Here is a 72,089-nt window from a genome sequence, read left to right on the forward strand (position 1 = left end):
AGTAGTTGATGCTACTACAGTGGTAGCTCCAATCTCCTGGATCCTGCTGAGGTTCTGTGCGGATGGGTGACCCTCTTTACCCTGACCACAGGGCATTGCACCCGACACTGCCACCATTCATAGAACACCTTGTAGTTTTTTAAATCAGTACAAGTCTCTGATTGGATGGGGTGGCGATTGTGACGTGATGTGACTGCCCCCCCTTCGTCCAATCAGAAACCCTTTGTATTTATTGCAAAAAAAACACAAGGCATTCTATGAATGGCGGTGATGTTGAGCGGGTGACCTCCTGTGGCTGGTATGCAGAGGGAAACCTGGAAGATCGCGGCTATCACTGTAGTAGCGCCCACTGCTACAGCAATTTCCAGGATCCCCAGCATCCCCTCAGGTGTCTTCTGCTATGAATACATGCCAAACTGGATCAATGTAAGAATAACATAGAGGTCATTTTTGGAGCTCGGCTTTAAATAAAAAGCAGCTCATGCAGAACGCATACGTCCCATTTAAGTCTATGAGATGTTAGTATACAGATGTGAGTAGCCCAGCATAAAACGTCTACCAGCTGGGCTATAGACAGCACAGAGTTTGCAGCCCTCAGGGGAGGTAAGTAAATAGATTTTTGTTGGGTCTTTTTTAAAAGGGGGGGGGGGTGTGGGACTTTTTAAAAAAAAATTTACTTTAAAATATCCAATCATATGCAAGAAAAAAAGCTTGCAGTCACGAATGTGAGCCATCTACTGGGCAGAGGAAGGGTTCTGCCAACTTAATACTGCCATGCATGATCTCTGACATTTGTATATAAAATCCCAAAGGCTTTCCACCGTTAAGAAAATGTTATTCCCTAACTATTGAATTTAAATATTGAATAACTTTATCAAGCTATTTGCACTTAATGAAGAATGACGGTATTATCGGGGGTGTTCATTTCCTCCTGGGGCGGGTCTTTAGGGACTCGGATTTAATTATGTAATCTGTTGTTTACATCTGTCAGACTGGGAAGGGAATTGTACCTTCTGGTATCAGGTGGGTGGAAGTGCCTTCAGGTGTCGTTGATCAGACACTCCGACTGCAGAGAGCAACGTACAGCAATGTCTGTGAGATGTGCAGCATAGGGGTGAGAAAAATTCGGAGTTTTCACTTTTTACAGAAAATTTGGGCAAAAAACAGGGAGGGGGTTGTCAAAAAGCATTGGGTAAGGTGAAATGAAAGCATTTTATATAAAGCAAGAACAAAAATGTAATCTATTACAGCATCAGTTTTTCTTCATCTGGGACCCTGCTAGTAACACACTTCCTGTCCTAGGGTGACTCACTGTACTGTATGGACAAAAAGGGAAAGTCTACAAGCTGCTCCCTAACATGGAACACCTCCATCCCTATACTATATACAGAAACAGACAATCGCCCATGGGACTTTGAGTGAGGTGTCCATGATGATCACAGGATCAACAAGATGTGTAAGGAGGGGTAACAAATTTTATTTGTATAAACATCATCTAATATAAAACATGATCATAAATAACAATTTCATAAGAACAGCAACATAGTATAATAGTCCTCTAAACATAGCCATAATGATATAATATCACAAAGTATTCATAGTACCGATATACATGATACATCTCTAACCCGACGCGTTTCGCAAGCTCTACTCGCTTCATCAGGGGCTGATGTGTACATCTGGTGTCTGTAAAGAACAAGTAAAATATGTATTGAAGTATAGGTTATAATTAGGACAAAAGCATGAGGCCAGAACTGGTGATCCCATACTTACTGATTAGACGGTTGGCTTCAGAGTCTGATCCCAAGTGAGGGTCAGCGGGGAACATCTCCCTCGGGAGCTGAAGGGATGGAGACCACAGCAAGGCCAGACGCGGGGCAGGCATGGCAAGGAGATGAAAGAAGAATGTGAACCAAGGTATCGCCCATGAGTCTTGCAAGGCATGCTCGCTATAATAGAATATATGGAATGGAATATATGAGTATATGGGTATAAATGTGGATATATATTAAAGACAGTAACATATAAGAGTCCCAAGAGTATAAAGTTGTGTGCTTGAGTACAAAGAACACAAGGGAGGGCATGCAGAGGGTAGAGAAATCTTCAGAGGCATGCTCACTGTAATAGAATAAATATATATGTCAGATGATAGTTGGTCTATAGTTATCATGAAAGTCTGAGATTGTGTACATGAGTACAAAGAATACGGGAAGTCCTGCAGAGCATGGGGAAAAGAAGAGGGGGGTTGAAAAGAAAAAGGAAAGATGTAGAGGGAGGTGAAGGAGAAGAGATGAAAAAGAGGGAGAAAAGGAAACTAGTGTGGCAGAGGGTGGAAGTGGTAAAGTAATGGTGAGGAAAAGTAAGCTGGGATGGAGAGAGAGGAGAAATGAAAAGGTGAACATAGTATGAGAGAAAATGTGTAGGAATTGCTATGCCGCGGTGTGCATATGAAAGTGAATGGAGTGTACTGAAAGATCGCATGTATGAGTATAAAGGTATATAGTTGTAACCTACCAGTGTGGTGGGATCTGTACTGTATGGAGGAGCAGCGTTGTCACCAGCGGGGTCCTGCTCATTAGTGGAGCAGGGGCTCCGCCCCCCCAATCCATGCGCCTGGCCCCTAATCTCCATGCAGGGCGCCGGACGCACGGATTTCAATGGTTTTTTTTTCTTTTAAAAGTACGTGATTAGATCCGGGGCACTGCGCCCCGAGCCCACCCACTTGTGTGACATTAGCAAATTATTATTATTCGCTTATGGTTTCCTGCTTCTCCTCTCGGCCAATCAGGAAGCGGGTCCTGCAACCCGATTGGCCAGGGAGTCTTACGACTCTTCCCTCCGCGACCTCCTCCCCGCTAGGGTTGCCACATCATCCCTTTAATCCAGGACACACATTAATTACACAGGTTCTGTGGCTGATTAAGGTGGTAATTAAACTCAATTGGTGCCTTAGCTGCATTAAATCAGCCTCAGAACCTGTGGAATTCATATGTGTCCTGGATTAAAGGGATGATGTGTCAACCCCCCCAAAATAAGGTAAGGCCATAGATCGCCGCCTTCCCGATCGCTTGATTGAGTGCCGGGGGAAGGGGGGTGTTGCACCCCATGGTTCCTTCCTGAGTGCTGCCTCGACTGGCCTAATGGGAGGCACAACCCTGCATGGCTTCAGTAAAGTTCACATGTCTAAATCCATAGGCATGCAGTTATAAAATCAGTACCTTTTGCAATCCCACTGCTGTCAATCAAATCCAATTATGCGAGCGGCGGGGGCGGTGGGCTTTGGGGCCGAGTCCTGTATGCGGCCTCTATGGACGCCGAATGCTGGACTCGGGAGCGCGCCCGCAAGGTAACCCCCTTGGGGAAGCGCTTCTCCGAAGGGGTTATCAGATGTGGGGAGGAGCCGACGGGGGGACCCCAGAAGAGCAGGTTCAGGGTCACTCTGTGCAAAACGAGCTGCACAGTGGAGGTAAGTATGATATGTTTGTTTTTTTGTTTGTTTTTTTAATTTTTACCTTTACAATCACTTTAATGAAATAAGAGGAGAATAAGAAAGAAAGAAAGCGAATGGAAGAAAAGAAATGGTGGGAATGCAAAGGGAAGAAAGGGAAAGGTAAATTAAGTGTGTGTGTGTGTGTGTGTGGGGGGGGTTGGAAAGAAAAAGGTCAGGAAGGGGGGGAGAAAGGGGAGGGTGGAAGGAAAAAAGGGGGGGGGGATAGCGAAGGAAATAGAGGAGGAGAAAAAGAGGGAGAAGAAGGGCAAGAGAAAAAGGGAAGAGGAAAGGAAAGGGAGAAATAGGGAACAATGGGGATTGGACATGCACCATAACAGGGACTGCATTATACACCTACATCATAGACTAACCTGAGTTTGAGTAGTTATTCAAATTTTAAGAAAATACACTATTGATGTATTTTGTGACTTTTATTTACAGTACGTAGACTTGCAAAGTGACTAAAAGGTCCACTTTAAACTAATCACACTCAAATATATCATTATAAAAAAACACGCATATTTTTCCTTTTCAGACACATAATGTGATGCATCAGCCTTGGCGCATTTCTATATAAAGATTCCACTCTCTACTTTGTCTATTTATACGATTCAAAGGTCGACGTGCTCCAGCAGAGCTGCATTAAACATACACACATTTGAACCACTTCCTGACATACAGTCACACTGCCAAAGCCTCTTCCTGACTACAGAGGTTCTCTTATCACTCTTGACAAATAAAATACATTTCTGTTTGCGAACAACATTTTTACCTTGGTTTCTCTTTGTACCTGCGATAGAATGGAATGCCAATTCATACCTGTGCTCTGATTTGTATTACCAACCCAAACATCCGTGAAATATGATGTTTAAACCTTCCCACCACCTCCCTACGGCTAGTTAAGCGGACTTTAACGCTGGGAGGCAGAGCTGGATTCTCAATCACATGACCATTGTGATTGGCTTTCACAGCGGCCACATTATTGGGAGCCCGTGCTGCTGTCTCCCGATCACAAATGGTGACCCAGAGCTGGCGGAGACAGCTCGGTAAGTGCGCTTGGAGCATGCAGTGCAGTGCAATGAGCACGCTCTTAGCAATGAATCTCAGACTGCCATAGACACATATGTGTGGTGGTTGAGTGTTGAGGCCTTCTGGCCCCTGCTAAAAGAAACTAAGCCTAAAACAGCTCCCAACCACTTTCTAAATCCTATTCAAACTACCCTGTAGAAGGAAGCTGCATATACTTACCTATTGTCCAGCAACATGATCTCCACACCAACCGGCTTTAGCGGAGAGGAGAGAGAGCTATCAAGTGGTGACATCACAAGTGGTGACATCACCCACAGGCTTACTATGGGGCATCTGTTGTTGGCTGCCCCTCCTCTCCCCAGAAGCCACTGCTAGCTTTGAGAGAAGAGTTGATGATGTGACCGGATAGGAGCACCCTAGGAATAGGCAAGTACAGTTTAAGCATCTTTCTTCTGCAGGGTAGTTAGTACAGGAGTTAGAAGGGGGTGGCAGCTGTTTTAAGCTTAGTTTTAGTGGGTGGAAGAACAGAGTGAGCCGCCTGAATATTTATGGGGGATCTAGCCAATCCCTAGGGAGGTGTGCCCAGTAGGTGGCTGAAGAGCCCATAAAAAAAAATAAAAAGGCTGAGGCAGAGAGGGAGAGTTCCTGGGTCTAGTCCTGCTGGAGGAGACCCCTGGGGCAGGATTACTGGAGGTGTCATCTGGAAGACATTGAGGTGCCAGCTGAGCCTAGTCCTGGAGTCTGATTGCATCTGGAGAAGTTGGGGGGAAGATGTCCAGCTGTCCAATGGTGGGATGAGTCTGTATCTCCCTCACTGAAATGTGCCTGGTAGATATCGGAAGGAGGCAACCGAAGATCCTGTGGCCGTTTGAGTAGATGACCCCGGTGCTGGAAGTTAGTGACTGTGTGCTGCTTTTGGTCCTTTGGGAAAAGTCCTAGTCACCTGTCAGCATTAGCGATTCTGTGGGACATTTTGTGCAGCTCAGAGCTAGAGAAGGAGTCCTCAAAGTGTTTTCAATTCACCATTTTTTTCTTTTTGGGGTATCCTATGCTCCCTTTACCCCAGCCAGGTTCAATGTTATAATGAATAAAATAAAAAAACCCTAAACTGATCCTTTTAAGTCAGTGGAAGAGTGAAGAAGACACTGTGTGCAGCTTTGTGTGCTCTAACTGGAGAAAAAGTCAGTTCACCAGCATCTCCCTAGGGGGTGTGCTACATTTTTCTAAAGAACCTAACCTTTACCAGCTGCTGCTTCATTGGCAGTTAGTTTTACGGTAACCTTAGAGGGAAATGAAACAGTTACTGAACAGTTAACGAAAGACAGCAGGCCCAAGCACTGGTGAGATGTGTTAATTTTCAGTCTCACGTTCTCAAACCTTAATGAGTGGGGAACAAAAATAGCAATTCTAAGTTTAACCTGCACGCGGTCTGAAACGGCTTCACTGTGCTCAGACCTCCACAGCAACTGATCTCTACTTGGGATCAAAGAAACAAATGGCCAGAAGTAAAGGGGACATCTGTTATTGGAATGCTTTAAAGTAAAACCCCACTTGTACGTGTAATTGCAATAATCCCTCTCTTACACTTTGCAATAAGTTTCTAGTTATTCGTAAGGTAACCCTGTATGTTTTTTTCACATAAGGCTGACTGTAGAAAAGGTCTTCAGACCCAGACATTCAATATTGTCCTGCAGACAACTTGTGTCCATTCCACTTCACATCTCTTTTTAAGAAGAAGTCTCATATCTTTTTTACTTTGTACTTTTTTTCCATCCTACTAAGTGCCGTGAAAGACTAGTTACGTGGCCTGACACGACACCCCCCTTCCCCACAGCTGTCTGACAACACAACTAGCTAGGAGACGGCTGCAACGATAGCTGGTGCTTGTTTGTGCCTCCAAGCACTTGCCAGAGACAAACAGCAGCAAGAGGAATGCAAAGGGGTGGAGTCATGTCAGCTTTCCGTCCCTCTGCATTTCTCTTGTCAGTGCTTGTCTAGTTCTTGCAGCTGGAGACAAGCATCAACTATCAGTGCTGCCACCTTTTTTGCTGGCTACATTGTCGGACAGGTGTAGTGTGGTGGGGTGGGGTATCCTGGCCGATCACGTAGCAAGCATAACACGTAGAACTAAAAGTACACTGTAGTAACACTGTGCCATTGAGATATAAAATTTTATGAGCTGATAGAGATGCAGGCTCTTTACCATAACTGGGGTGGAATGTAGGATGTATAAAGGTTACAGTCAGTTTTACGGATTTATTGTAGCAAGACTAAATGAAGATCAGCAGTATAGCTTCCCTGCTTTCCCCATAGTAGCCCAATGCCACACCAGCCCTTCTGGTATTTTCCAGAGGTGCCAAATTACAAGTCTGGGTTGCACCTGCTCTTATGAAGAGCTTACACTCTCACCATTGGATTTGTCATTACACTTGCGGCTGGGAAAAAGATGTGTTTGAGGTGCGTTTTTACCCCCCCCTTCCTAAATCTGCAAAGGAAGCGGGTGAGGGTGCACATATACCATGACTGCAGTACCGATTGCCAAACATATGCCATCTAACTGAATGGGGCAGTGCCACAACCAGCCCATTGCATGCAGTTGCGGTGTGGCAGTCTGGGTTTTTAAGGGATAAAACAAGAGTTGACGAGGTGCCATAACTCCTCCTCACCGCCTGTCAAACTCCCTGTGAAAAGTGATCCGCCGCAGAGGTCTTTTCAGAGGGCTAACACATGTAAACGACCCCTTATAACTATGTTTTCCAACCAGGGTTCCATGGCACTATAGGGTTCCTCCTGACCTCGCTAGGGTTTCCCTGAGCAAAAAGCAATTTCTGACTCTCAGATAAGTGATCACCGGATCAATTATCTTTTTATATACAGCGGGTAAAATAAGTATTGAAGACGTCACCATTTTTCTAGGTAAATATATTTCTAAAGGTGCTATTGATATGAAATTTTCACCACATGTCAGTAACAACCCATGTAATCCATACATTCAAAGAAACCAAAACAAATAAGTTCAGAAATTAAGTTATGTGTAATAAAATGGAATGACACAGGGAAAAAGTATTAAACACATAAGAAAGGGGGGTGCAAAAAGGCATGGAAAGCCAAGACACCATCTGAAATCTGTCATAAATTAGAAAGCAATCCTGCCCCTTGTCAGTATCAATTATTGTGAGACAAAATGGTAGCCAAGCAAAAATCACGCCCCCCTTGGGTTCCCACCACTGCGCTAAATATAAATTATACCAAAAAAGTGTGTATATAAAAATACCCAAGCTGCCACTTTAAAAAATAATAAATTATAAAATATATATTAACTTGCAATAATACTAAAGAAAATTAATATAAGCGGCGCTAAAGTGACACTTGAACTGTGATAAGGTGAACGTCCGTTGGCACAGACCTATAACATAAATACTTGTAGTAGTATCACAAAAATCACCCTGTGCCAATAAAAAAAGTGCTAAATATGTGCATAAAGTCCATAAACTGATGAACATTGTGGATGATGTGCAGGCTACTTAAATCATCTACCAAACCACACATGCCAGTGATTCCTCTCCCGTCAGATTCAAAACTTACCAAACAAAAATGCCTCACACTCTCGTGTTTTGGCAAATAAGCGTGATAAACCTTGCAGGTAGGTTTAAACGAGTGATCCAGCATCCATCCGTGTATATACAAGTTCAATCCACATGTAAATAAAAATGCACCGATAGTGTAGTAACGTAAAACCAAATTTAATAGACACTGTGTACACTCCAATCATTACACACCTCGGGTCCGCCGTGACCTTAATGCATTGGTGTTGGGCGTTCACACAGGAGAATTTGATGTGACGTTGCTGCGAATTTTGCTCGTTTTAAAGAGATTTATGTGAGTGTAATGATTGGAGTGTACACAGTGGCTATTAAATTTGGTTTTACGTTACTGCACTATCAGTATCAATTATTATCAGCTGGTTCAGTCTCAACTGATGGCCTATAAAAAGGTGTCTCATTACCAAGGTGTCACACAAGAAACATCTCAGGTAAAAGCAAAGAGCTCTCTCAAGACCTTGCAAAACATACTGATGGCATTGGTTACAGAAGGATTTTTAAACTTCTGGATTATGGCCCCAACAGTGATCACTGGAACATTCAGAAGTGGAAAGAACATCGTTCCGGCATGGGCCGGCCACCACGTGGTACTCCTTGCAAGATTTCTGCCAAGGACCACTTGTGGGGAGCTTCAGAAAGACCTTGAATTAGCAGGTACTGTCACGTCTACCCCAACGCAGGTTGTCAGACACTATAGCTGGCTACTGTGTACTTCACCTATAGCAGCCCCCTTTCCCAAAAGACAAGCAGGCCTACCAGTACTCGGTTGCCTCCAGGACTTATACACAATGCTTTAATGCCTGGCCACCACGCCAGGGCAGATGCGAACTGAGCAAAGCAAACAGATACTTGCAGTTAGCAGACAGATAGCATGGTTCTTTGACAGTCCAGGTAAAAGGCAGGCTGAGTTCAGGGACTAGTCCAAAATCCGGTCCAAAGCCATACACAGGGAAATCCAATCTAGCAGAGCATGGCAGACAGACAGGGAGCTTGATCAGGAACAACATACGTATCACTGTCTATCACAAGCATGAGATCAAGCGTTTGGCTTGCTTATAACAGGTGACTGACCACATCAATCACCTTGCAGGTGGACAAAGACAGGGAGAATGCAATGCCAAAATCCGGATGCTGGAATAAGTAGCATGAGCACTAAGTGCTCCTGATGGGTACAATTGTTTCAAAGAAAACAATAAGTAATACACTCAACCGCCATGGCCTGTATGCACGCTCACCACGCAAGACTCCATTGCTGAAGAAAAAGCATGTTGAAGCTCGATTAGATTTTGCTGCACAACACTTAGACAAGCCTACGAAATACTGGGAGAACATAGTCTGGTCAGATGTCAAAATTGTATGCCATGATACACACCATGTTTGAAGGTCAAATGGCACTGCACATCACCCCAAAAACACCCCCCCATACCAACAGTGAAGTTTGAAACTGGGAACATCATGGTGTGGGGCTGTTTTTCAGCATACGGTACTGCCAAACTTCATGTCATTGAAGAAAGGATGAATAGAATATTGTACCAAGATATTTTTGATAAAAGTCTGCTGCCATCTACCAGGATGATGAAGATGAACATAGACATGGACATTTTAGCAAGAGAATGATCCCAAACACAAAGCCAAGGAAACTCCCAATTGGTTTCAAAGAAAGAAAATAAAGCTGTTAGAATGGCCCAGCCAATCACGTGACTTGAATGCAATAGAAAATCTATAGAAAGAACTAAAGATCAGAGTTCATAGAAGAGGCCCACAGAACCTTCAAGATTTGAACATCTTGTTTGTGTGGAAGAATTGGCCAAAATCACACCTGAGCAACGCATGGGACTAGTTTCTGCATACAGGAGAATACATTTCAGTTAGGGTGTTCAATACTTTTTCCCTGTGTCATTCCATTTTATTACACATAACTTCATTTCTGAATGTATTTGTTTTGGTTTCTTTGTGTGTAAGGATTGCATGGGTTGTTACCGACATGTGGTGAAAATGTCATGTCAATAGCACCTTTAGAGATATATAGGCAGGAACACCCAAAACTCCAAGGTGGACACAAACAGAGTCAGTAATTACAGCAAGGAAAATCTTACTATTGGAGTGCCCAGGACACAGACGGAGCCAGGGGCCAAATTAGCCCCACCAGGCCTCACCTTTCACTAAAATATCACTTTTGGGCGGAATGACCCTTTAAACAAAGCCTCAAATCTAGTAAGCTCCTTAGCCCGATCTTTTGATCACTTAATTGCAGGTTGTGGGCTGCGGAACTCAGAGGAACAGCAATGAATCACTACTGTTATCTCCTGACTGCAACAAATCCGTTTAGCAGGTAAGAAAAGGAATGTGTGAAAGTCGAAGAGACAAGTTGAGGAAGAGTATGAGATCATTTCTATTAAAATAAAGACAAATGGTGACAATCGTCAGACTTTTCAGTATTTTCACATTTAAAAAAACTGAACTATTAATTTAGAGTGGAGGAGAAAGGTATAAATAAAGAGCAGCTCTACTAAGCCCGGCTTATGTCCATTATTTATGTCTATTATAGTGAGACATGTGCGATTCGTTTCATTAAAATTCAGACAAAATTTTCATTATTCGTAGAATCTGATGTATCTGAATCTCTCTGAATCAGCTATAGCCATAGCCCGGTATTTAACTGTAAAGTCATGACGTATATTTACAGTTAGGCGGTTGGCAAGTTGAAGTTGCATCAAGTAGCAGTGCAAAGTCACATGACTTTGGAGTCGCATCAGTGTGACCTGAGCCTTAAAGTTGTTGTAAAGTCACATTCTTTGCATACCATATGTGTGTGAATGGACACACAGGCTGCGGGTTGGGAGAACACCTGCTTGGGTGCCCCCCTACACAGGCACACGGCACAGAGCAGGTAAGTATAACATGTTTGATATTTAAAAAAAAAAAAAAAGACCATGACCGGTTCCCGACTCACGCAGATATACTGCGGCAGAATGGCTCTCCTGGGCGAAATCCCGTATATATACGGCTTTGCCCAGGAGAGCCACCAGAGGGCGCGTGAGTGCCCCGGGAGGTACACGCGCACCCGATGCGAGTGGCCGGTGGGCACGATCTCCGCAAACCTAGAGGCCATGCGTGATCACGTGCACGAGAGCCAGCGCGGGGATTTGTATGTGTTAACACACAAATCCCTGTGCTGTCAGAGGAGAGGAGAAAGATCGTGTTTTTCTACAAAGTAGGAACAACGATCTGTTATCTCTCTTAGTTAGTCCGATCCCCACACAGTTAGAACACAGTGAGGGAACACACAGGTAACCCCTTGATCGCCCCCTAGTGTTAACCCCTTCCCTGCCAGTGACATTTATACAGTAATCAGTGCATATTTATAGCACTGATCGCTCTATAAATGTCAATGGTTCCAAAAATGTGTCAAAAGTGTCCGATCTGTCCGCCACAATGTCGCAATACCGCTAAAAATCGCAGTTCACCGCCATTACTAGTAAAAGAAAAAAAACGCCATAAAAATGCCATAAATCTTTCCCACAGTTTGTAGACGCTATGACTTTTGTGCAAACCAATCAATATACGCTTATTGTGATTTTTTTTTACCAAAAATATGTAGAAGAATACATATCGGCCTAAACTGATGAAGAAATTAGTTGTTTTTTTTTTTTTTAAATGTGAGGGATATTTATTATAGCAAAAAGTAAAAAATATTTTTTTTTTCAAAATTTTAAAGTGTGAGCTGGAGTTAGCCTTCAATTTGTTAGTGTACTTAAATCAGTTTTTACATCTAACACTTCCCTCCCCCAGTCTGACAATGCTGCTGTCCAAAGGTGTCCCCTGTGCTCCTTCATCCAGAGTGGAGGTACTTTTAGACCCCTTTCATACTGGGGTGGTTTTCAGGCACTTTAGCACTGGAAATAGCCTCTGTCTCTGCTAAGTGCCTGAAAACCACCTCATTTAAGTGACTTTTCACACTGGGGCGGTGCACTTGCGGGACGTTACGCAAAGTCCTGTAAGCAGCATCTTTGGGGCGGTTTGGGAGCACTTTAAAACGCCCTGCACATTGGAATGAATGGGCAGCGCCTGAAAAGTGCTTCAGAAGTGCCGCAACACAGGAGTTTTTAACCCCTTCTGTGGGGTCAAAAGCGCCCCGCTAGCGGTCGAAACGCACCACATAATCAGCACTAAAGCGCGGCTAAAACGAGCTGCGATTTAGCGCTGACACGGCCCCATTGTTAAAGGGGTCTTATACAGGAGGTGTGTTACTGGCCAGATCACCGGGTGAAAACAGAGCCATAAAAGAAGAAAAAGAATGCAGCCGCTACATCCAATGATTGGTAAGCTACAATATATTCCATCTTTGAATTTGGATTTATTACTGCTTTATGATCCACTAAGTATCATTCCTTTCCATCTCATGAAACTGTGCAGAACAGCATGTGAAAATGTATTAAAGAGAACAGAGCCATACTGCCACCTAGAGGCCAGTGTGAGGCTGGGCACTCACTGATGATAGGGCTCTGCTTACACTCCTGTGAACCCAACCTTCCCATCCATTGCATGGAGACTGCAGTACAGACAATTCCCTCCCACTCATCCCTCTAGATGCCTTTCATATCACTGCTCTACAGTCCCATACATGACATTTTTAGGCCCATATGGATGACTGCACAGAAAAGTACATATGTGTATTTATGTTTTATGTCCATTTACTTATTTTGTGGCGTGTTAATACAAGTTTTTAATGTGCATTATGTCACACATTATCTTCCATTGCTTTAATGCAGCCTATTGACATGAATGATTGAGTTGCCAACGCACCCTAACATGCCAAAAATCAGACATTATCCTCTTTTTTTTGTAAAACACAAGCACCAATCATTGAAGTGTTTCTGGATACACACTTCGCACTGCTCAGGTGTGAATGGGGATTTGGTTAGGGCCCCGTGCAGACATCGCAATGCAGGGCTGTAGACAAGGGGGTACCACCAGTCCTCCTGTACGGGGCCCGGGCCAGCAGGGGAGCCCTTGCAACAGGGTGAATTGTATGTGGGCAGGGAGAGTGATTGGTACGGCAGGAGGGCAATTACTGGAACCAATCCCCTTTATGACTCTCTCTGCAGCAGCTGAAAGCTGACTTCTCCTCTCCACCCTGTTAGCTTTCAGCTGCTGCAGGGAGAACCATACAAAGGATCAGTTCCAGTATTTGCCCCCTCCCACCACATTGAACGTTTCCCCTGCTGCCCAGGCCCTACTGTGTACCCCCTACCCCTTAAGTGCTTCCAGCTTCCTTCCTCTCCTTCCCACCAGCAGCTACATACACACAATAGGATCCTTCAAGATTGGGAGTAGGGGAAGGGCCTGGTAAATATGCCATATTTACCAGGCCCTTCCTTTCCTGAATGAACACAATGAGTGATCGGTACCATTCACTCACTGTGTTCATTTATAACTGAAGCATTGGCTGTATGGACCATGTGTCAGGTTGTCTGTATGAAACCCTGTGTCTGGTTGTCTGTATGGGGCCCACGTGGTTTCTAACAGCAGCCCTGATCGCATTGCAGGAATGATTGTTCTCTTTTCGGCTGAGTTCACACTAGCTGCGGCTCACAGCAGGGGGTCCGTTGTGTCCTTGTACACCATTTCAGGTGCGAATCAGGTCCAAATTTTTGGCTGAATTCACACCTGAAAGGGAGCCAAAGACGCACAGGACCCCTTTCCAGTGCGCTCCGCGGGCGTCCCGGAGCTGTGTGAACCGGCTCCATTGAGAGCTGGTCACAGTCTTCTGTCATGCGAATTGGATGCAGGAAAACCCACATCCAATTTGCATCAGCATGAACCCAGCCTTAGACCCTGGATGTCTCATTAAAGAAAACCTGTCACCAAAAAAAACACTACATAGGGGACGTTTTATCCACTATGTGATGAAAAAAATAAAAAAAAGTTAAACAAATGTTTTTTTTTAATAAATTGTAAAAAATTAAAGTTACACCCAAGCACAAAAAATCCCCTCCCAAATATTTTGAAGCCCCCCCCAGCCCCACATATATACACGTACAAATGTAAACGCATGTGTCGGGGCACCTATGCATGAAAACACTGATTGCCATACACGTTACATATCGCCAATTCGCCACGCACCCTGAAAGCAATATTTCTAGCACCAGACCTCCTTTCTAACACTAAACTGATAATAGGGTAAAGTTTCACCTATGGAAAATATAGGGTACTGAAGTTTGTCGCCATTTCACGGGCGCACACAAATTTGAGGTTTGACATGTTGGGTATCTATTTACTCGGTGTAATCTCGTCATTTATATTTTATCAATAAATTATGTAATGTATTGCATTTTTGTGCGCTACAATTAAAGTGTTACCAAACCCACAACAGAAAAATCAGTCTGTATATGCAGTAAAGCATGCTTGTTATACTCGCTGTGGAACCTAAGGGGTTAATCCTTTGCATTGTGTATAAAGGCTGTTTGATCCCATCTTCGCTGATCCTCCTTTTTTTCCCACTGTCTCCAAAAAATAAGCTGATATTTACAGAGCCAGGGGACTGGCTGCACATGCTCAGTTTGGTGTGTATTGCTAGAGAGTTTTGTTTTTTTTTCATGGGAGGGTGCATGTGATCAGCACAGGGCCAATCAGCACTGTCCAGACATGTCCAGAAAGAGGATCGGGGGAGAATAAAAACTCCCCCTACAAGGTTTACTAGGAACTGATAGAAGTCACAAGACTGCTATATACTGCTGATGAGAAAAGGAATTTATCTTTACTAAGAGCCCTTGCACACTGGGGCGGCGTCGGCGGTAAAACGCCGCTATTATTAGCGGCGTTTTACCGTCGGTATGCGGCCGATAGCGGGGCGGTTTTACCCCCGCTAGCGGCCGAGAAAGGGTTAAATACCACCGCAAAGCGCCTCTGCAGAGGCGCTTTGCCGGCGGTATAGCCGCGCTGTCCCATTGATTTCAATGGGCAGGAGCGGTAAAGGAGCGGTATACACACCGCTCCTTCACCGCTCCGAAGATGCTGCTGGCAGGAATTTTTTTACCGTCCTGCCAGCGCATCGCTCCAGTGTGCAAGCCCTCGGGGCTTTCACACTGGAATGAAAGCAGCGGCACTTTCGGGGCGGTTTGCAGGCGCTATTATTAGCGCAATAGCGCCTGCAAACCGCCCCAGTGTGCAAGGGCTCTAAAATAATTGCATTTCCATGTTCTGTGTACTGTGGGAGACCAGATATAGTGAATGCAGATCCTGGGTTTACTAACACTTTAAATTTAGTGTATTTTTTACGGAACTTTTACATTTCCTAAACCTTTACGGTAATATCGCGTGAAATAAAAAATGGGTACTAAAACTACCACATTTTATTCTCTAGGGTGTCTGCTTTCAGAAAATATACAATATTTTGGGGGGTTCATGTAATCTTCAGACCTAAAATCATTTTTTTAACCTTGTGTGTGTAGCGCTGGTAGATTTGCGATCTACCATCTGATAGGTAAATTTAGTAACTTGTTAGTTAGGAAGGTTAGATTTGCCTCTGTTCCAGCTTGGCTGACGTTGTGTGTGTTTCCATACAGAGCCGGTTGGTGTCGTTGTCACCATGGGCTAGTGTTGGAACGGCAGCGTATCTAAGTGTATGGATGCTCTTCTGTCCCGGAGACAATTTGGTGGAGGTGGTCCTCCGAGTTGCATTCTGGGCGAGGATATTTATGGGACAGACGCCATATTTTGGGGTTCGTTTTACAGCCACCTGCTGGCCCTCCTGGCCGACAGGTATGTGTTAGAGAGCTATCTCGTGGCCCTCCGTTCCGGAGGCCCACGTCGCTGCGGCGCGTGGGTGGGCCCAGAAGCTTGTCTGGGGTCTACCACAGCGGCCGAGGAATGGTCCTGAGCTGTCTATCCAGAGTGAAGAAGCTGGACAACCGAGGAGATCCCAGGGGAGGACCCGTCATGGAAGGATCACGCAGCGTGCTGGTCTGGAGAGGGGCCTGGTGACTCGGTTGGAGGACGTATCCTAAAGTAACTATACAGCATAGTGTTGCCGGGTTTGGCTTAAAGGTTCAAGCACTGTGACTGACATTCATCGCAGAAATAAACAATACATCCTGTGGCAGAGGATCGTACGGGTTCACCCCAAACAAGTCTGTGGCAGAGACTTTTGTTCGTGCTACGTACTGGCTGCTAGGCAAGTGAGAGAGGCCTATCCAGGTGAGCAAAGAGTGTGTCCCACGAGGGGAGCGCATTCTACTGTAATATCCAACTCTAAAGGACATTTGTCAAGAATCTTACAGAAAGGTATTTGAGTTTCCTCTGCAGTTTCCCTTCTGCCTCTTTCCTGCTACTTCCTTCGTTGATGGTTTAATAAAGCATTGAAAACGTACTTGAGTGTTGGTGCGTGTATCGTCCAGAGGTAAACACAACGGAACCCTAGACCCGGTGCCGGTGAAACAGAGGGAAGGAGAGTGAAGGTAACAAGCCCACTTAAACCAGCAGCTCCACCGAGAGTTATTGCTACATGTGCATGAAAAAGGGTTAAAAGTGCCCAATAGCACAACAGAAGACGATTTGGACGCTTCATTCAGTTTCACGCACACCAGTAATACAAGGGCCCTCCAGAGTTCTGATGCTGCACAACTGTGCTTGAAGGGCATGCTGGCACTTGTAGTTCCTCAGCAGCTACCAGACCCAGCACTGCCCAGCCTGTAGTATGTGGTTGAGCAGGTCCCTTGGTGCGTTTCCTGTGTGAGTAGGTGTGGCGGAGAGAGATTTCCTCTGCGCTCTGTTCTCCCTCATTATCAATCGCTCAGCTTGACACCACACCCAGCAACCATAAAAATGTCATTATATAAGGCAGAAAAACAAAGGACACTGTAACCAACACACAACTCCTGCCAGCAGCATGGGGGATGTATAGGGGAAAAAAAAGACTAGTGATAATACAATCCAGGCTTAACACATGTTGCAAACGCTTTAGCAATCTTCTGATACCATCATCATGACTGATACAAAAATACTCAAATGATCACTTAAAGTGGTAGTAGAGCCTGCTTTGCGATTTTTACTTACAGGTAAGCCTATAATAAGGCTTACCTACAGGTAAAATGAATATCTCCTAAGCATGCACCGTTTAGGAGATAGTCACCCTGAATGCAGTAGGTGACCTCACCAGCGCATGCGCTCTGAAGTGCCAGCATATAATCGAGGGCTCCCGCGTGCATGCGCCGGAGTTAGGTCATCGCGACCCTGGCCAATCACAGCGCTGGAGCCCGTAAACCCGAAAGATAGACTGGGGGAAAATGTTAACCCTCCCAGCAGTGACAGCATGGTGCAGGAGGGTTTCGTTCTAAGGTAAGTATTTTATAAAATGCTAGTACGCGATGCATACTAGCACATTATGCCATTGTCTTACAGGTTTTTTTTTAATCTCTTTTCGACCGCCTCATAGCAGATTTACTACTATAGGGCGGCCGCTGTGTGCAGAATCACGTTCCGGGTTTTGCACTGCTGGCGGCCCGCTCCCGCTGATCGTTAGGCAGACTGTCATTCTGTCAGATTACTGATCTAAACAAGGCAGACTGTCATTCTGTGAGTACAGAAAACATGGATCCATGAAGCAGGAACACCGATCCATGAATTCCAGTAGTAAAAGCACCTCCCCCACAGTTAGTAAGCACTCCCTAGGAACACATTTAACGCTTTGATTGCCCCATGTTAACCCCTTCCTTGCCAGTGTCATTAGTATAGTGACTAATTGGTCCCCAAAAAAGTGTCAGTTAGATGTCCGATTTGTCTGCCGCAATATCGCAGTCCCGCTTTAAGTGGCTGATCGGAGGAAGACCGGAGGAAGAAGCGGGGAAGATGAAGATGAAGATATTTTTAATAAAAGACTGTCAAAAATGGTCTACTGTATTTTTTCACACTACACTACTTTTTTTTGGGGTGAATGGGTAGGGGTACAATGTACCCTATATTCATTCACATGGGCGGGAGGCCGGGATCTGGGTCCCCCTTGTTAAAGGGGGCTTACGGATTCAGATAACACCCCCCCGCCCGCAGACCCCGACAAGCACCAGGCAAGGGTTGTTGGGAAGAGGCCCTTGTCCCATCAACATGGGGGCAAGGTGCTTTGGGGCAGAGCCCCCCGGCCCCAAAGCACCCACTCCCCCCATGTTGAGGGCATGCGGCCTGGTATGGTTCGGGGGGGGGGGGATGGCACATCCCCTCCCTTTCCTGACCTGCCGGGCTGCAGGCACGGATAAGGGTCTGGTATGGATTTTGGGGGGACCCCACCCCATTTTTTTTTATCTTGGCGTGGGGGGTCCCCTCTGAATCCATACTAGACCCAGGGCCCTGGTATGGACCTGGGGGGGGACCCCACGCTGTTTTTTCTTTTCACAATTTTTTTTATAGCCAGCATTCAGTGGGGAAGCCAGCTGACAGCTGATGACTCATCGGTTGTTAAGGACGTGGCAGCCGGCTTCCCGGCCCCCTCCTTAGCAACCTGTTATATAAAGTAAATGTATAGCTAAAAAAAACCCCCCACAAAACGCAAATCACGTCAAAATCGCGGTACTTGCGTTTTGGATGCGGGTCCATTGAAGTCTATTACATGCAAAACGCTGCATTTTGCAGGGAAAAAAGTCCCCAACCCTTTCCAAAAAACGCAGAGGCACAAAAAAAAATTTCCCTGCATTGCTGCAAAATGCATCAAAAAACGCATTAGTGTGAATCGAGCCTTATAGCAGAAAGTAAAAAATATTGTTTTATTTTCAAAATTGTCAGTTGTTCTATGCTTCTAGCGCAAAAAATAAAAACCGCAGAGGTGATCAAATACCACCAAGAAAGCCCTTTTGTGGGGGAAACAGGACATCATTTATTTGGGTACAGCGTCGCATGACTGCGCAATTGTCAGTTAAAGCAATGTAGCACTGTATCGCAAAAAATGGCCTGGTCAGCAAGGGGGGTAAATCTTCCAGAGCTGAAGTAGTTAAACTCTGCTGCTGTTTTCTACAGCTTTAAAGTGACACTAAACTCTGGACAGAATCTGCACCACATTCCTTTTCAATTCACATGCGATTCACTACAGTGCGATTTGTCAAAATGAATGGGCTCAAATCACACCACATTGCACCAAAGTCGTGCATGTAGCAATTTATAAAGTGGCTGTAAACCCTCATATATACCCAGTGAAGTGAACAGCCTCAGATCATACACAGGGATGAAACAAATCTCCCCACGTAAGTTTTACAGCTATATCTGCTGTCTTCATCTGTATAAACTGTTTAGAAGGTGCATATCCTGTTAGAATTTTCTCTTCCTGTTCCAGCAGGGGGAGGAGTGTCCTGCCATACTCTGTGAGACAGCTGATAGGAGGAAAGGCACACACCCCTCTCCTCATAGGCAGAGACTTGCAGAGCTGTGCTGTGAATTGACCAGCTCTCTGCTAATCTGTTTATAGCACCCACCCTGACACAAAATTCAACCTGGTTTTATCACAGTTGACAGAGAACTTGTCGGAACGTTATCATGCTGATAACAGAAGGATGGATCAGGAGAAAGCCACAGGGCTCAGGGCTTTGAAGAGAGATAAGCAAACATTGCAGATACATGTGCCCGGCTCAAATTTCATGAATCGGGTTCACACCCATTTTAAGTAGTGGATGTGTATGGATTATTTTTGGAGAATAAGGATATCATTTAGTGTCACTTTCAGGACTAATTCACACAATGTAAAATGCCAGTCACCGCAAGGACTCACAGGAAAACTTGTTTCCTGTGTGTCCCATTTACACTGCAATATAGCCTAGAGCTGCACTACAGCATGCTGCTATAAAACAGAGACATGCTGCATTTTATTGCTGCACACAATTGTATGGCATTATACAGCACATCGCGCTGCTCTAAAGCAATGTGAATTAAGTATACTTTGGTACACTTCAAATAAAGTTTGTTCTAATATGAAAAAAAAGGGAGCAATGTGTGTGCTGCGCTGAATCGTGTACCACACTGCCCCCTACTGCAATCAGGAACACACAGCTATCAAAGAGGTGCGCCGGCAGCTGTCTATTCCTGTGTGAATACAACCTAAAGAAACGATCATCTTACAATTTTTGTTTAGCCTATTTGTTAAATCTGAACTACAGAAAACAGCTAAATACACAGTAGTGCTCCATGTATGGGAGCTGTTTTACCTGCCTTGGCCCCTTTCACACGGGGCGGTCCGATCGGGTCTGCCTGTCAGTTTTTCAGGTGGACCTGATCGGACCCTCCAGTCTCCCCTTTGGAGCGGCAGATGTCAGGGTCCTATTATCGGATACGATCGGATGAACAGGCAGTCCGTTTTCATCCAATCTCCCCCCATAGAAGAGAGCAGGACTGGGTCTGTCTCTGCTCAGTAAGTGGAGACGGATCTGTCATCCCCCCCCCCACTGCCCTTCAGTGCTTCTACCCACTCGCCTGAAGAATGAATCGGCCAGCCGTTTACCATAGAGCTGACCGAGGACCAGATGGTCCCTGCCCATCTCTATGACCCTTGGAGGCCATGCGTGACGTTATGTTGCGTTTTTAGCTGGAAAAGACCTTTTTTTTTATCTCAGGCTTTCCAGCCTAGAGGAGAGATGCGGGGAATTATAGACCCCAGATCTCTCTGTAAAGAGGACCTGTCATGCCCTATTCCTTTTACAAGGTATGTTTACATTCCTTGTAATAGGAATAAAAGTGATAAAAAAAAACAAAAAAAAAAACAAACTTAAAGGCAAAGTGTAAAAAGAAAAGGAAAATAAACAATAAAAAAAAAAAAAATTAAAGGGTACCCATACCCATGTGCTCGCACGCAGAAGCGAACGCATACCTAAGTCATGCCTGCATATGTAAACGGTATTCAAACCACACATGTGAGGTATTGCCGCAATCGTTAGAGCAATAAGTCTATCCCAAGACCTCCTCTGTAATTCTAAAAAGGTAACCTGTAAAAAATTTTAAGCGTCACCTATGGAGATTTTTAACCGGTTCCTGACCGTCTCGCGTACATTTACTGCGGCACAATGGCACTGCTGCGTGAAACCGCATATTTTATATATATATATATATATATATATATATATATATATATATATATATATATATATATATATATATATATATAGGGTTCCTTTCCTTTAAGAGTCACCAGAGGGCGCGCCCGCTGCACGGCGGGGGATCCGAATCCACACAAATCCCTGTGCTGTCAGAGGAGAGGAGACAGCGAAATGGAACAGCGAACAGCGAAATGTTTCCTCTCCTACTATCCCCATACAGTTAGAACACACCTAGGAAGCACACATTTAACCCCTTGATCACCCCCTAGTGTTAACCCCTTCCCTGCCAGTGTCATTTACACAGTAATCAGTGCATTTTTATAGCACTGATCAATATACGCTTATTGCGATTTTTTTTACCAAAAATATGTAGAAGAATATATATTGGCCTAAACTGATAGAGAAATTTGTTTTTTAAAAACATTTTTGGGATATTTATTATAGCAAAAAGTTAAAAATATTGTTTTTCTTTTTCAAAATTGTCGCTCTCTTTTTTTGTGTATAGTGCAAAAAATAAAAACCGCAGAGGTGATCAAATACCACCAAAAGAAAGCTCTATTTGTGGGAAAAAAAGGATGTCAATTTTGTTTGGGTACAGTGTTGCATGACTGCGCAATTACCAGTTAAAGCGACGCAGTGCCAAATTGTAAAAAGTGCTCTGGTCAGGAAGGGGGTAAAATCTTCCGGGGCTGAAGTGGTTAAGTACCAAAGTTTGGTGCCATTCCACAAGTCTGCGTAATTTTAAAGCATAACGTTAGTTATCTATTTACTTGCCGTAACATCATCTTTCACATTATACAAAAATATTACTGTATTATTATAATATTACTTTACTGTTTTGTTATTTTGTGAAACAGTTTTTTTTCCAAAAAAAAAAAAAAAACACGTTTGAGAAATTTCTACGCAAATACCGTGTGACATAAAAAGTTTCAACAATTGCCATTTTATTCCCTGGGGTCTCTGCTAAAAAAACATATATAATGCTTGGGGGGTTCAGCGTAATTTTCTCGCAAAAAAAATATGATTTTTACATATAGGAGAGGAGTGTCAAAATTGGCCTGAGCTGGAAGTGGTTAAATTAATTATTTCTGACATACATACACACTGACTCTAGATCAGAGGGGCGCACAGAAGAGGCTTTTCTGGCTCTAGATCAGAGGGGCGCACAGAAGAGGCTTTTCTGGCTCTAGATCAGAGGGGCGCACAGAAGAGGCTTTTCTGGCTCTAGATCAGAGGGGCGCACAGAAGAGGCTTTTCTGGCTCTAGATCAGAGGGGCGCACAGAAGAGGTTTTTCTGGCTCTAGATCAGAGGGGCGCACAGAAGAGGCTTTTCTGGCTCTAGATCAGAGGGGCGCACAGAAGAGGCTTTTCTGGCAGAAGAGGTTTTTTTGCTCTAGATTAGAGGGGCACACAAAAGAAGCTTTTCTTGCTCTAGATCAGAAGGGCACAAGGAAGAAGCTTTTCTGTCTCTAGATCAGAGGGGCACACAGAAGAGGCTTTTCTGGCTAAAGATCAGAAGGGCACAAGGAAGAAGCTTTTCTGGCTCTAGATCAGAAGGGCACAAGGAAGAAGCTTTTCTGGCTCTAGATCAGAAGGGCACACAGAAGAAGTCTTTCTGGCTCTAGATCAGAGGGGCACACTTAAGACGTTTTCTAAAGTCATTGCAGGCTCTTGGGTAGAGCTTTTACCTTTTAAAAGTGTAAAATGACTGATTTACTTCAATTCTTCTTATAAATATTGATAAGTGTGCTTTCATGAATCTTCACCATCTCCTAGACTTGGACTGCACATGCAGGATCAGTGAAGGAATGCTTCCACCTGCTGTGATTGTGCAGCATGTATTATTAATGAACTGAAGCAGTGCTCTATAATAAAACACCTGGCACAGCACATTCACCAGCGCACGCCTCTTTATCAGAGCACAATGTACCATTTCAGCGGGATAACACGCAACAATAGGGAGTGCCGCTTCAGCAGAATCGTCAGCGGTGGACTCGTGGCATCGATGCTCTGGCTGTGTCCCCAACACTATCACCCCCAGTCAAAACTTCTGGCCTCACCCCGAACAACGAGGAACAAAGTACAATAATGCACAGCAGTCAGACCTCATATTTTACTGATCTGAATGTGCTAAGATGACGTCTGATTGGCTATGTGGAGTTAGATCTCCTCACATGTCATTACTACTCTGTGCATTTCTTTAATAAAGTATATCAATAGTATATATTAACATCAATAGTATGCAAGCTCTTGGAGGGGATGATAAGGGACTATATATAAGATTTTAGTAATGAGAACAGTATCATTAGCAGTAATCAGCATGGATTCATGAAGAATCGTTCTTAAACCAATCTATTAACCTTCTATGAGGAGGTGAGTTACTATCTAGATAAAAGAAGGCCCGTAGACGTGGTGTATTTCGATTTTGCAAAAGCATGTGACACAGTTCACTATAAACGTTTACTGTACAAAATAAGGTCCATTGGCATGGAGCATAGGGTGAGTACATGGATTGAAAACTGGCTACAAGGTGGGGTCACCTAGGGTTCTGTGCTGGGACCAATCCTATTTAATTTGTTCATTTGTTCAAATGACCTGGAGGATGGGGTAAACAGTTCAATCTCTGTATTTGCAGACGATACTAAGCAAAGCAGGGCAATAACTTCTCTGCAGGATGTGGAAACCTTGCAAGAAGATCTGAACAAATTAATGGGGTGGGCAACTACATGGCAAATGAGGTTCAATGTAGAAAAATGTTAAATTAATGCATTTGGGTGGCAAAAATATGAATGCAATCTATACATTGGGGGGGAGAACCTCTGGGGGAATCTAGGATGGAAAAGGACCTGGGGGTCCTAGTAGATGATAGGCTCAGCAATGGCATGCAATGCCAAGCTGCTGCTAACAAAGCAAACAGAGTATTGGCATGCATTAAAAAGGGGATCAACTCCAGGAATAAAGCGATAATTCTTCCGCTCTACCAGACTCTGGTCTGGCCGCACCTGGAGTATGCTGTCCAGTCCTCAGGAAGGATGTACTGGAAATGCAGCGAGTACAAAGTAGGGCAACAAAGCTAATAAAGGGTCTGGAGGATCTTAGTTATGAGGAAAGGTTGCGAGCACTGAACTTATTCTCTCTGGAGAAGAGACGCTTGAGAGGGGAAATGATTTCAATTTACAAATACTGTACTGGTGACTCCACAATAGGGATAAAACTTTTTCGCGGAAGGGAGTTTAAAAAGACTCATGGCCACTCATAAAGATTAGAACAAAAGAGGTTTAACCTTAAACTGCATAGACGGTTCTTTACTGTAAGAGTGGCAAGGATGTGGAATTCCCTTCCACAGGCGGTGGTTTCAGCGGGGAGCATCGATAGTTTAAAAAAACTTTTAGATAAGCACCTGAATGACCGCAACATACAGGGATATACAATGTAATACTGACACATAATCACACACACAGGTTGGACTTGTGTCTTTTTTCAACCTCACCTATGTAACTATGTATCTAAAGCCTTCTTTACTAGTTCTGGATACAGAACAGGTTCGAACCCCTGCCAGGTTTTTATTGCTCTGTGTCACAGTTAGGGAGATTTGAGGCCCATTAAAACTTGTGCGTTGCCACATGTTCCTGCAATGCCCATACTTTTGGGAAACTAGTGCTCTTCATTGTGAATTGCACCGCAACGTACTGTACAGGAGACAGCAACACACGACATACCGCATGTTGTGCTGCACTTCTGGGTAGAATGAGTTTTTCTGATTTGCAACATTGTGTTGGCAGTCACTTTCATAATGAATTGACTAAGGCCTGGTTTACACCTATTCAGGTTGCAGTTTGCATATTCCAGGTGCAATTTGCGTTTTTCAATAAACGTTTTTTTATCTATTGAATTCTATGGAACCAAAAAAACTGAAAAAATGTCCCGGGCCCTTTCCATAAAATGCACAGATGTGAACATGACCCATAGGAAACCATGTTAAATGGACTGTAGTGTGTTTCTGCAAAACTGAAACCGCACTAAAAAATGCATAGGTGTGAACCAGGTCTTAATGCACTGCAGCGAATCGCTAAAGTGTAAATACAGCCTCATCTGCTCAGGCTGGGTTCACACTATTATGAATTTGATGTGGGTTTCCCCGCCTCCAATTCGCATGACAGAAGAGTGTGACTGGCTCTCAATAGAGCCGGTTCACACATCTCCGGGGCGGCCGCAAAGCACAGTGCAGAAGAGTCCTGTGTGTCTTTGGCTCTGTTTCAGGTCCAAATTTAACCAAACATTCGGATCTGAAACGGTGAAGCACCGGACCCCCTGCTGCGAGCTGCACCACACACAGTGTGAACCCAGACTTAATCTTGGTGATCCTTGTCATGAAGACAGAAGGCGATGTGAAATCCAAAATATTACAGTTGTCACCAGTAGAGGAGAGGATTTACACCAAGAATTTATCACTGAAAGGTTATAGGTGATAAGGCGGTCAGGTGGAAAGCTCCAGGATTTATGGTTATATCACTATACAGATAAAGGGAACATTTGTATACCTTGTAATTATTTCATCATCATATTATATGAAAATCTAATGTGTCATTAGAGGTGAGAACTCCATGCACTCTGACCGCATTCTCCGCACGCAGTGTGCAGGGGGAGGACCCTGCAGTCTTATTAGCAACAAGAGGGATTGTGTTTATAAATAATGCAATCCTGTTCTTGTTCTTATAAGGATTTATTTATCACAGGCGCAAGATTATTCGTGGTGTGCTGAGCAGGGAATTCATAATTAGGTGGAAGAACACCACAAGCTTTAGGTTTACATTATTTATACATTTAGCTGTTTGGATATCTCAGAGGAACCAGGATGAAGTGCCCATTAGCATCAGGTGTTGCATTATAATGCCTTAAAGGAGAAGTAGAGCCAAAGCTCTTCTGGCCTTACTTCTCCTGTGGGTCACAGTATTGCACTTTGTTCTGCACTCTGCTGGTCCAGATTCAGCTGACAGTGTTGGCTGACACCACAGAGCCGATCAAGACTCTGCAGGGATCCCAACAACAATGTCAGGATCTGCCCAGATGCCTGACCAGCAGCTGGCCAAACCCAACCTAGAAAAACTGAGCCTGCCACTTCTGCTCTCGCCCCCTCCACAATCTGCCCCTCCAGTGAGCACTGGAGGGGCAGAGCAGAGAGCTGGTGACTGACAGTGGACCCGAGAACTGAGCGATCAGTGGTCTTTAACTACTCAGTTCTCAGTGTAAAGCAGGTCGAGGATCGATGCTGCACCTGCCTAGGCAAGCATGAATGTTTATTGTATTGAAATCCCACCATTCTCTTTTTTATTTTTTTATTTTTTATTTTTTAATTGACAATTTTTTATTGAGCTTCCAAAAAAACATTCTCTTTTAAAGTGGTTGAAAACCCTTACAGGCCACTTTCACTTACAGGTAAGCCTAGATTAAGGCTTACTTGTAGGTGCTTGAAATATCTCCTAAACCTACACGATTTAGGAGATATTTACTATTTCCCCCGAACGATGCTGTCTTCTGTGCATGCGCCGATGTATTCGGCGCATGCGCACTCTTGAAAAGGCAAGCTGGGGCCATGCTGTGACTGGCAGCTCCCGCGCGCATGTGCGGGAGTGATGTCACGCGACTCCGGCCAGTCACAGAGCCGGAGTTCGCGGCCCCGGAAGGAAGAGGGGTGAAGATGGACGCTCCCTGGCAGTGAGGAAATCGGGGACACCGCAGGCTCCTGTGTCAGGTAAGTGACACATAATGGGCTACTATGCGATGCATAGTAGCCCATTATGCTTTACCTCTGCAGGGAAACAAAGAGGAAGTGAAACCCACCAGGGTTTACTCCCTCTTTAACCACTTGCCTGCTGGGCACTTTCACCCCCTTCCTGCCCAGGCCAATTTTCAGATTTCAGCGCTGTCGAACTTTGAATGACAATTGCGCGGTCATGCTACACTATACCCAAAAATTTTTTTTATCATTTATTTGAGACAAGATAGAGCTTTCTTTTGGTGGTATTTAATCACCACTGGGTTTTTTTAGTTTTTTGCTAAACAACGAACAAAGACCGAAAAAGAAAAAAAAACTTTTTCAAAGTTAGTTTCCGTTATAAAAAGGATGCAGTGATCACAGATCACTGCCAATGCACGCTGCAGAGGGCACGAAGACAGCGTGAGCACGTCATATGACGGCCTCCCGGCAAAGCGTGGCTGCGCTGTAGCCGTAATTTGGCTATAGCATGGTCGCGAAGGGGTTAAGGCAGACTATTTATTTTGAGCATGCCTGAAAGTGGTTATAAAGTCAAAAGGTTTTTTACCTACATGCATTCTCTTCATTAAAGTGGTTGTAAAACCTTACAAATACCTAGTGACGTGACTGGCCTCTGGTGATACACAGAGGTGAAACAAATCCTCCTACATACATTGTACCTGTTTATCTACAGTTGTCTTTCCCCTACATCCATTCAAAGTGAAGAATTTACACAGGATCTCTCAGCTCTAAAAAGCAGGGGGTGGAGAGCTGAAGTTACATCAGTGAGGAGAGCTCTGAGAGCTGATTGGAGGGAGGAGACATCCCCCCCCCCCTTCACACAGCAACAGAGCTGAGGCTTTCAACGAGCTGGAGCTCCCTCCCCTGTCACCATTTTGTTCTTGGTGTCAAGGAAACTTGTCAGAAGTGATTCCAGCTGATAGCAAAAGAAACAAAGCAGTGCACAGAAATGACACTTGGGGAGATTTTTCTAAAACTGGTGCACACAGAATCCGGTGCAGTTGTGCATAGTAACCAATCAGCTTCTAACTTCAGCTTATTCAATTAAAGCAGAACTTCAGTCATTTTTTTCAACTTTCCATCTATTAAATTCCCCGCCCTTGTTGTTTTAACATTTTTTTTTCTGCCAGTAAATACCTTATACAGCCCACTTCCTGTTTCTTGTCTGCAAAAAGCCTAGGCTTATGACATCATGCACAGCTCTCTCTCACTCTGGTGTGGGTTTTCCAGGAAGGGAGGGGGGGATGAGTCATAAGAGGGCCAATGAGAGCTGCAGAGCTAGAGGTGTGCCTCTGTTTGTCTGTGTAAATTCGGGAAGTAAACAGGCAGCAGCTTCAGCTGCCCACAGTTAAAATGGCTGCAGCCAGACTCAGTGGAGGGAGATTTCTGCAGCATATTTGGCAAGTACAGAATCACAGTATATATAAAATAATATGCAAAGTGGTTGGAGGGAAGCTTCAGAATGGCAAAGATGTTTTTATTACAAAGTGAGCAGACTGCAGTTCCTCTTTAAGTTTTGCCAATAAAGCCTGGAAGCTGATTGGTTACTATGCACAGCTGCACAGGATTCTGTGTGCACCAGCTTTAGAAAATCTCCCCCTTTAGTGCTCTGGATTGAGACAAGTACACACTATGAGAGATGTGCTTTGTTCATAGTCAATGTCTGAGATTTACAACCACTTTAAAGCTATGTTTCCACTATTGCGTCCCCAAAGTCACGCGATTTACACTGTGACTTTGCTATGCCATTTTATGTTGCGTTGTCATGCGACGTGAAAGCCATGTGAGAACAAGTCGCACCGAAGTAGGAACAAAGTAGTGCAAGAACCTTTTTTGGAGTCGCTGCAACTTGAGTCGCACCAATTAGAACTGGGGCCACTGAAATACATGGGTTTTGACTTGTCGTGCGACTTCACATGTGTCAAGTCGCACAACAACTCGTAGTAGTGGAAACAGAGCCTAAGGTAAAAACATTCCACTAGCTGTACAACCCCCCTCCCCACAACACTTACCCGAGTCCTCTCTCGATCCAGTGCTGTGCCTGTCTGCAGCGCCACTTTCTTCCTGGTCCCACAGGAGACTTGGGAGAGGCAGAGGGGGCCGGTGGGGAACTCCAGAAGAAGAGGTAAGGGGCTGCCCTGTGCAATATTCTCTTTTTATTTTTATGAAAACAAACAAAAAAAAACAAGTCTTTAATATCACTTAGGCAGAAAATGATTGCCTTTTTTTCTAACATAGTGCATCACAAAGTGTGGGACTATTACTACTACTGTATGAGTGCATTAAGATACCATATAAAAAATAACCCATAACCGCATTGCACACGTGTGAATTGGCCCTATAGGAAGCCTTTACTGAAAGATACCAAGAGTGGCACTGCATACCGCCTTCTGAAAATGCTAGTAATACAGATCTCAGGCTGATCCTGTGGCTTTAATAAGGGTCATAACAGAAGAACACGCATTTAACACATACTCAGATCAAGTCCTTATCCTCAAGTTGCTGGTTCACCATGACAGCCAGGCAAACATCCTCTGGGTCAGTGACTCAAAGTGCCATTGCTTCATTATGATGAACAATCAACAAGCAATAAAAAAAGGTCAGCAATGGAAGCCATCCAAGAGGCGACTGACATTCCATTATAAGCTGTGGTTGATTGACCTCCTATTTGATGGCATCTGCATACAATATCTCACAAAAGTGAGTACACCCCTCACATTTTTGTAAAAAATGTATTCTATCTTTTCATGTGACAACACTGAAGAAATGACATTTTGCTACAATGTAAAGTAGTGAGTGTACAGCTTGTATAATAGTGTAAATTTGCTGTCCCCTCAAAATAACTCAACACACAGCCATTAATGTCTAAACCGCTGGCAACAAAAGTGAGTACACCCCTAAGTGAAAATGTCCAAATTGGGCCCAATTAGCCATTTTCCCTCCCCGGTGTCACATGACTCGTTAGTGTTACATGGTCTCAGGTGTGAATGGGGAGCAGGTGTGTTAAATTTGGTGTTATCGCTCTCACTCTCTCATACTGGTCACTGGAAGTTTAACATGGCACCTCATGGCAAAGAACTCTGAGGATACGAAAAAAAGAATTGTTGCTCTACATCAGGGGTCTCCAAACTACGGCCCTCCAATTGTTCAGGAACTACAATTCCCATCATGCCTAGTCATGTCTGTGAATGTCAGAGTTTTACAATGCCTCATGGGATGTGTAGTTCCACAACAGCTGGAGGGCGTAGTTTGGAGATCCCTGCTCTACATAAAGATGGCCTAGGCTATAAGATTGCCAAGACACTGGAACTGAGCTGCAGCATGGTTTCACCCAGAACAGGCCTCGCCATGTTCGACCAAAGAAGTTGAATGCACGTGCTCAGCGTCATATCTAAAGGTTGTCTTTGGGAAATAGACATATGAGTGCTGCAGGGCATTGCTGCAGAGGTTGAAGGGGTGGGGGGATCAGCCTGTCAGTGCTCAGACCATACACCACACACACTGCATCCGATTGGTCTACATGGCTGTCGTCCTTGAAGGAAGCCTCTTTTAACCACTTAATAACCGGCCCATAGCCAAATGACGGCTACAGGGCGTTTTTTTAACTCTGGGAGGGCGTACAGTGACGTCCTCCCAGAATTCGGCGCGCACCCGAGAACATCCGTGACCTCACGGCATCACAGATCGCGGCCATTTACCATGTGATCGCTCCGTCAAATGACGGAGCAATCACATGTAAACAAACCAGCGTCATCTCATGACGCCGGTTCCTCTCCTCCCCTCTCTGTACCGATCGGTACAGTGTGAGAGGAGAGGGGGAGGGATCGGATGGCAGCAGCACTGTGGGCTGCATCTGGAGTGCCCACAGCGCTGCTCAGTAACATCCAGCCATCCATCCATGCTCAGCCATCCCTCAATGCCCTGCAATGCTGTGCAATACTCTGCAACACCCCGCAATATTGTGCAATACTCTGCAATACCCCGCAACACTGTGCAATACTCTGCAACACCCCGCAACACTGTGCAATACTCTGCAATACCCCGCAACACTGTGCAATACTCTGCAATACCCCGCAACACTGCGCAATACTCTGCAATACCCCACAATACTGTGCAATACCCCGCAACACTGTGCAATACTCTGCAATACCCCGCAACACTGTGCAATACCCCGCAACACTGTGCAATACTCTGTAATACCCTGCAACACTGTGCAATACTCTGCAATACCCCGCAACACTGTGCAATACTCTGCAATACCCCGCAACACTGTGCAATACTGTGCAATACCCCGCAACACTGTGCAATACTCTGCAATACCCCGCAACACTGTGCAATACCCCGCAACACTGTGCAATACTCTGCAATACCCCGCAACACTGTGCAATACTGTGCAATACCCCGCAACACTGTGCAATACTCTGCAATACCCCGCAACACTGTGCAATACTCTGCAATACCCCGCAACACTGTGCAATACTCTGTAATACCCTGCAACACTGTGCAATACTCTGCAATACCCCACAACAATGTGCAATAATCTGCAATACTGTGCAATACCCCGCAACACCCGCAGTACCCCGCAATACTCTGCCATACCATAAAAGTGATCAAAAAAAATTTTGGGGGGGGGGAAAGCGTCAAACTAAAATAAAGTAAAATGAACAATAAAAAAATGTTTTTTTAAAGCGCCCCTGTCTCCGTGTGCTCGCATGCAGAAGCGAACGCATACGCAAGTCCAGCCCACATATGAAAACGGTGTTCAAACCACACATGTGAGGTATCGATGCGATCGGTAGAGTGAGAGCAATAATTTTGGCCCTAGACCTCCTCTGTAACTCACAACATGTAACCAGTAAAAAATTTTAAAGCGTCGCCTATGGGGATTTTTAAGTAGCGAAGTTTGGCGCCATTCCACAAGCGTGTGCAATTTTGAAAGGTGACATGTTGGGTATCTATTTACTCGGCGTAACTTCATCTTTCACATTATGCAAAAACATTGGGCTAACTTTACTGTTTTGTTTTTTTTAAAGCACAAAACTGTTTTTTTTCCCAAAAAAAACGCGTTCGAAAAATTGCTGTGTAAACACCGTGCAAGATAAAAAGTTGCAATGACTGCCATTGTATTCTCTAGGGTCTTTGCTAAAAAAAAAAACCCATATATATTGTTTTGGGGTTCTATGTAATTTTCTAGCAAATAAATGATGATTTTTACATGTAGGAGAGAAATGTCAGAATTGGCCTGGGTGCTCCAGAACGCCTGAAGGTGCTCCCTGCATGTTGGGCCTCTGTATGTGGCCATGCTGTGTAAAAGTCTCACACATGTGGTATCACCATACTCGGGAGTAATAGCAGAATGTGTTTTGGGGTGTAATTTGTGGTATGCATATGCTGTGTGTGAGAAATAACCTGCTAATATGACAATTTTGTGAAAACAAAAAAAAAGAAAAAAAAAAAACTTAATTTTGCAAAGAATTGTGGGAAAAAATGACAACTTCAAAAAACTCACCATGCAGCTTTCTAAATACCTTGGAATGTCTTCTTTCCAAAAAGGGGTATTTGTACTTTTCTGGCATGTTAGGGTCTCAAGAAATTAGATAGGCCGTCAGTACTTCAGGTGTGACCAATTTTCAAATATTGGCACCATAGCTTGTGGACTCTATAACTTTCACAGAGACCAAATAATATCCACCTATATGGGTTATTTTTACCAAAGATATGTAGCGGTATACATTTTGGCCAAAATATATGAAGAAAAATTACTAATTTGCAAAATTTTATAACAGAAACGAAGAAAAATGCATTTTTTAAATGATATTTTTTTTATAGCGCAAAAAATAAAGAACGCAGCGATGATTAAATACCACCAAAAGAAAGCTCTATTTCTGTGAAAAAAAGGACAAACATTTCATATGGGTACAGTGTTGCATGACTGAGTAATTGTCATTCAAAATGTGAGAGCACCAAAAGCTGAAAATTGGTCTGGATATTAAGGGGGTTTAAGTGCCCAGTGGTCAAGTGGTTAAAGATGAACGGTGAAGCTCTGGTGAACTCCATGCCCAAGAGGGTTAAGGCAGTGCTGGAAAATAATGGTGGCCACACAAAATATTGACACTTTGGGCCCAATTTGGACATTTTCACTTAGGGGTGTACTCATTTTTGTAACCAGCGCTTTAGACATTAATGACTGTGTGTTGAGTTATTTTGAGGGGACAGCAAATTTACACTGTTATACAAGCTGTACACTCACTACTTTACATTGTAACAAAGTGTCATTTCTTCAGTGTTGTCACATGAAAAGATATAATAAAATATTTACAAAAATGTGAGGGGTGTACTCACTTTTGTGAGATACTGTAATCCTTGTTCCAATGCCACTTGGCAGAGCCAGCTGCATGACACCATCTTTTCCGCTGCCTGGGGGGGTATTTTGACCACCACCGTAAGCGGCATTTATACCACTGACTACCGATTAAGTCGTTTAACATGAGTTCCTGACACTCAGGCCCGGTTCACACTGATGTGACATGCGTGCTCTGATTTTGAGAGCACGTCGCATGACATGCAAAAATCAATGTTTCCCTATGAGAGCCGTCTTTACTGGACCGACTTTGGAAAAGGTTTCTGCACCGCTTTGGTTTGACTTCTGTCTGATTTCAGCCCATAGAATTGAATGGAAGTCACATCCAAGTCGGATACTCATCTTAATTGATGTGATTTGGTTTCCGACATTACAGGAAGATTACACAGGCGTTCCCTGAAGTTGCTTCAAAGTTGCGCCAAAGTCGCCTGGCAAAGTCGCACAACTTTCACGTCGCTGCAGTGTGAACCAAGCCTCAGTGGGGAAGATTTTGAGCCTGTGCCTGTCCAGGCTGGAGAACTCTTCCTTGCTGTTCTGCTGACCACACAAGAACGGAGAGCATTCTTTACAATGGAGACTAAAGCAGAAAAAAAAGACACAATTAGCAGACTGAGGAAAGTACAACTGTCAGGATTTTATTGTCTGCATTTGTCATTAGTTTTGCTGAATTTTCCAGGGCAGACAAAATGCATTCAGTGTTACTGAAGCAAGAAGCAATAGGCAATCTTCGAGTTCTGGTAGACCGCCACATCTATTCAAAATGAATACCATTTTGGCTGGACTACCACCTTAAGCATTTAAAGGGGAAGTAAACCCAGATGGGTTTTACTTCCTCTTTTGCTCCGTACAAACCCTGCAAATTAAAAGCATAATGGGCTAGTATGCATTGGATACTAGCCCATTATGTGACACCTACAAACGAAGCCTACGCTGTGCCCTGTGCAGGCTGCATCCATCTTCGCCCCTCTTCATTCCTGGGCTGCGGACTCCGGCTCTGACTGGCTGGAGCCGCGTGACGTCACTCCCGCGCATGCACAGACACTATTAAAAGCTAATCACAGAGCGAAGGGGGACACCGTAGTTCTTACATTATGCCTCGCTGTTGCAGGGCGGCTTGTGGCTGTGTTGAAGGGCGGGTTTAGTCTGTGTTGCAACCCGCTCTTAGACACAGGTAACAGGCGCTGATCCAGACATTAAAGCCGCCGTGCAGCACTGACAAAAGGCGACCTTGAGCAGACTGAAACCCCGCCCCCGGAAGAGCGAGGCACAATATGAGAACTACGGTGTCCCTTGGCTCTGTGAATAGCTTTTAATAGTGTCCGTGACATTCTCTCTCCCGTCGAAAATTGCCTCCTGTGATGGTGCACATGCGCCATGGTCATGTCACTCCAGCTGATCGGCAAATCAGCTGGAGTGCGGCTCTGTCCTGCGCATGCGTGGGCACTTTTGGACGGAGGACACATATCGATAGACAGAAATGGCACGGATGTCCATTTCTTCACAGTCGATGACGACATTGGCGCCCTACAAGTGAAATATCTCCTAAACGGCGCACATTTTAGAGATATTTCCACTACCTAGAGGTAAGCATTATTCTAGGCTTGCCTATAGATAAAAGACAGACAAAAGGGTTTACAACCACTTTAAAAGTAGAACTGTGGTCACAATATAAAATCACAGGGGTAATGTGTGCTGACCATACTGGTAAGACTGGGCTTTCTTTTTTTTTTTAAACCACCCTATTCTATAAATATCAGTTGATCCTGCCATTTGAACCATTGGATAGGCACTCCCTTTGATAATGAGAAAACACTCTGCCTTCTGCAATCAAAGCACTGCAGGGTTGTCACCCTAGATGCAGCAGCTGCTTAGATGTTGGCACTTTTGATGTCTTATAAGTGAACAGCCACACCTGGCTCTGCCTAAAGCCCTGTATATTGAAAGCACATCTGCAGGAGCTTAGAGAAATAATATAAAAGCCCCCCTTGATTCCATCCCAACCCACCCCCTATACTGTCTATCAGGGGCGCAACTAAAACCTTCATGGCCCTGAAGGGCCCCCCTGACCCCCGGACAAGACCTTTTCCTCCAAGCCCCATGGCGGAACAACAGGGCCCGATCGCAAGTGGGTGGCTGCATCATATAAAGGAACCGATTTCTCCATCCCCCCCCCCCCACTTCTCCACCCCGCAGGCATTCAGCAGCTGCAGGAGGAAAATGGAGAGATCGGTTCCTTTATGTGTGTGTTTCTCAATCTTTTTTCAGTCAGGGCGCCCTTGAAGTATTATACCCCTAGGTGTATTGGGCTGCACTGCAACCACTCTGCAACTGTGTGCAGTTGCAGCATAGTGATGATGCATTTAAAGGGGTTGTAAACCTTTGTATTTTTTCACCTTAATGCATCCAATGCATTAAGGTGAAAAAACACCTGGCAGTGACCGGCCCCCCAGCCCCCCGTTTTACTTACCTGAGCCCTGGAACTTCACCTGGAGGAGACGCGCTCTTCCTTTGCCCGGGGTTCTCGGCTCCTGATTGGATAGATTGATAGCAGCACAGCCATTGGCTTCCGCTGCTGTCAATCAAACCCAATGACGCGGGGGGTGGGGGGGCGGGACCAAGTCCGGCATTCGTGTCTATGGTCGCCAATGCTGGACTCGGGAGTGCGCCTGCAAGGTAACACCCCCAGGAGAGTGCTTCTCCTAGGAGTTTATCTGATAAGAGGAGGAGCCGCAGAGCTGCCGAGGGACCCCAGAAGACCAGGTTCGGGGCCACTCTGTGCAAAACGAGCTGCACAGGGGAGGCAAGTATGACATGTTTGTTATTTTTAAAAAAATGCAAACTTTTACAATCACTTTAAGGGGTTAAAACAGGTGGTCAGGAGGCAACATATTGCCACTTTACTGGCTGTCAAATGCCTCTGAAAAGCGATCTGAGCATGGATCGCTTTTCAGAGGAACAGCAATTTTTGGCTGGGTCTTTGAACAAGCAAGAAAAAAAATCAGTTCTGATTGTACACATATAGGGGGATCAGGATTAAACGTGCATACATAAAATGTGAAAAAAAAAAAATCATCAAATGCAGCCACTGTGCCATCAAACGCTGCCAGACTTAAACATTTAGGCCAGCAAATCGCAAAGGATGCTGTTTCTGTATTGTCACTAATTATTAATCATATTTGCCTTACACCTGCTGTGATTTGATGCAATTTATTGCATTTCTGCATCAGCCTACTGATAGCTATTGACAGAATTCCCTTAGAACCTTCAGCACACCAAATATAAAAAGTGATTTATTTGTCCAGTACAGTACAAGATACATGCAGAAAAGTCAAATATAGTTCAATCATAAAATCCCAGGCTCACAATTATAGCTCCATATGCACCAACCTTAAAAAAAAAAAAATAGACCATGGGGAAGATTTACTAAAACCGGAACAGCTGTGCATAGTAACCCATCAGCTTCTAGATTTAAGCCCCCATTCACACCGATGCGACTTGTCATGCGATTTGAGTGTTCCAAATTGCATGACAAGTCGCCCCCCATTGCCAGGAATGGAACTGTTCATGTCGCAGCGATTATGAAATAGATTCCTGCACTACTTTTTACCAATTTCATTGCAACTGGCATAGACTTCTGTTAAATGAAGTCGCAAGCTGCAATGAAATAGGCAGTGCAAATCGCACTGATGTGCGCTGAAGTAGCTGGATTTCAAACTCTACAGTCCATAATTTAGAACTAACCTGTTCAAAATATCCATTATGCTACTCCCATATCTGTAGGCCTTTTGTAAATGTAATGTAAACTGCCACAAACACTCCGTTTGTCACAGCTCCATCCTGTCCCCTTCCCTAGGGCAGACCAGTCATTAAGACAAGTGCCTCCTAGGAGCAAGGGACATTCGTCTGAGCCCGGCAGATATGGAGCGTTCTCTTGTCACTGCAGATCTCCATTTTTTTTCTTTGTTCTATGTCAGGCATGTCCAAAGTCCGGCCCACGGGCCAATGGAGGCCCGCTTTCTGGTTTTGAACCTTCTCTGGACATGAGATATAGATAGATATATCTATATATCTATCTATATATCTATATCTCTTTTGTGGCCCCCAACGATCTCCCAGCGCCGGTGTTCTATTGGATAGTGCCTGCTATCGAGAAGTGCCCGGGACGAACGCGCCGTAGGGAGCAGCACAACAGTTGATTTTACGATCAGCTATTGTGAAGGTGAGAGGGTGCCTGCGCACAATAGCCAACGGAAGACATTTTTTGTGTCAGATTGTGCCCCGCGCTGGCGAGGCATCGGTGAGGGGCGGATTATTAAATGATGGGCAGTGCTGCTAAACACATATTTTTCTGATAGAAAAACCTGCCCTTCAGTTGGCTAAACACGCCCTGCAAGCATCCAGGAAGAATAGCAGAAAGAGATGCGTTTTGCAGCACTGCCCATCATTTAATAATCCGCCCCTCACCGTCATGAACAAGTCTCGCCAGCGCAGGGCACAATCTGACACAAACATTTCTTCCGTCGGCTATTGTGTGCAGGTGCCGTCTCAACAGCTGATCGTAAAATCAGCTGTTGGGCTGCGCATGCGCTGTTCGTCCTGGGCACTTCCCGATAGAACACCAGGGCCACAAAAGATATATATGCTGGCTGCCTTGGAGGGGACAGGGAGGAGGCGGGACAAGTGCCGTACACACAGGAGTATTTCCTCTTTACACGGTAGCCTCTGTAATAGGAAGTCTCCCGGCGCTGCCATTGGATGACTGTTCTGTCCATCAAAGGAGGTGGGACTTTCTATTAAAGAGGCCGCCGAGAAAACAGGAGTTTTTCCTGTATGTATTCTTTTGGCGCTCGTCCCGCCCCCTCCCTGTCCCCTCCAAGGCTGCAGATGGATGGGCAATCAATCAGGCTGCACTGATGGCAATGGTGGTCCTGCGTTGATGGCAATGGTGAGGCTGCAGATGGGCACTGACCCTTATTTTGCTTCACAGCTCTTTATTTAAAATTTAAGTTTTTTTCCTGAAACCTCCCTCTTAAAGTGAAGGTGCGTGTTATACGCCAATAAATACGGTATATCCAAATAACATACCCAAGCTCATCTCTTTACTCACACACAGCCACAAAGGCAAGAGAATTCTTGTTGGGCAGTGTATTAGCGCTCGAACGAACACACTTTGAACCATTAAAATTCAGTCTAAGAACGTCAGGCAAAAATGGTCGGCCCTCACGCATGTTCACTTCATCAAATCTGGTCCTCTTTGAAAAAAGTTTGGACACCCCTGTTATGCGGTGTATTCTGTTTGTGTATGTTTTCAAACAAAAAATAAAATCTCTTTTTTTATTATATGACCTCAGCAGATGCAACATTCTTTTTCCTGTGGCGACCACTGAACTCATCTGTGGTGGAGAGCACTATGCACAACGGCTCGGAAGGACGCAGCTCCCTCCTGTACTGCTAGGGAGCACTTGTCCCAACGGCTACACCTTCCTAGGAAAAAAAAAATACAGGACAGCACTGTGAAAAGTATCAGAAGTTTTTGGGGCAGGCTTCACAAAAGGGGCATTTTTAACATTGGATTAGTTTAAAATTATGAATTGGTGTTCATGTACTGCATAGAGCAGCCTTTTTCAACTAGGGTGCCTTCAGGGATTCGTCAGTGGTGCCTTGGAAAAATGCCTAAACGTTGCCAGTGGGTATATCAAGCCTGCCTGTACAAAAAAAAAAAAAAAAGTCTGCATTCATAAAAATATGACCTGCCTCTCTTCCAGTCTAGAATTCCTCTTTATAGCGTTAAGCAGAGAGAAATCTGTTGGACACTGTGGCCTGCATTTTATAAATTGCTCATGAACTGCAGATGCAGTGTGGGGTAAACACTGCAGTGTCCAGCAGAAACCGGATAAGGGTATCTGCTTTCTCCGCTATATAGAGGCTCCTATCTGTTGTTGCACCCTATACGCTGCTCTCTGCTTACTACCACTGGAAAGAGGATGATGTTAGCATATTCTCATAAGGTTACAGGGTAGTAAATGCTTGCAATAGCTACATAACTAGTGCACAGGATAAGAAATCATACCTATGCAATAAAATGAATGTTTGAACTTCATGTTTTATTGAGAGAATAGGTAAAAACTTTGAATGTAGTGGCACTGGACTCCAGCACCACCTGCAGGGCATTTTTAGTCACTGCCACTAATACAAGATATACTACAAGAACCTGACTATAGTGATGTGAGTCTCTTTAACTACTTCAGCCCTGGAAGATTTTACTCCCTAAATGACCAGAGCATTTTTTGCGATACAGCACTGTGACGCTTTAACCGACAATTGTGCGGTCATACGACGCTGTACCCAAACAAAATCTGCATTTTTTATTTTTTGCGCTATAAAACAAAACAAAAAAAAAAAAAAAAAAGACTGACAATTTTGAAAAAAAAAAAAGCAATATTTTTTACTTTTTGCTATAATAAATATCCCCAAAAATATATAAAAAAAAACCTAATTTCCCCCTCAGTTTAGGGCAATATGTATTCTACATATTTTTGGAAAAAAAAAAATAGATAGAGACAGATAGGACACTTTTGACACCATTGACATTCATACAGTGATCAGAGCTAACAATAGCCACCGATTACTGTATAAACATCACTGGCAGGGAAGGGGTTAAACACTAGGGGGTGATCAAGGGGCTAAGTGTGTTCCCTCAGCGTGTTCTAACTGTAGGAGGGATGGGCTACCACTGACATGGCAGAGATGACAGGGAACAGATCTGTCATGTTACTAGGCAGAACAGGGAAATGCCTTGTTTTCTGCCTCTCCTCGCCGTGATCGCGGTGCACGCGGGCAGAAGCCTGCTATCCTGCTTTTGCGGAGTGACGTACAGGAACGTCAGTCTGTGCAGGAGTGCCATTCTGCCGACGTATATCAGCGTGAGCCGGTCGGCAAGAGGTTAAAAAATAAAGTGCAAGTCAAGTCAAACTTTTTTTTTCTCATTTTGGATAAAGGGGAGGAAGGATTCGTTTTTACGACTATCCATTTAGGGAGATTTACCTTAATTTCCAGTCAAGTGATATTAAAAAAAAACTGTAACCTTCCACTTTTTTTTTTTTTTTTTTTTGTGGGGAAAGTTTGAAAAGTTTTGCCTTGGAATGCACTTTAAAGTTTATTGCATACACCTTGTCTGAGGCAGTTAACATATTTGTTGCAGTGGAAAACAACAATGCAATCAATAACACACTAAATATAAAAAGTGATTTATTTGTCCAGTACAGTACCAAGATACATGCAGAAAAGACAAATACAGTTCATATGCACATTGCAAAATCCCAGGTTACAATTATAGCTCCATATGCACCAACCTTAAAAAAAAAAAAAAAAAAAATGTAATAATGCAAATGTAGTTCCATTACCAAGATGCGACATTTTACAGCATCCTGGGAATTCAGTGAAAAAAAAAAAAAAAAGACCATGGGGAAGATTTACTAAAACTGGAGCAGCTGTGCATAGTAACCCATCAGCTTCTAGATTTAAGCCCCAGTTCAGACCGGTGCGATATGTCATGCGATTTGAACCGTTTTGGAACCGCTCAAGTCGCAAGGTTCCTGCACTACTTTTTACCAATTTCATTGCAACTTGCGTAGACTTCTGTTAAATAAAGTTGCAACAAAATAGGCAGTGCAAATCGCACTGATGTGCGCTGAAGAAACTTGATTTCAAAGCTGCACCAGGGCTTATTGCTAACGTTTATTTGAACAAACTGAAGTTGGAAGCCGATTGGTTACTATACACAGCTGCACAAGATTCTGGGCTTGATTCACAAAATTAACTTGCATGTGATATTTAGGTGCCCCGGACACATTTTGCCTAAATACCGCATTTGATCCTGTAACTTTCAAATCACTATATTGTACATATGTATTTACCGCAAAAGGCTGAAAACGCTCAGCAAATACCACATGAAAAAGGCGATAAACTCCATTCACAGAAGGAAATAAATTAAATGCATGAGGTCATTAAGTAGTGATCGAGACGTGGTAATGGTGGAATGTGTACTGGTTGTGAAGGAGCAGGCGGTCGCTGCATCCCTAACAACCGATGAGTCATCAGCTGTTCTTTTTTTTTTTACTTTTGTGTAGAGTGAAGATGGATTAGAACACCTGTAAGGTTTATACTGCTGTCTGTGTCCTCGTTAGGGAGATTCTTCCTCTCCATTTGTCCTGTTCACTATTTTTACCGAAAGTGGAAGAACATCCCAAAAATGGGTTGCCCCAGAACTGCAATATTGGGGTAATTTTTCACTGGGGACACCATTTGTGGTGTTTATGCTATTGCGAGCAAGCAGAGAGAAATCTCCAATGGGAAACCGATGGCAAAAAAAAAAAAAGACAGGAGGTGCTATAACCCATTTCTTACTCTACCCAAAATGAAAACGTTGCCTTCAGTTTTACTTTAAGCTTTAGGTGGAAGTCAACAACAGGGTGCAGAAACCCACAGCCACTCCAGATTAAAAGGCATGCAATGCATGCATTCAGAAACAGCCTGCGCCAGAGCAATAGAAAAACAAACTGAGGCTCCAAAACAATGCTACAGGATTTGTAAGTATGACAACAGAGACATATACTGACTTAACCGCATTAATACAGCCATTTTGTGTGCAAGCTTTGCTCCTCATTCAGCATACCACTACCATTCGTGTTAAACCTCTCAGTAGAGACTTGGTTGGGCCCTTCAGGAGGTATATTCTGAGCACCCTTCTCACTGGCAGACAAGACTTATTGACATCATTGGTGGAAAGATCTGATGAAAGAACATTGATATGAAATAATAAAGATGAATTAATTACATGCAAGAGAATTTCTGAAAAAAAAAAAAAAAAAGTAAAACCATTTGTTAATCAACCTAAATATATTCTTGTCATAATTGCAACCTAACTTTACAATTAAGGAGTATGCACCATAGATCACTGAATTCAGGGCACTGGCAGAAAGTAGGGTTTGACCTTTAGGTAGGTCTTTGTAGAGCAATGACCCCAACACATCCCACAATGCAATATAACAAGTATAGGCGCAAAACAAGTCAGACATCATAAACATTCTGATACAAATCTGCTAAAAAAAAAGAAAGGGAGATAATGATAAAAATAGAGTCAGGTCAGTCCATAAAATCAATATCGGCTGAAAGTCTATTTAGGAATGGTGACGACGGAAGAAAAGAGTCCAAAAAATGCAAGCAGGGCTGCCCTCATGATAGGGTAGAAACCAATTCCTCAGCTGCAACAAAACACAAGTAGAGAGGCACCTCTGGGTGCAGTATTTAGGAAATAACGCTTTTAATAATAGATGTAGATCAACTCACATTTTGTAGGAATAAACAGGCGTGGTATTAATAATACAGTGACGTATCCCCGAGTCCTAGGCAGTATGAAATCCTTGCTGACAACTGTGAGATCTTCCGGCAGATGGAGGACGCCGGCTCCGGAGAGCATCCTCAGAGCGAGGCGTGGAACCCACAGGACAGCTTGCTGTGGACGGATGACGTCATCAAAGCTGGACGCGTTGAGAGTGTGCGCACTTGGCGATGTAAGCAAGTTGTGCTCCTTTGTCAACAGATGATTTGTAATCTGTTGACAAAGGAGCGCAACTGGCTTACATCGCCAAGTGCGCACGCTCTCGAAACGCGTCCAGCTTTGATTACGTCATCCGTCCACAGCAAGCTGTCCTGTGCATTCCACGCCTCGCTCTGAGGACGGTCTCCGGAGCAGGCGTCCTCCATCTGCCGGAAGATCTCACAGTTGTCAGCAAGGATTGCATACTGCCTAGGACTCAGATATGCGTCACTGTATTATTAATACCATGCCTGTTTATTCCTACAAAATGTGAGTTGATCTACATCTATTATTAAAAGCGTTATTTCCTAAATACTGCACCCAGAGGCGCCTCTCTACTTTTTTTTTTTTACATCCCACAATGCAATGCAGAGATGCTGAGCATCCTGTCCTGTGGACAAGCAGTTATGTCAAAAGGTTAAAAATAAATGGCTATATGCAATGTCATGTGTACACAATGTTTAGGATAACACTAAACTCTGTGCTTCCTAGTTGGATTTTAATGCATCTAATTAAATTGTGCCACTTCCAAATATATTTGCAAAAGTTTTATGTCTGGATACATGCAAGAAAACATTTCACAGTATGAAATATATCCTATACCTATATCAATTGACTGGTGATGAGTCTGTCAAATGCATTAGGTAGGACAGACGGGAAAAGGGAAAGAGAAAAAACAAACCGCACAAAGCAATATCTATGAGATCAGTATAGTTTCCCATCCTACAAGTAGCAGGTATCCAACATCAAGGCTCTAAATGGCTTCCTTTTCTTAAATGTAGGCCTCAGGGGTGCACTTTTAGCACAATTGTAAAACGGTCTCTTTTTTTTTTTTATCAGCACCAATGACTCAAAATGTAATTAAAAAAAAAGTATATATCACACACACTATAATAATATTACACAAAGAATATCTGCACACTCACTTATTTTTCCCATAAATTTGCAAAATATGGATATCTTCACTGCGGTATTCCTCATCATGCTTTTCTATGGGCACTTCCTCATATTCAAAGTCAACCTTGAGAAGCTGAAACATAGATAAGCACACTGCTGACAGAAGCACAGATATAAATCAATGTACACCCATACACGCTTCAGTTCATAAAAACACTCACCTTTGTGTTTGTCATTGTCATTGTACTTTAAGGGAAACATGCAGAGTTTTAACAAAAATAACTAAAATAAAATAATCCTGGCAGATTTGTTTCCTGTCTCTCTCCCTCTCCCCCCTTTGGGGTGATTCACTCACTCATGGCCTGTACACCAATGTCCCTGGGAATAAATGCAATTCTAAAACTAAAATGTTGTGCTGTCACAAGAACAGGAGTAAAAGGAGAAATCTTCCAATGAGTATACTTTTTCCCAGGGCCTCCGATAAGGCACCAGTCCTCCTGTACCAGGCCCCAGCCAGCAGAGAGGCCCTGACAGGGAAATCAGATGTGGGCAGGAGAGGGGGTGATCAGTGTGGCACGGCGGGGTGGGGGAGCAATTACAGTAACCGATCCCCTGTCTCTCTTCCTGCAGCAGCAGAAAGCTGGCTTATCCTCTTCTTCCTGATGGCTTTCCGCTGCTGAAGGGAGAGACACACACAAGGGATCAGTCAGGAAATTGCAGGACATGAACATAAATCTCTCTAGTTAGACACAGATGGCAAAATAAGAAACAGTGGATTTAATCCTCCCCTACGCCATCCACAATAAAACAGTTTAAGCTTTTACTTTAAGAATCCATAAACTTTAGTGGTGGACGACAGTTATACCAAACTTTCAAAGGGATGATTGGGACGATACGGGGAATCCCCCATTTCAATACCTGGTGTTGGCTAGGGATCGTTTCGTACAATATAAAATTTTGCATAGAATATACTACACCCCAGCCAGGCTGGCTGCTATCTACCACACAGATTCAGCACATTGCTGGCGTTGTCAGTATTCCCCTGCCGATTTTGAGCATATGTTTTGACGCTGTCCTCTGATTCAAGTGTTTTGGCAAGAGGTGACCCAGACTTTTTGTAACATTATCGGTCACCTTGTTTTATGCACGGAAAGCAATTCTTCTGTATTGGAAAAAACAGCTGCCCCATAGGTAGACTTTTGGAAAGCCCTAATTAATAAAGCATTGCCATTTAACAAAGCTACTTACCTGAACAGAGGCTGTTCCAAAAAGAGAGGAGGAAGGAGGGAGGAGGAAGGAGGAGCTAAACTGCACATGAAACACCATTCTTGAGAAGGTGCAAGCATTGTATGTGCTCTTTGTAGCTCAGTGAATATCCATACATAGCAAATTCTCTAAAACCCATAATGACATTCCCTTTGAGCCTTAAACGTCCTTTGGCAGTTACTGCTGGTGAAAATCAGCAGCTCGTCAGAAATAAAATTTGACAGAGTTAAAGCAGCACAAAGTAATAATAATAATTAATACTACAATCTCACCTCAAAGAACTTTTTCTCTATTTCAGGATTCTTGCCAGTAGTTCTTTCTTCATAACAACACAGAATACATGTGTCACTTCCTGCCAGATCCTTAAGAGACTTCAGCAAAGGTTTTAGTGACTGCAAACAAAGGAAAATAGTTAGAGTAACAGTAAATGTTTAACCACCTGCCCTCTGCAAGATTTACCTCCTTTCGTGACCAGGCCATTTTTTTTGCTATACGGCACTGCGTTACTTTAACTGACAATTGCGCGGTCATGTAACGCTGTACATAAATTAAATGTTTGTCCTTTTTTTCCCCACAAATAGAACAATTTTGAAAAAAAAAAAAATGTCTTCAAAAATTTAGGCCAATATGTATTCTGCTACATCTTTTTGGTAAAAAAAATATCCCAATAGGTGTATATTGGTTTGCACAAAAGTCATAGCATCTACAAATTATGGGATATATACTGGAATTTTTTTATACTAGTAATGGTGACGATATGCGACTTATAGTAGGACTGCACTATTGCGACAGACAATCTGACACTTTGTGGGATCCAGTGACACCAATACAGTGATCGGTGGTAAAAATATGCACTGTCACTGTACTAATGACACTGGCTGGGAAGGGGTTAAACATCTAGGGCGATCAAAGGGATACATTCCAGGTGCATTAATAAAGGAGTGCAAAAGCAGTCACAGCCCAAGCAGGAAATCCTGTTCCCTGCAAAAAGGGACCCTTTCTCTCTTTCTGCAGAGTTTAAAATACTGACTAAGCAGTGGTCCTCTGCAGAGAGACCCCTGCTTGCATACAGAGATAAAGTGTTCTTCTCTGTAACATCCTGGCAAGGGACAGGTCTTTCTATTCAGGCTGTAGCCGTTAAGAAATCTAATGAACACCTTTTGTTTTGATACATCTGGAAGGTATTCAACTGATTTTACCTGAAAGCTCAGTTAGGCTTTAAAGTATCAGTCCATTCCATTCATTTTTTTATTAAATGGTCATAAAAAAATAGGAACCTTCAAGGGTTTACCACAGTCCGTGTGATAAGGGGATTTCCTCTTGCTTTATGTGGCAGTGAGCACACAGGAAACAAAGGGACATTTCAATTATGGGCACAGACAGTAACTGTTGTTGGCTGGAGCTCCCCTTTAAAGCTTCCATTCTTCTACAGACCCTACCTTTCATTATCAAGGGGTTCAAGATCAAAGAAAAAGCTGTAATGTGAACTTATGTGAACCCATCACACTGACCTGATGCACAGCGATCTCTCCTTCTGCATCCCCTCGGCATTCACGCTTCTTCCCCGCTGACAGGACAGCGGGTTCTGATTGGTCGGTGCCGATCAATTAGAATGCTACATAACGTCCCTCCTGACAGGGTACGTTTTGGAGATTCAGCTGCAGGGATTTCTAAAGCCCCGGACCCCTGACGCGGCTATACCAGGGCTCAGAATATTGCCGCGATCCAGGTCAGTGGGACTAAGGGGGTCCTGTGTAAGGTCACCTTACAGGTTTATCTGTAAAGGTGAACTTACCCTTTAAGTACAGTGGGGACTGAAGGGGAGGGAAGGTTGTACAGTTTTAGTTCATCATTTCATTATTTTTCTGTAAAGGTGTACGAACACTTTAAATATTATTTGTGAAAATATATTTCTGAATTTGAGCAATTCTTCTCATCAGTACAAATTCAAAACAAAGGTCCACCAATAATTCCTAATAAAACAATTTGTATACAGACCTCCTCATAGTAGATGCAGTCAGCCATCAAGATATAGTTAGGAGACAGGAAAGAGCCTGCAATTTCCTCGCCCCTAAAAACAGAACACATTTGGCTATAAATGATACTAAAAAAGGTAAATGAGGAACTTTTTTTCAGTTCTTTCCATAACCACAAAAATACAAACCATTTTAATACCTTCGCTTGGCAAGAACCGGTGATCAGATGAGCGTTATGGGCAATGTTTGCATTCATCAAATCTTGCAGCTCTTCAAGATCAGTCACTGTAACGTGCGCTCTATGAAAATAAAATACAAAAGTCTGAATCTTTATTCACAGAATTTGTAGCCATTTTTAAAACAATGCATGCTATAAGAAGAGTGCTGCCCATCCACATTTTCACTTCAGGAATATCTAAACCCAGAAACAAAAAATGTAACACACTGCAGCTGATCAGCTCTTAGGCTCCATTCACACTAGCGCGTTTTTTTGATGCATTTTGCATTTTGCAGAAATGCACGGGAATTTTTTAACATGGGTTCCTATGGAACATGTTCACATCAATGCCTTTTTGTTTCTCTGCATTTTTGGAAAGGGTCAGGGACTTTTTTTCATGCAAAATGCAGCGTTTTGCATGTAATAGAATTCAATGGACAAGCATCAAAAACGCAAGTGCACCGTTTTTTGATGCGTTTTTGGTGCGTTTTTGATGCGTTTTTTTTTTAATTTTTTTTTTTTTTTTTTAAGACTGTAAAAAAAACTGTAAAAAAAAAAAAAAAAAAACAAAAAAACGCAAAACGCAAATCGCGGCAAAAACGCTGCTCAAAAACGTGGCAAGCATGAAAAAAAACCCTCCAAAAACGCTCAAAAGCAACATGCATAGGTGTGAATCGAGCCTAAGATGTGGTGATTGGAGTACTATCTTTTTTTAAGGGTCATTCTGTTGTTGGAACAAAAGCCTGGATAAATGCTTCTCAGCTAGAATTTTTATCAATAAATACAAGGCTTCCTCTGAATGGAACGGGTTTGGCAAACTGCTAAAGAGGAACTACACCCTCCTATCATTTTCAGACATGGAAGCTGCCATCTTAGCTTCTGTTTGATCTGAAACTGCCATGATGCTGCACACGTGATCAGTTATGGTTTGACAGTTTGCTTGAGAGATCAAGCAAATGTGACAGTTATCACCCCTGGCATGCCAGGAATGTAACTCTTTTCAACTGTTAAATCGAGGGGTTTTCAACTTTAGGCTCGGTTCACACTGATAAGGGAAACGCACAGGAATCAATACATTTCCCACATCGCATCGCACGGTGTGCATGCAATCTGCTGCAGATGACAATTAAAAGTTGACGCCCCAAAAGCAGGTCGCAGAGCATTTGCTAGAACACCCTGCACCTTTTTCGTGCAGATGTGGTGTGATTTGAGCCATACAAAATAGCATGTGATTTGCACAGGAATGTGGTGCTATTCCTGTGCAAATAACATGCAATGTGATGCATTGCATCAACGTGAACCCAGCCTTAGCCCAGGTTCCCATTGATGCGGGTTCGAAATTGTGCGAGTTCAGCTGCACTCCAACAATTTCAAATCGGCAATGCAGTCCGACAGATATCTGTGTGGGTTCATGCACAGATGTGTATTCAAATCGCCCCTGAAGTCGCCAAAAGTAGTACAATAACTACTTTTGGTAATCATTGCGGCGTCGCACCGATTCAGATGGTGCCATTGCCAGCAATAGCCGCTGATTTGACATTGGCCCAATGTGAACGTGTGCTTAAAGTGAAATGAGACAATGGGGTTCAATATTGAGTTGGTCCACCCTTTGTAGCTATAACAGCTTCAAATCTTCTGGGAAGGCTGTCCACAAGGTTTAGGAGTGTGTCTATGGGAATTTATTGATCATTCTTCCAGAAGCGCATTTGTGAGGTCAGGCACTGATGTTGGACGAGAAGGCCTGGATCGCAGTCTCCACTCTAATTCACCCTAAAGGTATTCTATTGGGTTGAGGTCAGGACTCTGTTCAGGCCAGTCAAGTTCCTCCACCCCAAAATCCCTCATCCATGTTTTTATGGATCTTACTTTGTGCACTGGTCCAAATCATTTGGTGGAGGGGGGGATTATGGTGTGGGGTTGTTTTTCAGAGGTTAGGCTCGGCCCCTTAGTTCCGGTTAAGGGAACTCTTAAGGCGTCAGCATACCAAGACATTTTGGACAATTTCATGCTCCCAACTGTGCACAAAGCAAGGTCCATAAAGACATTGATGAGCAAGTTTGGGGTGGAGGGACTTGACTGGCCTCAACCCTATAGAACACCTTTGGGATGAAATAGAGCGGAGCCTGCAAGCCAGGCCTTCTTGTCCAACATCAGTGCCTGACCTCACAAGTGCACTTCTGGAAGAATGGTCAAAGATTCGTATAATGAAATAAGAATAAATGTGCGTAACACACCTATAAATTCCTGCGCTAGTGGAATGCCATGAATTGAGTGTGTGAACATTATAAGAACACTTATTGCTGCTCTTAAAGTGCGTGTGCCTTTAAATATGTGATCAAAGTAAGAGCGCTACCTTGTGATGAACTAATACATTAATAACACAAAATCAATACCAATAGTGCCATTAACCATAAAAAAAAAAAAATCAATATAAGTAAAAAAACAGTAGTCCATAGGAGATAAACGTGTATATAGAGTTCACGAGCTTCAAACTCTGCTGTGCTGATTCAAAAAGTTTTCAATATGTGCAAAATAAAGTGCTAAGAAGATAATCCGTGTGATCTGTGCTCCCCTCTGTCACCAGAAATCCAGGACTCCCATAACAGAAGTCACAGGCGCTCAGGAGGTGTGGCTGGGTTCTGTGGTTCCACGAGCTGTGTCTCTAGCTGCGGCGTGTGTTGTTCAAAAATCCAGGGCTCCCCACCAGAAATCACAGACATCATTCCATTTGTTTATTTAAAAAATAACGAACAATATCCACTCACGTGTTAAAACGTTGCAAACAGCGTTAAAAACCCGGAACCCGAAGTGGCTGTCGACTTGCGTCTCACCGCCCGGAAACTGCGTCAACACCCGCGGCCAGCTGGCGCGTTTCGTCCCGCCCACGAGAACACGTCAGTTGACCGTGGGTGGTGACACAATTTCCGGCCGGTGAGACGCAATTTGCCAGCCACTTTGGGTTTCTTTTTTTTTTTTTAACGCTGTTTGCAACGTTTTAACACGTGAGTGGATATTGTTCATTATTTTTTAAATAAACAAACGGAATTACGCTATATTGCTCTCTTTGCCATTGATCTCTGATCATTTCCTGAGAACAAGGCACGTTGCAAAGTTGGAGAGACGGCTCGTGGAACGACAGAGCTCAGCCATCCTCCGAAGCGTCTGTAATTTCTGGTGGGGAGCCCTGGATTTTTGAACAACACACGCCGCAGCTAGAGACACAGCTCGTGGAACTACAGAACCCAGCCACCCCTCCTGAGTGCTTGTGACTTCTGTTATGGGAGTCCTGGATTTCTGGTGAGAGAGGGGAGCACGGATCACATGGATTATCCTCCTAGCACTTTATTTTGCACATATTGAAAACTATTTAAAGCAGCACTGCAGAGTTTGAAGCCCATGAACTCTATATACACGTTTATCTCCTATGGACTGTTATTTACTTATACTATTGAATTTTTTATGGTAAATGGCGCTATTAGTATTGATTTTGTGTTATTAATGTATTAGTTCATCACAAGGTAGAGCTCTTACTTTGGTCACAAACATTCCCATAGACACACTCCTAAACCTTGTGGACAGCCTTCCCAGAAGAGTTGAAGCTGTTATAACTGCAAAGGGTGGGCCAACACAATATTGAACCCTAGGACTGGGATGCCATTAAAGTTCATGTATAGGCAGGCGTCCTAATACTTTTGGTAATATAGTGTATATGAAGAATTGCCTTGGATGGCAAGTGGTGAAAACAATGGGGGATTCTTACACATTGAGCATTTTGTTGCTTGGAGCGACAAGGCGCTCAGGTGTGATCGGGGTTCTTCCTAGCCCTTGCCAACAAGCATTTTGAAGTCAGAGGCCAGTCTGCCATTTATTCCAAGGTCGAGCTAAAGAAATCTCTGCAGCTATTAGAACTGCATGACAGCCAGGGGATGAGCACTTCCAGGAAGGGAAGAGCAGCCCTGGGTGTCTTCGGCACACCTACACCCCACATCAACCAATCAGATTTCATACAAGCCCGAACCTGATTGGCTGCTGGCAGGATGGCTCAGCCCTGATTGGTCCAGGAGTGTGAGCAGGTGGGATTATTGCAGCGCAGTGTATGCTGGGAGTTATCACAGAGCCGCCTCACCCCAGTGCAGCCGCTGCGATGCCGACAATGGCGGTCCCACAGCCCAGCTCCAGCACCGCTCTGCCCCGCAGCGCCCCGGGCTCCGCACTCTCCCTCCGCTCCAAATACTTAGACAGGACGATGGCGGCGTCCCACACCACGCAGCCCACATCCCCGGAGCTCAGCTGCCGTATCTCCAGCACTCTGCCGTCCCCGAGCTCCAGCTCCCTGATGAACACTCCTGCCGCCTCCGCCATGGCAACAGTGTTGTCAGCACTGCGCATGCGTTCTGTTCTCCAGGGCCGACCAGGACGTCACTGACAGCGTGCGCGCAACCCGTGCTGCGATTCTGACAGTTCTGTGTAAAACCCCAACCGCCTCATTTCCAACTCGTCAAAAAACCACTTCCGGGAATGACGCGGTTGGAGATTTTGACAGAACATCACTGTGCTGTCAAGAGCGGACGTACTAAGCGTACCGACGTGCGCGCACCTCTACCACCGCAGAATGGAGCTCCACTTTTGAAACGTGGCCTCTTCTCCACTTTTTTTTTTTAAAGAACTTTAATGTAACAAACATTCAATAGACACAACTCGTGGAAGTGGAGCTCTCACGTTTCCTGTAACATCTACATTTCCACAAGGGGATCTGGCTGCAGACTGGAGCTCCACTCTCCACAGGAAACATGTCACCTCCACAGGTTTTTTTTTATTTATTTTTTTTAAATTTAAATCAACTTTTTCATTGCCAGAGCTGTTTTTGCATTTTTTGCACACGTTTAAAAAAAATATTTTATGCCTGAAGATTACATAAACCCACCCCAAACAAATATTTTCTGAAAGCAGGCACCCTAGGAGAATAAAATAGTGGTAGTTCCAATTTTATGTTACTTGATATTACCGCAAAGGTCTACGACAGCCCTTAAAATTTCAGGCGAGTGGAAAAATGTTGAGGGCGAGTGTGCTTGGCCCAGGCGGGAGGCGGGCCGGCTCGGCTTGGGCGGGTCCACTTGGCTCGGGCGGGGAGACGGGACGGCTCGGCTTGGGCGGGGGGCGGGACGGCTTGGGCGGGGGGCGGGTCCGCTCGGCTCGGGCGGGGGGCGGGTCCGCTCGGCTCGGGCGGGGGGTGGGTCCGCTCGGCTCGGGCAGGTCCGCTCAGCTCGGGCAGGGGGCGGGTCTGCTCAGCTCGGGGAGGGGGCGGGTCCACTCGGGTGGGGAGGAGGGCCTTCTCATTTTGGGCAGGGGGTGGGTCTGCTCAGCTTGGGCGGGGAGGAGGGCCAGCTCATTTTGGGCAGAGGGTGGGTCTGCTCACCTCAGGCAGAGGGTGGGTCTGCTCAGCTCGGGCGAGGAGAATTCGGCCTCTTCTGTAGCCATCCGCCCCTTACACGATATAACAGTAATAACCTGCCCCTTGCAGAGTAGCGGGAGCATCTGGCACAATGTCATGGTCATTGCGCAGGAGCCATGTACAGCTGACTCACAGCTGTTCATCTTTGGCAGCTAAGTTGTGGTTCGTACTGCGCAGCACAGGGGGGCTCAGCTCGGGCGGGGAGTAGGGCCGGTGTCCTGTCGAGAAATGTCCCCCATCGGATAGTGTCCGCCCTATACTGCGCTTGCGCAGTACAGAGGACAATAGCGGCTGCTATTTGTGCGGGTCCCACAGCGGCACCACCCGCACAGGTGTGAACCTAGCCTGAAGCACTCAGAACCTGGGCAGCTGTGCATAGTAACCAATATGCTTCTAACTTCAGCTTGTTCAATTAAGCTTTGACAAGGCCATGTTCACACTGGCAAGACTTCCGATCTGACTTTGCCTTGCAACTTCGGTCTGCTTCCAGCGAATCGCTGTCATTGTACATCGGCTCGTACACAGCAATTTGTGGGCATACGCGTGCCCACTGGCCAGCCGAGGAGCCAATCAGCAGGTGGGGCGGACTTGATGTCCACCGCTCGCCCGCGAACGTTCCCTGCAGTGACAGTATTTATCGCATAATAGGGATCATGGATCAGTTTGAATACATCAAAATACTCAAAGAGGTCATGTTGTCTTATGCCGAAGAGGAAATGCCCTTGAAAATGGGTGTTTCAACAAGACAACGACCGCTAAACACACCAGTAAGTGAGCAGCATCTTGGTTCCAGACCAAGATTAAGGCGTGGCCAGCCCAGCCCAATCCCCGAATCTTAACTCATAGAATAGAAAACTTGTGGGGTGACATCAAAAATGCGGTTTTGGGGGTAAAACCAAGAAATGCAGAGGAATTGTGGAATGTAGTGCAATCGTCCTGGGCTGGAATACCTGGTCACAGGAGCCAGAAGTTGGTGGGCTCCATGCAACACAGATGTGAAGCAGTTCTCAGAAACAGTGTCTATACAACTAAATATGAGTTCACTGGAAAGCTAAATCTTCAAGCATTGTTCAGTTTATACAGTAAATGTTTGAGTTTGTAAAGAAAAATTCAGACACTACTATTTTTTTGGAAAAGCCTAATACAGTAATACCTCGGATTGCGAGGTGTGGGGGTGGCATTGATATTCAGAGCCGCTCGGATGCACTTGGAAACACTCGGTTTCCGAGTGCATCCAAGCGGCTCTGAGTGGTTTCCGAGTGTCTCCGGCAAATGGCAGCAATATAACAAAGAGTGAAAAACTTAAGGGGATCTGAATACTTTCCGTCCCAATGTATATATATTTTTTTTAATAGTCTGCCTTTTTTGTTTATAGCCCTAGAAAATAAAAAACCCAGTAGTGATCAAATACCACCACTCCGCATCCCTGTGCGGGTAAACATGGCCCTCTATTGGGAGGGGGGGGGAAAGCTTATGTACACCTCATGTGAACAAGGCCTTAGAACCCGTTATGTACTTTATTGGCTGCAGAGCTGATCGGTGTATTCAGACGGTGGGGGAGTCCCGTTGTTAGAATACAATGGACACAGTAGGGGTGCAACGGATCGTCACCGATCCGTGGCCGCGGATCGGCACACCCGCGGCCATAGGAAAGGCCGCGGCTTCGGCCTAGCTCCGGAGCGGCGGCCATCTTGGTACACCCGGCGGCGGCCGTTGTCTCGTCAGGAAGTGACGTTTCGACGCCATCTTGCTACACCCCACACTCCTGCACAGTAATGAGAGAGTGAGAAGGAGGCAAGCGGACATCTTGTTACACCCACCGAAGTTTTAGATTTAACAGTTACATTAAGGTAAATGTGAAAATCAGAGGTGTTCTGTCACATTTGCAACCATGTAAGGTCACTAGGTTTGCTGCTGCTTTTAAAATTTAACATCTAAACAGTCCGTCCGATCTACAAATACTGTATTTAAGCATATAAGCTCAGTTTTGTGTTGAAAATAACTGTGAAATCTAAAACTCTGGTGGGTGTAACAAGATTTGTCTTTTTTTCTTTTTTGCTGATCCGATCCGAAGATTCTGGTCCGAGGATCGATCCGATCCGTGAGTTTTTTGATCCATTGCACCCCTAGGACACAGTGGAGAGGATTCCTCCATCCACATCGAATATGAAGATTGGGGGAATCAGTTCAGTTTTTTTGTTCAGCCTTCTGGCTGAATGAAAAACTGAACCATGTGGCCAGCCTAAGACCCCTTTCACACTGCTGGCATTTTTCAGGTGCTACAGCGCTAAAAAAAGCGCCTGAAAAAAGCGACTCCATTCACTTCAGTGTGAAAGCCCAAGGGCTTTCACACTGGAGCGGTGCGATGGCATGGCGGCACAAAAAGTCCTGCCAGCAGCTTCTTTGGAGCGGTGAACTCACCGCTCCTCCACCACTGCTCCCCATTGAAATCTATGGGGCAGCGATGCGATACCGCTGGCAAAACGCCGCTCCGGCCGTGTTTTGCGGACAGATTTAACCCCTTTTTGGCCGCTAGCGGGGGGTTAAAACTGCCCTGCTAGCGGCCGAATGGCGCCGCAAAAAAAGGACGGTAAAGCGGCGCTAAAAATAGCGCCGCTTTACTGCTGACGCCGGTGGCGGCTCGGTGTGAAAGCCCTATAACTCTTTCACATTAGGAAAAGGTTTTGGCTAGCGTTGGGCTTTTAACAGTTGTTCACTTTGTCACAGTCCTGTCTCACTCTCAATAATGCACAACATCTTGATTTTACACTTTAACTCACACAACACAAATGAACTTAACCATCAGATTAAGACTACTGTAATTTATTACATCTGTTAAGAACACAGATACAAAGCACAGTAAAAGGCCACAGGACAGGAAATTGACGTGGCTTGTAGACATCTGTACAAACACTGCTTAAACCTGAAAAGTCATGTGATATCCCACGCCATCTGTCATTAGAGGCTCAGTTATATATATATATATATATATTTAAAAAAAAAATCAATGACTTAATAGTGAGTTGATGGAATTAATGAAGAACATAACCATAAGCAACAGTGGAATGATGTCAAAGCTACCAGATTTAAATAAAATGATTAATAAGTCCTCTGTTTCTGGCGATAAAACACATGAGCGGGCTTGTCCAATAAGGCGAAGAGCAATATGCAAAATAAGCAATCACCTCCCATTGTTCATTCAAGATGGTATCCAATAGTAATGGGTTACAGCGCTTGCACTATATTTTGGGACTTTATTCTGCCTTATTGTATAAAATCAATTTTATTGATCCTGATATAAATTTGCCATCTGGTTTCCCATAAATCTCTTGGCAACATTTATGAAAACCAAGGCACAGAAAAAAAAAAAAAAAATACATTTTGCAACACCTTCTCTTTTTCTTTTACACCCTTTTTCTAAAATATTGTGTGTCCCAAATAGGTGGGGTGGGGGGGCTGTAATAAAATTGGAAATCATTGAAACATGTTTGAATTTCATATCTCTACTGTACGAAGCGTTTGACCACTTTACATGATTCGCGTTTATGAAATATTCCGGTTGCCCATAGCAAACATTATGGCATTGGAAGAGTTTTGTGATGCAGGGTGATGCAAATACGTCTTCCTTTAGAGATGGTGTCTAAAAAAAAAAAAAAAAAAGGAAGAAAGGAAAATGTGGAAGTACTGCTTATTTCACCCAATAAGATTCCATCTGTCTTTTTCTACTGAAGAGCAGACTGAGTAAAACAATCATCTGGTTGATAGAGGGATCATTCAGATGGATGCCGACACCCGTACTGCATGCTCTTTTTCTGTGTCTGCATCCACCTCGGAGCTGCATGCGGGCAGCCCATAGAAGTGGATGCAGGCGCAGAGGCTGCACAGGCACAGCCGCTGTCGAAATTCAACATGCATGCAAGAGCGGGTGCACGGATCCAAACTGAATTTATAGTGTTGGCATCCTGACCACAGTGAGATTATTTATGGTGAAGGAACACTCCTTCAGTTAGCAAAAGGGCTGCCACCGCTACGGGCTTTTAGCAGCTCTGTTTTGGAAATTGACATCAACAATCGGCTATATACAAAGTGCAAGGACTGAATATTTTATAAAATAAATACTTGCATACTTTTTTTTTTTTTTTTTACTTCTAACCCCCTTTCATGCCATTTACAGAGAAAATTAGTTATGAAGATTTCCAAAGACCCAGCTTTACAATTAAAAACAGCCTGTTGGTGTATGGAGCTTTTAAGGTTTTCAGTCATGTCTATGCAAGATTACACATTACCCTCAGAAACAATTTTGCCAAATTTTATTTGTTCTGTACAAGGACATATTACAAAGGAGACCGCCTGAAAAAAAAAAAAAAAAAAAAAAAAGTTGTTTTTGGCTGCTTGTGGTCTTCAGAAGAGAAAACATGACTGACCGACTGAAGAAATGTATGCAGATTATATCCTCTGCTATTGATTCCCAACACACACCCGGTAGACAGCGGTTCTTTAATTGTACATTCGTGGCAGATAGCTTTGATCTCAGAAAAAGGCAACTTATGAGCACAATCTGGCTTTTACCTGCTAAAATAAAGGAAAAAAGGCACATTTGAACACACTGCATGCTTAATACTAGTCTTTTGATAAACAGTAGTGTTTTTTGTTTCCTTAGGTAGTGTTTGTTAACAAATAACCACGTAGTGCACTTAATGGGAATCTGATTATTTTTTTTTTTTCCTTTTCAATAGACATCGTCCATAAATGAGACTTGAGGGCAGCAAACGCTTGCCTGTTAAAAGCAAGCACATTGGTGAACGGAGCCATTTTGAAAATGTGGCCTACAACGCCAAAAAAAACCCAAAAAAACAACGGCACTCCTCCCAGCATTGTGGTGTCGCCGGCTCAGTTGCCTAAAAATTCCCATTTAACACTTCAGGCGACAAAATGGCTTCCTCCACTTGGTGTATAGGTAACAGGTGCACTGCAACCCCTGTTACGGCGTAAGAGGTCATAATGCCACTCCTGAGAATGGTTTGCTGAGTGGGCAAATGGAATGATGTAACCTGTCAAGATCCGCAGAGACTACAATGACAACATTGTATGTCCTGGTAATTAAAAAAAAAAAAAAAAAGAAAAAAAGGCCACTAGTGCTTTAAATAAAGTCTTCCCTCCAAAAAATGCACTCATTTTACCAAATATAACAATTTGGCTTAGTACATAGAACTGCAGTTTTAATGAATTGGTCTGTTGGAGGGTACAGTGCAAAACAAGTGTGAACAATATAGTTTGTATGTATATCTAAAAAAAAAAAAAAAAAAAAAAATTAAACATACAGCACTGTGTGTCCAAGACGAAGCAGAGACAGGTTTCTCCTGAGGCAGTTACACAATGTATTAGTGTTTAAAGGCCGTAGTGTGTGTAGAACAGTCCCTCCCCCGAGGAGTTCATTCCTGCGCATGCTGTTTTTGATCAGTAGCACTTTTAGTTGAAGAGCAATGGAGTTAACCCCCTTCCCTGGTCACACCGCCGGGCAGCACTTTTAGCCGTGCCTTGGTTAAACAAGGGGAAATACAGTGCCATATCAAAATAAATTACCAAAAAAAAAAGAAAGAATAGCTTGCCAAAAGTTCATTTCTGATCCCTATCCAGTGTCGAGGACTGTCATGGCTGTAGTCATTGCGGTGTTTCTGTATTTTCCAACAAGGTTAGTCTGTGCAAAGGAGGGTGGGTGAAGTCCCTTTTGTAAGTCTTTGGTGGCAGTTTAGGTAACTGAGGACTGGAGTTCTGCCGCGGTGGGACCGGGGGGGCCACTGCCTGTAAGAGGTTGCCGTGACTGGTGCTAAGCCCGCAGCAGCGACGTAGTGCTCTCGGGGATGGAGTGCTAGGAGGGGTGTTGGGAGAGTTTGGGACGGTGCTGGAGTCTCTGAACCAATCCTGCTCTCTGTGGAGGCGTCCCAGGGGTGGAGGTTGGAGGTTCAGGGGGCAGTTTATAAAGTGTTCTGGAGGACGAAGCGGGACTGGTGGCGGGGTGTCAGGAAGAGGATCTCTTGGCGGAGGAGGAGGTGGGCTGTGTAAAGGTCCATCAAAGGCCCCGGTATAGGCAGGAATTCTTGGCTGAATCTTTGGAGGTGGAGGCAATCTTGGTGGAATGGCAGGTGGGTCATCATCTGCTCTGGAGCTTGCCTGAGGTGAAAAGGAAAATGCAGCATGTTTAAATGTCAGAAAGAAGACAGAACTTCTTGTATCTATAACATAAGTAATGCAAACTAACCAAGTAGACAAAGTGGCTGTTTTAACCAGTAAAGTAACAAGAGAACATGTAAGGCCTTGCTCAGCGGGGGACCTGTCCGCTGATGCCTGATGAGGAGGCAGATGCCAGGTCCATGTCTACTCCGCTATGCAGAGCGGACACAGCCTGCTCTCCTCTATGGGGTGGTCGGATGGAAATCTGATTGTCATCCGATCCACTTGACAGATGGCGAATGTATCGCCATACGTCTGTTTTCAGCGGATTTCGCTGGATCGGATTCCCAGCGGGTGTTATCCTCCACCCCATAGAGGACAATGGGTGGTCCAATCAGGTCCTCCTGAAAAAATGGCAAGCGGACCCAATCGATCCGCTGGTGTAAAAGAGGCCTAAAGCTAAACTCCAGAAAAAGTCTAATACACAGCAAAAGAACAAAAAATCTTCAAAAGGTGCCTTTGGCGTTCAAAATAGCCCCACAACTATTAAAGCTCAACTCTAGGAATCATCTGTATTGCATAATTACATTGGTCAAACTTGGCACAATGTAAGTCTGCATAGCTCATACCCAATGATGGGCTGCTGGGGAAGCTAAAAAAAAAAAAAAAAATCACTGTAGTAGCTGGCATTAGCTGGTACAGTGATAGTTGCGATCTTCTGAGATCTTTCTGCTCAAGTTCAATGTGTTTCTTACAATAAATACAAGACGTTATCTGATTGGACAAGGACATCACAATCTCCACATTATTCAGAGAATGCCTTGTATTCACTAAAAATACAAGACATTCTATGAATGGAGTCAGTGCTGAGGGAGCGACCCCCTGTGCTCAGTGTGCAGAAGGGAAGCCACTTGCACAGAACTGGAATAGGACCCAGAAGATCATGGCCATCAACTGTAGAAGGTCCGACTGCTACAGTGATTTTTCAGCTTCCCCGGCGGCCCATCAGGAATGAGATATGCATTTTTTTGTGCCAAGCTAGACCAGCGTAAGTATGCAACACAAATCATTTCTGAGAGATACGAGTCTCATACGGGATCTTAACATTTAATGAACTTTTGATGGGTCAAGGTACAATAACGTCCTATGTAAACAGCTAAATACACTGCTGAAATACATATATGTGACTTGTCTTACCTGCCACATGATTTATATTTCAGTAAATAAAGACATGTTTAGGTACTTCTAGATTCATATAAATTACATGTAAGGTGGTATATTCCTTTAAAAAGAATTAAATGTATTTTTTTACATACAACTAGTATATGTGCCAGAATCTGATATCAGCCTCTGTCATTCCTTACAAAGCAGAACTTGGAAAGGGAGGAGCATCACTAGGAGCTAGTCAGGTACTACCACTTGAATGTGCTGACAGGAGGAAAGAGCAAAGTGAGCAGACGTTATATGTTCAGTGCCCTGCTGTCTTTTTATTGCCAGCGGGCTGAGGGCGGGGAGGCGATACCACTGTATGTCTTAACATGATTAAGGAAAGTGGTGTCACCCTAATGGCTAATGGAGTTGTCTGGCAGAGGTGTATGAATCATGTGAGTGGCTGGTTTGGAATACAAATCTAGCAGAACAGACAGTTCACATGTTTTTAGCTATTCACCTGCAGATTTCAATTCTTTGGCCCCATCTAAAGTTGTAAGTGCAAACATGAGATTGTGTTTCACAGACAAAAGAGATTCAAGGGGACGACAGAAAGCTTTTATGTTGTTATAAAAAGAAGGTGGCAAATTTAATGTAAGATGCAGATAATATACAGCTCTGATCGCAACAAAAGTTACTTCCTCCAAGTATCTTTGCCACCACATGGTGGTATATTGTACCTACCAAGCTAATGGAGTCCGGATCAAACTTCTTCCGTGGAGGTAATGGAGGAGGATCTCCTGTTCCTACTCCTAACCTGTTCAGGCTATTCAGGCTATTGCAAGAACCGAAGAAGGTCTCTGTCAAGAGAGTGGGGGGAAAACTGAGTGAAATATATATTACCTTTGTGTTTTGTTCACTTTGGTCTAGCATTCTATCTATCCAAATTCAGAGAATATTCAAACTATACAAGGAATACACTATACGGTCAAGCATCTGTGGACATCTGACCATCACACCTATATAAGTTGGATGGACATTCTATTTCAAAACCAAGTATTAATACAGAGAGCAAACACTGACCACCGTTTGGACCCCCAGCATCCTCAAAAAATTGCGCAGACCCCCAGCATCCTCAAAAAATTGCGCAGACACGGTACTCACTGACATCTCCTGCTCGCATCCACAGAGTGTTTGTATATATATATATATATATATATATATATATAGCAGCGGCACACGTCTTCAGAATCCAACAAGAGCTTTATTTGGCAATTAAAAAAAACATAGTGGGTCCCAACACGAACGTGTTTCCGCCCAGAGCGGGCTTTAACCATAGCTGTTCTGGGCAGAAACGCATTAACGCTGGGAAACACTACGTTTTTTTTTTTTCAACTATGACATATAATCTCTTGTAGGATTCTGAAGATGTCTGCCGTTGCTATATACTTTAATTAACCACTTCAGCCCCGAAAGGTTTACCCCCTTCCTGACCAGGCCATTTTTTGCGATACAACACTGTGTTAATTTACCAGACAATTGCGCGACCGTGGGACGCTGTACCCAAATAAAATTGATGTCCTTTTTTTTCCCCCACAAATAGAGCTTTCTTTTGGTGGTATTTGATCACCTCTTTTTTTTTTTTTTTTTTTTTGCGCTATAAACAAAAAAAAAAAAGACTGACAATTTTGAAAACAATATTTCTTACTTTCAGCTATAAAGCACATCCAATAAAAAAAAAGTAAAAACTAAAAACTAGAATTTCTTCATTCATTTATGTGAAAAACTTGTTGCATCTTTCCCAAAAAGACTCATGGCTGTATTAGATCAAAAGGGTGCTTCTATTAAATACTGAGCAAAGGGTCTGAATACTTAGGACCATGTGATATTTCAGTTTTTCTTTTTTAATAAATCTGCAAAAATGTCAACAATTCTGTGTTTTTCTGTCAATATGGGGTGCTGTGTGTACATTAATGAGGAAAAAAATTAACTTAAATGATTTTAGCAAATGGCTGCAATATAAGAAAGAGTGAAAAATTTAAGGGGGTCTGAATACTTTCCGTCCCCACTGTATGTGTACGTGGGGTGGTCCTTAGGCGGTTAATAAAGAGGGTTACCCCTTCCCCATATATGCAGCCATAACAGCATGTACTCTCCTTTTTACACATTTTGGAGTCTGTATAAGAATTTGTGCTTGGATATCACTACTGGACAAGAACATCAAAGGTGTTCAGTAGGGGTGCGCATCTTCACTGGTCTCATGATTTGCTTCGATGCGGATTATCTGGTCAAGGATCTGATTTGATTCCACGATGCATCACAATTACTGACATGCTCCTACTTCCGCTTGGGCCACCTAGGCGGCCCCTCCTCCCTGCAATCCTCTGGGACACATCACAGGTCCCAGAAGATTGCCCGGCTATGCAGGACAGCGCAGTGAGACATGCGCACCTGGCTGTGCAGCTGCAAGCTGTCACAGCCGGATGCCCACAGTAGTATTGCCAGCGCCGTGGACAGAGAATGAGGCTTCGGGTGGCCACGTCGCTGGATTGTGGGACAGGTGAGTGTCTTTTTATTAAAAGTCAGAAGATACACTTTTTTTTGTAGCTGCTGACTTTTAATAAACAAAAAATTTACTGGAACTCTGCTTTGAATTAAAAATAACCTCACTCCCTTAAAGCGGAGTTCCACCCAAAAGTGGAACTTCCGCTTTACGCACTCCTCGCCCCCTGACGTGCCACATTTGGCATGTAATTTTTTTTGGGGTGGGGGAGTGTGTCCTCTTTAGTGGAACTTCCTATCCCGGGCTGCCTAGGTGACTCCTCTCGCCCTAGGCGGCCCCTCCCTGCCAGCGATCTTCTGGGACACAACACAGGTCCCAGAAGATTGGCTGGCCAATGGCAGAGCGCAGTGTGCGCCCGGCCGTGAAAAGCCCTAAGCTGTCACGGCTGGGTACCACTGCCCACAGTATATTTGACGGCGCCGAGGAGAGGAGGGGGAGAGGAACGAGGCTCCGTGCGGCCACATCGATGGACCGTGGGACAGGTGAGTGTTGGTTTATTAAAAGTCAGCAGCTACACTTTTTGTAGCTGTTGACTTTTAATAAACTAAAAAATGGGTGGAACTCCGCTTTATGGAGTGCACTAATCCTGTGCACTACAGGGTACAGGAATTCACGCACATGGCTGCTGGGAGGTCAGGAGGGATTAGAATCCACAGCAAACAGCCCTGTGAAGTTCCCTGTACTACTATCTCTGTGCTGACAGTTCCACTGGGCTTCCCTGTTTGCACCTTCCAGCACACTAGAAGTTAATACAATGGAATGTGCAAACGGGAAGCCAGGGAAATGTCAGCACAGAGCATGTGCAGGAGGTGTACACATTTGTACTCTTACTGCTGTTAAAATACCTGTGTGGTAATAACTGCAGAGTTATAATCCATTAAGTGCCCACCGCTGTATGTGCTTTTTAAAATATATGCAGCTTCATACCTCATTTCTTAGTCTGTGAAACTGTATATGTCGCTCATGTGACTGCCCGGCCCGCGTCTCTCGTCACGTCAGTGGGAGTTCTCAGCCCTGCCCACCGACTGTAGCTATCAGATCAGAAGAGAGGCCAGCGGGGCTGACATCAGGAGAGATGTGAGACGAGAGACGTGAGACGTGAGAGGAGAGGTGGGCCGGGCCAGGCAGTCACATGAGCGGCATATACAGTTATACATAGACTAAGAAATGAGGTATAAAGCTGCATATATTTTAAAAAGCACATACAGCGGTGGGCACTTAATGCATTATAACTCTGCATTTATTACAAAACAGTTATTTTGACAGCCATGATCGGAGCGCTCTCCCGGGAGGGGCGGGGGAAGTCTGGATGACGTCACACCCGACATCGATTTTGCCGGTCGCATGCATCGATGCCGCCTCGGGGACACCCGAATCACGATGCATCGATTAAATTCTGCACCCCTAGTGTTAGGCATTTTTAAGGTGAGCACACCAAACCATGTATTTCTGGAGCTGGCTTTGTGCACGGGTCATGCTGCAGAAAAAAAAAAAAAAGCCTTCCCCAAACGGTTGCCATAAGGATCAAAGCACAGAATTGTCTAAAATGTCTTTGTATTCTGTAGCATTAACAGGACTCTTCACTGGAAACAATTGAACTCAATAATTTGGAGGGGTGTCGAGTCCACATAATTTTGGCCATACAGATAGTAGTTGTAATACTCAGGTGTCCACAAAGTTCTGACTGCAGTGTTTAATAAGAATATAAAACGGATATATACTTACTGGGTGTCGGCAGAAGAACTTGGGCAAATATGCTGTTGCTGCCTGCTGAAGGTAAACAAGCACACTTTTAGTGCAAATCCAGTATTACTGTTGAAATATCTTGGTGTGCTATGAACCATTGAGAGTAGGGATCCACTGATTATTGCAGGCCAATATCAGCATTTTCTGAAAAATCTGTATCGGTCGCAAACTAGACCAATATTCCCGCTTCAAGGGGTTTTATGCCTGCAGCTGCAGGCATCACCCTGGTGCCATTTTATTAGAGCGGACGGTCGGCTTTATTGTAGTGACAACTGATGCCGCTTAAGCAGCCGATTGGCTGTTATAACAAACAGCGGGAGGGGACAACCCCCCCCCCCTCCCGCCGCCTTCCGCATGAATATAAAACATAGAGGGGGTGGGACCTGTGTCCTCCAATGGAATCCATTAAAAGGATTTTACAGTTTAGTACATAAATCCTAATCTTAAAAGGTACGTTCACCTTTACAGAAAATCTGTAAGGCGACTTTACACCGGACACGCTCCCAATCCCCCCCTGGTCCTGCTGTACTAGTGTCATGCAATCCTCCTCTGTCAGAGACCGGAACGCCCCTTCACCGGTGCAGGGATTTGAAATCCTTCTGGCCTTCTCTCCTCGCAGCGCTGACAGGACAGGCTAGTTGTCCATGTGAAAGTGCTGACCAATTAGAATGCCACTTGTCTGTATAAGCTGAAAAGTACAGATAGGAGATTAAGCCACAGGGATTTCAATCCCAAGACCGGTGAAGCGACATCCCGGTGCCTGAGAGCGGGGGATCGCGGGATGCTGGTACTGCGGGACCAGGGGGATGGGGAGGGGGTCCCATGTAAGCACACCATACAGATTTTCTGTAAAGGTGAATTTACACTTTTAACCTTTGGGAGATCCAAAATTAATCCAACAGAGAGAGCAATACAGCCAACCATCTCTAAGAGTGGAACCCAGTGCCTGAAAGTAGCTCTCTAGGTACTACCTAGTAGCTCTCTAGATAGTTCATGGAGTTTTCCTGTCAGAGTGTAACAGTCTGCTAAACGTGGGTGCAATGCTCTGCAAGCTCATAGTAAAAAAAAAATTTAAAAAAGTGAATTCCTCTTTTTTTTTCCTGCAAAAAAGATGTGCATTTATTCGTTTTTTTTTTTTACAAACGTGAATTTATCCTTTAATTTATTCTTGCCCTCAAATAGTACCAGTCTATCAGTGTGTGGTGCTCCTATTTCTCTTTCTCTATCAAATGAATGACGCTTTCTTCACAACAGCAAAACAAGATTAGTTTTTACAATATAACCAATTTTAAGAAAGGCTGCCTTTTTTACAAGGACCTGGTGGGGATACCTATAGGGCTAAATAACTGCAAGAAAGAATTAAACACCTACCAAAGGAGCTGTTAAGATCTTGGTCTAAGAAGACGCTGACTTCAGAGTTTGCAGACACAGGAGGAGTAGAGGGGGTATTGGGGGAAATGGGTGGAGAGGTTGTTGACTCATGTTCGGATTCAGTAATTCTGCTGAAGCTGATCTTGTAAGGTTCTCGCTCCAGAGGCATAGGGTGTCCGCGCAGAGTGCCAGAGGATGACAAGTGTCTCCCGCTGTTCGGTCGTATGCCTGGTGACTTGAGTGGATATGTGGTTTTCCGTGGCTGTAACAAACAAAAAAGTTGTGTGTTTTAAATTGACACCATTCATATTTGGCTAAAGTTTTCAAAGATTAGAAATCTTAAAGTTTGTATTTAGATTTTTACATTTACAAGAATTCAGTCCGGTCCTAAAAGAGATGTATGGGGTTTTTTTTGGTTTAAGAATTATACTCACCTAGGTGGATGCAGCATCAGTCCCCCAGAACCTCTAACACTGAGAACCGAATGATCAAACTGCCGATCTCTCAGTTCTCACAGCTCCCTGAGCAGAGAGCTACTGTCAGTCACCACTGACCACTGCTGTTGGGTACTGCCTGCTGGTACTGGCAGATTCCGCTGGCTGGTACTGCTGGCGGGTACTGGTACTGCTGGTGGGTATTTATACTGCTGGCTGGCACTGCTGGCGGGTACTGGTACTGCTGGCGGGTACTGGTACTGCTGGCGGGTACTGGTGGCTGGTACTGGCACTGTTGGCTCTGGCACTGCCGGCTGCTGTCCGAGATCGTGGGTTCCAATGCATTAGTGTGACAGAAGCATGCGGCGGCGGCAGTAGAGAGCAGAGCCAATGCTTCCTGTCACAGGCGGAGTACATTTGGTATCTTGTGAAGGAGCCGGCGCTATACAGGAAGCATCGGCTCTGCTTCCTCTAGTGGCGGCTCCGTTCTTCACGCTGATGCTTGGAGATGGCGGGTCAGAAACCCACGATCTGGGCTTGCTGACCCGCCATCTCAGAGCAAGATGTGGTGGGCCACATGTGGCCCGCGGGCCAGCAGTTGCGCACCCCTGATCTATACAATAAATAATTTTATTAACCACTTGAGCTCCAGGCCTTTTTCTAGCACTGGTGTTTACATGTAAAAAATATGGATTTTTTGCTAGAAAACTAGTTTGCATCCCCAAATATTATATACCGTAAAATCAGGGGAAAATCGTGGGTGCATGTTATACGCCGATCCCCGCTAATTGTGATCTATCGGCGGCGATCGCCGCCGACATTCACATAGTGTGTCGTTTTAAATATGGCGCCGCGGAATTCGGAGGGACTCGGCGGAGCTGAACGAGCACTGCCGAAATCACAGTGACTGGGCGGAGCCAAGATACACATAGTCGAGTGTATTCGGCTCTTTCCGGCGCCGCTCACAGTCACGCCCAGTCCCGCCATTGGACCTGTGTTATGTCCATCATAGGGCAGGACTAGGCGGGACTGTGAGCGGCGCCGGAAAGAGCCGAATACACTCGACTATGTGTATCTCGGCGGCGTTCGTTCAGCTCCGCCGAGTCTCTCCGAACTCCGCGGCGCCATATTTAAAACTACATGCAGCTATGTGTATGTCGGCGGCGATCTGTCCAAGCATGGACACTGGGGGCAAGGCTGCACTGACCACTGGGGCAAAGCTGCACTGACAAGGCTGCACTGACAAGGCTGCACAGACAAGGCTGCACAGACAAGGCTGCACTGGGGCAAAGCTGCACTGACAAGACTGCACTGGGGCAAAGCTGCACTGACAAGACTGCACTGGGGCAAAGCTGCACTGACAAGACTGCACTGGGGCAAAGCTGCACTGACAAGACTGCACTGGGGCAAAGCTGCACTGACAAGACTGCACTGGGGCAAAGCTGCACTGACAAGACTGCAATGGACACTGGGTCAAGGCTGCACTGACACTGAAAAGGCTGCAATGACACTAACAAGGCTGCAGATGAACACTGATGAGGCTGCATTGATGGGCATTTTAATGTAAGTTTTTTTTCCTTAAACTTCCCTCCTAAAAGTTTTTTTCCTTAAAATTCTCTCCTAAACTTGGGGTGCGTGTTATACGCCGGAGCGTGTTATACGCCGATAAATACGGTATATATTTTTTAAAGTCTAAGCCCTAGAGAATAAAATGAGGGGTTTTGCAATTTTGTATGTCAGCGCAGTAGTTTTTCAAACAATTTTGTAGGCATAAAATACACTTTTTTGAATTTTAATGCAAAAAACACAATACATAACAACATTTTTGGTAAAATATAAAAGATAATGTATGCCGGTCAAACAGATACCAAACATATCACGCTTTAAAATTGCGCATGCCTGTGCGACGGTGACAAACGATGTGAATGTTACTATCCATAGGCGACATTTTAAAAGTCTTTACAGGTTACCACTTTAGATTTACAGAGAACTATGGTTGCCCATGAGCTGACATTCGCAGTGATACCTCACTTGTGGGACGATCACTATTTGCGTGTGTGTGAAATGATGCGAGCAGTCGCTTTTGCGCACAAGCATTTTTTAATTATTATTTAATCAATCTTATTTACATTTTTATTTCAATCTAGATCTTTTTTTTTCTTTTTACACACTGTTGCTTTAAGTTTTGTATTTGATCATTTTTTTTGCTGTCACGAGAAATTAAAAGCATTCCATTATACGAAGATCGGTGTTTGAGTGCTTTTGATTTTTGAAAATGGCGCCGTTGACATTCGGGTAAACCGGAAGTGATGTCAGATCATCGCTTCTGGGTTACCATAGCCGAGAGCCGATCAAAATTTGGCTCTCTGATCAGCCGATGGAAGCCCCAGCTGGTGGGATGGGAAAGTCTGCGAAAGCTGCGGGTGGGGGGGGATTGCTTTTACAAGAAAGCTGACCGCCGGTTTTAAAAAAAACTGTACCGGGATGATGCCTGCAGCTAGTATCATTCCTGTATAACCACTTGAAGTCCAGTGACGTACGGATAAGTCACTGGTCGGCAAGTGGTTAAAATAATCATGCAGACATGGCAACGTGTGAGTACATATTACATTCTACATATAATATTGTACAGTGCCCCACAAGAGCATAAACTTTCACAATACTTACAAATCTAGGTGGCTGTTTGCAGCCTCTGGGTTCAATCTCCAGAGATTTATTGAATAAATAATCTGTAAAATCCTTCTCAGGTGTGTTCCCCATTGGGTTCAAATTCTCGAAGAATCTCTAAAAAATGAAACACAGTTACTCTGTCTACTCAGTATGGGTTATTTACATAGTGTATGTATGCAGCAGAATCCTAAAGAAACTGACACCGAAAAACATAACCGCTTCAATGATATTTTCCATAAATCCAACAGCACTAAATGATTTATTGGATAGCTACATTTTTGGGGTTAATGAACATTAGGGTAACCTAGGCCTTATATATAGTATGTGAATGAACTAATATAGAACTGTATACCCCCCCAGCTGAAGTGCTGTGATCCTCAGCAGAGACATGGCTGTTCTTGGAATATATTTACATTTTTATGGTAAGAAGTGTTCTCACACTTAGCCCCAAGACTCCATTCCTAATTATAGTTATGGTGGGGCACTATCCAAAGTGGGTTCTTTTGCACTGCACCAAGTAAAGGAGGGTTAGTTTCAAAGTCAGGTTTATATTTCTGAGTCCCCTACTTCCAGTCCAATTGTCCCCTACTTCCAGCCAAATAACACCCACAGTATTGCTGTGAACTGAACTTCCACTTCGCCCTCCATAAAGAGTATTTCCCTATATTTCTATGGAGAATTCACTAAGAAGCTCCCGCTACTCTCACCTGCCCTATGGGACTTGCCAAAGGAATCCATACAGAATGCACTTCAGAAAGGCGAAACCCAAAAGTTCAGCTCACACAATGCCCTCAGGACAGGAATTAAGGGAAAATCTCCCGAATAGGGACAGAGCAATGAAAACAAGACATAAAAACAATAACTATAATGCATAAGCATTCATACTATAAATACCTGCTGCTGTCCTGCAGCATCCTGAGCTCTTAGAATCCAGGCTTGCACCCAGTTCTCATCACTTCCGTCTACCTCCAGCATGCAGCTGGATTACAGAGATAAGGTCTGTGACAGGCTGGCTCATAATGCAGAATGTCATAGACTTCACCTTTCTGTATCAAAAGTGCAAGCTGGGTCAGGCAAGGGTAAAAAAAAAAAAAGCAGAGCTGTGCAGTCTGTGGATGTCCTAAACAAGCCAGTTCCAAATCAGCAGCCCTGCTGGCAACAGGTATTTTGTAGTGCTTACATTTGTGCATGATTTCATTTGGCCGAAAAAAAAAAAAAAAAAAATTGATAGATGCAGTGAAAAAAGTCTTTGGGAGGAAATGTTGTTACAATCACTTTTGTTTCATCTGAAATATATCTATAATATAATGGAGCCTACTAGTCCTTTGATGTGGTTGGCTGCATTACTTTCCTTTATCAGGTTTTATTTTCACCACTGTTCTAGAGTGAAACCGCTCAACTCACTGTACTGTATCTACGGAGGAGCAGTGTTGTCACCAACAGTCAAAACTAGAGCTCAACTTCCCTTCTCCATGACAGAGGGGAGGTGTTTTGTAGTCCCCAGAGAGACCAGGGATCAATGCTAACTATAAGGCCTCTTGCACACTGCAGCTTGAAAAAGCTCAGCGCAGTGTTTTTTTTTTTTTTTTTGCTAATCTAAAATGCAGCCCATTGTTTACAAAATAATTAGAAACATTGGTGTTCCCAGTCAGTATTTTGTGTCGGTGCGTGCAAATGTGCACTTATGAGCATAAATGTTCATGAATTTTCCCCAGAAATGTATTGTTGCGCACAAATGCGCAAACCTGCTTTTACGTGCAAATACATGCAAAACGCCTGAAATTATGTCCAAAAAAGAAGATGCTCAAACATCAGTGCTGTGAGCAGAGGCAGAAAGCACAGGAAGTTATCAGCACACAAGTTATTTGGCAGGACCAACAGGCATTTTTTTTTTTTACACTTATGGCAGGGATTTATAGCAAAGGGTTTTCACTGAAATATTTAACAGACCAAACAGTAGCAAAGCAAAAAAGCTCATTGGTGAGGTTTACATACACTTTAGGTGTTATACTGCCCTAAAATCTGATAGGCTGCTATGATATAAGGTTGCACGGATACCGCTTTTTTTACCGGTACCGATACTTTTGGTCAAGTACCCGCCGATACTGAATACCATTACCTTTGCAGTGCGATTTGAGCCCATACAAAATGAATGGGCTCAAATCGCACTGTGAAGAATCGCATGTGATTTGAACAGGAATGCAGTGCGGTTCCTGTCTGAATCGCATGAGGTTTCCCTCATATTGAAGTCACTATAAGCCTGGGTTCACAAAGGAGCGGTGGGTGAAAACACATACAATTTAAAACCGGAATCGCACCGCATTCCTGTTTTAATTGTATGCAATTCTTTGCAGTGCGATTTGAGCCCATTCATTTTGTAGGGGTTCAAGTCGCACTGCAAAGGTATCGGTTTTAGGTATCTGAGCATTTGCACGAGTACTCATGCAAATGTTCAGTCTCGACACAGATATCGATACCGGTGCAACTTTGACACATTTTGTCCTCAATCCATACCCGGATTTCGGGTTCTATCCGTAAACAGTAAGGCTGGTTCTGGTACTGTTGAATCTCTCCCGTGATTTCTGCCACTTTCCGCCTCTTACTGAAATTGATGAGCTCTTTGCCATGTCTCTTGAGGAAGTCTGGGTTACCTTCTTCAGTCTTCAGTATATTGGTTAAATATATTCCTGGAATAAAGGAAAACAATCATTTGCTCATTAGTGAGACATATACCCAACAGAATGAAGGTGGAAACCAAAGCGTGGGGCAGCAATCTCAATATTTTGCAGACTGAAGGTTGAGCTAAACTTTTGGCTATGGTAGTATAGGGGAAAAAAAAATCGAGGGGCTAAAAACAATGCAAGATGACATGGGAAATAACCACTCTTCTAAGCCTGTAATAATACCTACCAGTTCCATCACCATTGACTGCAATCTTCACTCTCTTGCAAGACTTCACCAGCTGAGGAACCAAGAGACTCTGGAACTTAAAAGCGTTCGGGATGCCTGCGCTACCCCCCAACCCCAATGAGAGGTTACTACAGCTGTGCATGGACACAATGATGTATGCAGCCAATGGATGAACCACAACACACAATGGACCATGTAAGCATTTGTCACACCCTGAAATGCGGGATGCAGAAGATTCTTCAACTGCAAGAATTCAAAGGTTAGTCACTGGCAGCTGGACTGGTAAGCACTGTTATTCTTGTATCGGCTGCCTTTTATTTTTTTGGTGGCTGTCCCTTTGTGAG

General features: G+C 44.2%; 2 protein-coding genes and 1 long non-coding RNA gene across 6 annotated transcripts in view; all 3 read right to left on the bottom strand.

The window, feature by feature from the left end:
* Window positions 1–1,468: 1,468 nt before the first annotated feature.
* On the bottom strand, window positions 1,469–29,197 carry LOC141117818 (uncharacterized). 3 transcript variants are annotated; one of them, XR_012237221.1, is made up of 3 exons: window positions 28,977–29,197; window positions 1,774–1,949; window positions 1,469–1,686 (listed from the first exon to the last, which is right to left on the bottom strand). It is a non-coding gene; the product is annotated as an uncharacterized lncRNA (long non-coding RNA). The 3 variants fall into 3 exon arrangements; XR_012237220.1 differs by lacking the exon at window positions 28,977–29,197 and adding an exon at window positions 16,494–16,924; XR_012237219.1 differs by lacking the exon at window positions 28,977–29,197 and adding an exon at window positions 4,263–5,629.
* Window positions 29,198–40,556: 11,359 nt separating this feature from the next.
* VCPKMT (valosin containing protein lysine methyltransferase) lies at window positions 40,557–51,806 on the bottom strand. The gene is made up of 6 exons (XM_073609432.1): window positions 51,406–51,806; window positions 47,251–47,361; window positions 47,085–47,157; window positions 45,359–45,478; window positions 43,850–43,953; window positions 40,557–42,115 (listed from the first exon to the last, which is right to left on the bottom strand). The coding sequence occupies exons 1-6, from the start codon at window positions 51,666–51,668 to the stop codon at window positions 42,100–42,102; spliced, it is 687 nt and encodes a 228-aa protein (XP_073465533.1). The 5' UTR covers window positions 51,669–51,806; the 3' UTR covers window positions 40,557–42,099.
* A 4,582-nt stretch (window positions 51,807–56,388) lies between these two features.
* Window positions 56,389–72,089, bottom strand: part of SOS2 (SOS Ras/Rho guanine nucleotide exchange factor 2) — a 117,910-nt gene continuing 102,209 nt past the window's right edge. Inside the window, exons 18-23 of one of the 2 annotated variants that reach the window (XM_073609434.1) lie at window positions 71,350–71,522; window positions 68,833–68,949; window positions 65,732–65,993; window positions 64,340–64,381; window positions 60,796–60,911; window positions 56,389–58,902 (exon numbers count right to left, since the gene is read on the bottom strand). In XM_073609434.1, the coding sequence (XP_073465535.1) occupies window positions 58,393–58,902; window positions 60,796–60,911; window positions 64,340–64,381; window positions 65,732–65,993; window positions 68,833–68,949; window positions 71,350–71,522 (1,220 nt within the window). In that variant the 3' untranslated portion in view covers window positions 56,389–58,392. Of the gene's footprint in view, window positions 58,903–60,795; window positions 60,912–64,339; window positions 64,385–65,731; window positions 65,994–68,832; window positions 68,950–71,349; window positions 71,523–72,089 lie in introns of both variants that reach the window. The other variant, XM_073609433.1, reaches the window with a different exon arrangement.

Source organism: Aquarana catesbeiana, linkage group LG13, assembly GCF_042186555.1.
Source record: "Aquarana catesbeiana isolate 2022-GZ linkage group LG13, ASM4218655v1, whole genome shotgun sequence".
Taxonomy (NCBI): domain Eukaryota; kingdom Metazoa; phylum Chordata; class Amphibia; order Anura; family Ranidae; genus Aquarana; species Aquarana catesbeiana.

Bases quoted from the DNA above. Each gene is read 5' to 3' on its own strand.
- VCPKMT (XM_073609432.1), bottom strand. From the start codon at position 51,668: ATGCGCAGTGCTGACAACACTGTTGCCATGGCGGAGGCGGCAGGAGTG. The intron at 45,479-47,084 runs GTCTGTATACAA...CTTTGTTTGCAG, and splicing joins ACTGCATCTACTATGAGGAG to TCACTAAAACCTTTGCTGAA. The intron at 43,954-45,358 runs GTGAGATTGTAG...TCTATGTTTCAG, and splicing joins TAGAGAAAAAGTTCTTTGAG to CTTCTCAAGGTTGACTTTGA.